Below are 71,113 nucleotides of genomic sequence, written 5' to 3'. Positions count from 1 at the left end.
AGAGCCTGGGACATATTGAACTGAAAGCCAGACTGAGGTGGGAGGGCCAGACCGCTAGGCCTGCTGGCCAACCAAACCACCCTGGCACAGAGCCTGGCAGGTGTTTTTGGGTGCTACCTTACTACACAGAAGAATAAATCACTTCTCACCACTGAACTGCAGCCACCCTTGAGGTGGAACATGGCAGCTGTTTCTAGGCAGCTGGTTAGGACAGGAAGAGAAGAGTAGCCTCTCTAAATGGGAATGCAAGGGTCAATAACTCCCGAAGCAGAATGTAACAAGGAAATATCTTATAGCTTCTAAGTCCAGCTAGGACACTGAACCTCTAGCCTGACCTCCTGCATAACATGGGCCACCGGCCTTCCCTGAATGAATTCCTGTTTGAATTAGAGAAGATCTTTTAGAGAAAGTTTTCCTGTGACGGTGAATCCTTGGTAAACTGCTGCAAGGGTTAATTACCCTCACTAGTTACAATTTGCACCTTATTTCTCATGTGAACGTCTCTAGCTTCAGCGTGCAGCCGTTGTATCTTATTATACCTTTCTCTGCTAGAGTGAAGCACCCTCTGTTATTCAATTTCTTTTCTTCATGTTGGTATTATAGACTGGGATCAAGTCACCCTGTGACGGGGCGGATCGGCACCGCACTGGTATGGTGGGGGTTAAACCTTCCCTCCTAGCAGAAGAAGCCCCGCCCCTGAGGCTCTGCTGGGCATGCTCCACCTGGAAGTCGGTATAAAAGCCTGCAGAGCTGCTCAGTCAGGGCTGACTGCTGGGGAAGAAGGATGCTTGGCGAAGGCTCAAGCCCCCGACTGCTGAAACCAGAGAGTCTGAGGCCCAGACCAGAGACCGGTTACCCACAGTGAGTCTACAGGAGTCGGAGTCCTAGCAAGTTACCTGCGCCAAGGAGCTTGGAGATCCCGACGGCAAACAGACCCTGGCTTCGGGACCCATGGTAGGAAGTGGCCGGGGGGGGGGTGGAGGGAGTGGTACCTTGCACCTGAAGAAGGTCAGCGTGTTGCGGAAGGATCCCTGCTGACTGGGTGATGACCAAGCTCGCTGTTGACAGAGCCCTGGGCCAGGACCTGGTGGAGAGGGAGGGGCTGGGTCCCCCTACCACCTCTCCGGCCACCACCCCTAGGTGGTGGCCTACTTCTTTGACTTAGGCCACATTGCCCTGACCCCTAGGGCAATTGTATTGACTCTGGCTGCTAGGCCATGTTGCCCCACCAGAGGAGGGGAATTGGATAGACTCTGGCCATTGGGCCGTGCTGCCCTAGGGGTGCATTGGATGGACTCTGGCCACTAGGCTGCATTGCCCCACCAGAGGAGAGGAATTAGATGGACTCTGACCCTTGGGCCACACTCTAACTACAGAGGGGTTTAGAACACAGACTTGACTTAGGAGGCCGTCAAGGTTCTAGCCCCGCCACACACCCCTTAACCTTCTCTTGGATAAGCTCAATAGATAGAGCTCTTTGAGACATTCACGGTGGGTATGTCTGCTCCACTGCTGGCTAGCTCCGGTGGAGCGAGTGTGCTACACGGCTGGATGTGTAAGCCGTGGCCGTGTGACTAGCAGGAGACGCTAACACTCCACACACGATCCATCTGAAACCTAGCCACGTATTCCAGGTAGCGCCCCCATTCCACCTCCGCAGCTGGGCTACCTGTCTCCTTTTAGTGCACTGACCCTCACGCGCGTTGGTCGAGTATGTCTCCCCGAGCTGGACGTTCTGCCTCCTGCTCCAGTGCAGATGTACCCCATAATATACTGCCGCGTTTCTAATCCTTTAATCGTGGTTGTGACTCTTCTCTGACCCCTCTCCAGTGGTTCAATATCCTTTTTGAACTGTGGACCCCGGAGCTGGACACAGGATTCCAGCAGCGGCTGCATCAGTGCCAAATACAGAGGTCAAATAACCTCTCTCTGCTCCTCCGTGAGATCGCCCTGTTTATACGTCCCAGGATTGCATGAGCCCTTTTGGCCACAGCATGGCACTGGGGGCTCCGGTTCAGCAGATTAGCCACCATGCCCGCCCCCCCCAGCTTTTTCCAGAGTCAGTGCTTCGCAGGAGATAGCCCCCCACCCTGTAAGCCCGGCCTCCGTCCTTTGTCCCGGGATGTGCACGCCGGTTACATTTGGTCGGATCACAGGGCATGTTCGCAGCAGTAGTAGTTAGAGAAATCTTCTTTTGGGCCCTGGTCCTACGCAGCGGCTGCGGAAGCTTCCTAACGGTGGGGGGCCACTGGCGCCCAAACTGCAGCCCCAACCCCTGCATTGCCCCCGCCAAGCCCCAGCCCTCACGCCGCCTGTTTTCCTCCGAACGCCTACCCTTCTGCTGACCTGTCTCCCTGGGGACCCACCCCACTTCTTCCCCCCAAGGCCCTGCCTCCTCACCTCTCCTTCTCTCCAAGCCCCTGCCCTCGTGCCACCCCTTCCCCAGGAGGCCCCGCTCCCGCTCAGCCTCTTCCCCCCTCCCCAAGGTCCCTCCCCCTCCCCCGTCAGTCGTCCTTAGGGCCGATACAAAGTGTAGGGGTGCCATGGCCCCCTGCCCCCTGTTCCGGCACCCCTGGTCCCACAGCTGGAGCCGCATTACCACAGGAGGTGGAGATAGCATTCCCATTTACAGCACTGGGGCCTTGCTTTGCAGACTGACCCCATTTGATCGAGGAGCCCTGAGAGCATCTAAATAGGAAGCTGCCTGGTTCTATATTTTACAGTCACTTTTTCTGAGGCCTTGTCTGCAGTACACAGCTTGGTTGACCCACCTCTGTCACGCTGGGGTGTGAAAAATCCCCACCCCTGAGCGATGTAGTTCAGGTGACCTAGCCCCCGGGGTAGACAGCACTAGCTAGAGGGAAGAACTCTTCGGTCCAGCTGGCTGCCCCCTCTCGGAGGTGGCTGACCCACCCCGGTGGGAGAACCCTTTCCGTCAGCGTAAGGAGGGTCTACACCGAAGCGCTGCGGCATCCCGGCTGCGGCCCTGTAGCGTTCCAAGCGTAGCCAAGCTGTGTATGCGTCTGCCTGTTGCTCTCACTCTCTCAAGCACACACGCTGCACCAAATCCCCGATTACTGTGCCGTCATTACCTTCCTGCCCGTAGCACGTGCCCCTAAGAGGGCTTAGTGTGGCTTAGAGGGGGAGGAAGCCGTGTGGAGATCAGGAGCCCAGCAAGCATTGCTTTGCTGCCGGCGGGAATTAGTTTTAGTTTTAAGTTGAGAGAACACGTGTGAAATGAAGAAAAGAGGCAACCCCAGACACCCCACTGGCTACCCAGAAGTCATACGAGCAAAACAGATCGGCGGGCAAAACCGAAGTCCTCTCTGCCTGGTTTGGGTTGCCTTAATAGTAAAGGAACTCCAGCTTTGGGCTATAACTGCCCTGCTCTAAGCAATTTGTCCTGAATTGATACTCTCAGCAGTGTCCCACCAAAGGCAGCTTCGTTACATTGGTTTGTAGAGGTCGGGTGTGTCACAGAGAAGGGCAATTGCACCTGGATTCCTCCTCTGTGGTCCAGCGAGGGCACCCACTCTCAAGCTTCTGGCCTCCAAGCTGTCGCTTCTCTTGGGCGGAGACCCGCGTCTCACTCCCTCCTGACTGGCTGCACAGTTCCCTGCCCGAACAGCTGAACTTGAGCTCCCAGTGTGATGCTGTGGCCAAAAGAGCTAATGCGGTCCTCGGGTGCATAAACAGGGGACTCTTGCATGGGTGTAGAGAGGTTATTTTACCTCTGTATTTGACACTGGTGTGACCACTGCTGAAATCCTGTGTCCAGTTCTGGTGCCCACCATTCAAGAAGGATACTGATAAATTGGAGAGGGATCAGAGAAGAGCCATGCGAATGATTAAAGGATTAGAAAATACGCTTTCTTTTGAGAGAAGCAAGGAGCTCAATCTTGTTAGTTTAACAAAGAGAAGGTTAAAGGGAGACTTGATTTTAGTATATAGCAGTGGTTCTCAACCAGGGGTACGTGTACCTCTAGGGGTACGCAGAGGTCTTCCAGGGGGTACATCAACTCATCTAGATATTTGCCTAGTGTTACAACTGGCTACACAAAAAGCACTAGCGAAGACTGTACAAACTAAAATTCCATACAGACAATGACTTGTTTATACTGCTCTATATACCATACACTGCATGTAAGTACAATATTTATATTCCAGTTGATTTATTTTATAATTATATGGTAAAAATGAGAAAGTCAGCAAATTTTGCAGTCATAGTGTGCTGTGACACTTCTGTGTTTATGTCTGATTTTGTAAGCAAGTTGTTTTTAAGTGAGGTGAAACTCAGGGTACGCAAGACCAATCGGACCCTTGAAGGGGGTACAGTAGTCTGGAAAGGTTGAGAGCTACTGGTCTATAAGTATCTACCTTGGGAACAAATCTCTAATAACGGGCTCTTCAGTCTAGCAGAGGAAGGTCTAACAGGGTCAAATGGCTGGAAGTTAAAACTAGAAAATTCAGACTAGAAATAAGGCACAACATTTTAACGGTGAGTCATTCACCATTGGAACAATTTACGAAGGGCCTTGGGTTCTCCATCACTGGCAATTTGGTTTCTTTTTTTAAAAATCAAGACTGGATGGTTTCCGAAAATATCTGTTCTCGGAATGATTTTGTGGAGATTCTCTCTGGCCTGTGTTATACAGGGAGTGGGACTAGATGATCACAATGGTCCCTTCTGGCCTTGGAATCTATGATCCACCCGAGCTTTAGAGCGGTTTAAGTGCATCTACACTGGGGTTAGCACCCGATTAACTAGATCTATTGTAAATTGATGGGGTAGCTGCTAGGTAGCTGCTCGGTCGGATGGAAGCCATCTTCAGGTGACCCACCTGCATCTATACCTGGGGTTAGGCCGGCATAGTTATGGCGCTCAGCGGTGTGAAATTTTCATTCCCCTGAGCAATGTAGCTATGTCAATCTAAATGTAAAGAAAAGGAGGACTTGTGGCACCTTAGAGACTAACCAATTTATTTGAGCATAAGCTTTCATGAGCTACAGCTCATGTCGTCGGATGCATTCAGTGGAAAATACAGTGGGGAGATTTATATACACAGAACATGAAACAATGGGTGTTACCATACACACTGTAATGAGAGTGATCAGGTAAGGTGAGCTATTACCAGCAGGAGAGCTGGGGGGGACAGGACGTTTTGTAGTGATAATCAAGGTGGGCCATTTCCAGCAGTTGTCAAGAACGTCTGAGGAACACTGGGGGGGAATAAACATGGGGAAATAGTTTTACTCTGTGTAATGACCCATCCACTCCCAGTCTCTATTCAAGCCTAAGTTAATTGTATCCAGTTGCAAATTAATTCCAATTCAGCAGTCTCTCGTTGGAGTCTGTTTTTGAAGTCTTTTTGTTGTAATATTGCAACTTTTAGGTCTGTAATCGAGTGACCAGAGAGATTAAAGTGTTCTCCAACTGGTTTTTGAACGTTATAATTCTTGACGTCTGATTTGTGTCCATTTATTCTTTTGCGTAGAGACTGTCCGGTTTGGCCAATGTACATGGCAGAGGGGCATTGCTGGCACATGATGGCATATATCACATTGGTAGATGTGCAGGTGAACGAGCCTCTGATAGTGTAGACTAGACCTATGGTGTGAATTATACCAGTATAACCCCCCCCCCGCACCATGTGGGCACTCTTCTTCCAGTAGAAGAGTGGCTCTTTTCAGTATAGCTTATGTTGCCTGGGAAGAGATTTAAGCGAAACTGAAAAAAGCTACTCTTGAGTGTCCACTTAGTTCTTATACCTGTGTATCTAAAGTGGTGTAGCTGGTAAAGCTTTCTCATGTAGACAAGGCCATACTTACAGCCGTGAAACTCTTATAATGTAGACCAGCCCTTAGATTTAAAAATGTTGTTAAAGCTAATGTAAAAAAATTGTATAGTACACAGGTTAAGAAAAGTCTCTACATCTGGGTGAAGTGCTTAGATTATCCACAAATACAAAGTTTGTTTTAAGTCATAAGATCCATATAGTGCATAATCAGCAATAACCCAAATGTAGGTGAATAAATTTAACAATACAGTTTAGATATTAGCATCCAAGTATTCATGTACATAACTCATGAAAAGTGGTACGGAGTTGGTTGTTGAAAGCAAAATATATCGCTGAGTGAAGATTGTCCCTCGGTAGTTGAGAATTTAGGGCAGGTTGTCCATTAGAAAGTACAATCCATCAGGGAAGTATTTAAGTTACTTTCTGATTTTTTGCTTCTCCTCGGCACTCCAGCTGATCTCTCTGGTATTGCCGATGTCCGGTGATTGTGTTCTAGATAGATGTCCCTCGACCACCTGATGGTGTCCAACGCAGGGCCAGTGCAAGGAGGTTTCACACCCTAGGCGAAACTTCCACCTTCCGCCACCCCCCTCCCCTCAGTGCCCCCTCCATGGCAGCTCCCCGCCCCAGCTCACCTCTGCTCCACCTCCTTCCCGAGCACGCTGCCGCTTCTGCCTCCCAGGCTTGCGGTGCCAATCAGCTGTTTGGCGCGCAAGCCTGGGAGGGAGAGAAGCAGAGCGGGGCGGTGCTCAGGGGAGGAGGTGGAGCAGAGGTGAGCTGGGGCGGAGCAGAGGTGAGCACAGAGCGGTTCCCCTGTGCGCCCTCCCCCCCGCTCCCCCGTTACTTGCTGCAGGTGGCCTTCCCCATGCCCCCCTGCCCCAGCTTACCTCCGCTCCGCCCCCCCCCCCAACCACTTGGTGCCCTAGGTGAGCGCATAGTTAGCCTAGTGGTTGCACGGGCCCTGGTCCGACGCCATGAGTTGCCACATCAGCCGAGGTAGCTTTGACCGATTCCGTGTTCCTGCAACACTCGCTCGTTCGACAGCGATCAAAGCCCATGACATAGATAAGATCAGGACTCGGCAACAGCCAGTAGGGCTGCTCTCTGAAGCCACTGTCTTGTTCTCCAGAATTGCAGCTCTCATTAAAACAAGTCTTTAGCTGTTGTGGGCGAGAATAAAACCTTGAAGATGTGAACTGAGTGTAACCAATGCTGAGACAGGTTTCAGAGTAACAGCCGGGTTAGTCTGTATTCGCAAAAAGAAAAGGAGGACTTGTGGCACCTTAGGGTATGTCTACACTACGGAATAAGGTCGAATTTATAGAAGTCGGTTTTTTAGAAATCGGTTTTATATATTCGAGTGTGTGTGTCCCCACAGAAGTGCATTAAGTGCATTAACTCGGCGGAGTGCTTCCACAGTATCGAGGCTAGAGTCGACTTCCGGAGCATTGCACTGTGGGTAGCTATCCCACAGTTCCCTCAGTCTCCGCTGCCCATTGGAATTCTGGGTTGAGATCCCAATGCCTGATGGGGCTGAAACATTGTCGCGGGTGGTTCTGGGTACATATCGTCAGTCCCCCCTTCCCTCCCTCCCTCCGTGAAAGCAAGGGCAGACAATTGTTTCGCGCCTTTTTTCCTGAGTTACCTGTGCGAACGCCATACCACCGCAAGCACGGAGCCCGCTCAGGTAACCGTCACCGTATGTCTCCTGGGTGCTGGCAGAAGCGGCACGGCATTGCTACACAGTAGCAGCAACCCATTGCCTTCTGGCAGCAGACGGTACAATACGACTGGTAGCCGTCCTCGTCATGTCCGAGGTACTCCTGGTCGCCTGTGTGAGGTCGATCAAGAGCGCCTGGGCAGACATGGGCGCAGGGACTAAATTTTTAGTGACTTGACCAGGTCATTCTCTTTAGTCCGGCAGTCAGTCCTATTGAACCGTCTTATGGTGAGCAGGCAGGCAATATGTCCTTCTGCACCGTCTGCTGCCAGCCAAAGATGTAAAAGATAGATGGAGTGGATCAAAACAAGAAATAGACCAGATTTGTTTTGTACTCATTTGCCTCCTCCCCTGTCTAGGGGACTCATTCCTCTAGGTCACACTGCAGTCACTCACAGAGAAGGTGCTGCGAGGTAGATCTAGCCATGTATCAATCAGAGGCCAGGCTAACCTCCTTGTTCCAATAAGAACAATAACTTAGGTGCACCATTTCTTATTGGAACCCTCCGTGAAGTCCTGCCTGAACTACTCCTTGATGTAAAGCCACCCCCTTTGTGGATTTTAGCCCCCTGAAGCCAACCCTGTAAGCCGTGTCGTCAGTCGCCCCTCCCTCCGTCAGAGCAATGGCAGACAATCATTCCGCGCCTTTTTTCTGTGCGGACGCCATACCAAGGCAAGCATGGAGTCCGCTCAGCTCACTTTGGCAATTAGGAGCACATTAAACACCACACGCATTATCCAGCAGTATATGCAGCACCAGAACCTGGCAAAGCGCTACCGGGCGAGGAGGCGACGTCAGCACGGTCACGTGAGTGATCAGGACATGGACACAGATTTCTCTGAAAGCATGGGCCCTGCCAATGCATGCATAATGGTGCTAATGGGGCAGGTTCATGCTGTGGAACGCCGATTCTGGGCTTGGGAAACAAGTACAGACTGGTGGGACCGCATAGTGTTGCAGGTCTGGGACGATTCCCAGTGGCTGCAAAACTTTCGCATGCGTAAGGGCACTTTCATGGAACTTTGTGACTTGCTTTCCCCTGCCCTGAAGCGCATGAATACCAAGATGAGAGCAGCCCTCACAGCTGAGAAGCGAGTGGCGATAGCCCTGTGGAAGCTTGCAACGCCAGACAGCTACCGGTCAGTTGGGAATCAATTTGGAGTGGGCAAATCTACTGTGGGGGCTGCTGTGATGCAAGTAGCCCACGCAATCAAAGATCTGCTGATATCAAGCGTAGTGACCCTGGGAAATGTGCAGGTCATAGTGGATGGCTTTGCTGCAATGGGATTCCCTAACTGTGGTGGGGCCATAGACGGAACCCATATCCCTATCTTGGCACCAGAGCACCAAGCCGGCGAGTACATAAACCGCAAGGGGTACTTTTCAATAGTGCTGCAAGCTCTGGTGGATCACAAGGGACGTTTCACCAACATCAACGTGGGATGGCCGGGAAAGGTACATGACGCTCGCATCTTCAGGAACTCTGGTCTGTTTCAAAAGCTTCAAGAAGGGACTTTATTCCCAGACCAGAAAATAACTGTTGGTGATGTTGAAATGCCTATATGTATCCTTGGGGACCCAGCCTACCCCTTAATGCCATGGCTCATGAAGCCGTACACAGGCAGCCTGGACAGCAGTCAGGAGCTGTTCAACTACAGGCTGAGCAAGTGCAGAATGGTGGTAGAATGTGCATTTGGACGTTTAAAGGCGCGCTGGCGCAGTTTACTGACTCGCTTAGACCTCAGCGAAACCAATATTCCCACTGTTATTACTGCTTGCTGTGTGCTCCACAATATCTGTGAGAGTAAGGGGGAGACATTTATGGCGGGGTGGGAGGTTGAGGCAAATCGCCTGGCTGCTGGTTACGCGCAGCCAGACACCAGGGCGGTTAGAAGAGCACAGGAGGGTGCGGTACGCATCAGAGAGGCTTTGAAAACCAGTTTCATGACTGGCCAGGCTACGGTGTGAAAGTTCTGTTTGTTTCTCCTTGATGAAACCCCCCGCCCCTTGGTTCACTCTACTTCCCTGTAAGCTAACCACAGTCCCCTCCTCCCTTCGATCACCGCTTGCAGAGGCAATAAAGTCATTGTTGCTTCACATTCATGCATTCTTTATTCATTCATCACACAAATAGGGGGATGACTACCAAGGTAGCCCAGGAGGGGTGGTGGAGGAGGGAAGGAAAATGCCACACAGCACTTTAAAATTTATTGAATGACAGCCTTCTTTTTTTTGGGCAATCCTCTGTGGTGGAGTGGCTGGTTGGCTGGTGGCCCCCCCCACCGCGTTCTTGGGCGTCTGGGTGTGGAGGCTATGGAACTTAGGGAGGAGGGCGGTTGGTTACACAGGGGCTGTAGTGGCAGTCTGTGCTCCAGCTGCCTTTGCTGCAGCTCAGCCATACACTGGAGCATACTGGTTTGGTCCTCCAGCAGCCTCAGCATTGAATCCTGCCTCCTCTCATCACGCTGCCGCCACATTTGAGCTTCAGCCCTCTCTTCAGCCCGCCACTTACTCTCTTCAGCCCGCCACCTCTCCTCCTGGTCATTTTGTGCTTTCCTGCAGTCTGACATTATTTGCCTCCACGCATTCGTCTGTGCTCTGTCAGTGTGGGAGGACAGCATGAGCTCGGAGAACATTTCATCTCGAGTGCGTTTTTTTTTTTCTTTCTAATCTTCACTAGCCTCTGGGAAGGAGAAGATCCTGTGATCATTGAAACACATGCAGCTGGTGGAGAAAAGAAAAGGGACAGCGGTATTTAAAAAGACACATTTTATAAAACACTGGCTACACTCTTTCAGGGTAAACCTTGCTGTTAACATTACATACATAGCACATGTGCTTTCGTTACAAGGTCGCATTTTGCCTCCCCCCACCGCGTGGCTACCCCCTCAACCCTCCCCCCTCCCTGTGGCTAACAGCGGGGAACATTTCTGTTCAGCCGCAGGCAAACAGCCCAGCAGGAATGGACTCCTCTGAGTGTCCCCTGAAAAAAAGCACCCTATTTCAACCAGGTGACCATGGATTATATCTCACTCTCCTGAGGATAACACACGAACGGATGTTGCTTGAACGCCAGCAAACATACACTGCAATGCTTTGTTGTACAATGATTCCCGAGTACGTGTTACTGGCCTGGAGTGGTAAAGTGTCCTACCATGAAGGACGCAATAAGTCTGCCCTCCCCAGAAACCTTTTGCAAAGGCTTTGGGAGTATATCCAGGAGAGCCACGAATGCCAGGGCAAAGTAATCCTTTCACATGCTTGCTTTTAAACCATGTATAGTATTTTAAAAGGTACACTCACCGGAGGTCCCTTCTCCGCCTGCTGGGTCCAGGAGGCAGCCTTGGGTGGGTTCAGGGGGTACCTGCTCCAGGTCCAGGGTGAGAAACAGTTCCTGGCTGTCGGGAAAACTGGTTTCTCCGCTTGCTTGCTGTGAGCTATCTACAACCTCGTCGTCATCATCATCTTCTTCGTCCCCAAAACCTGCTTCCGTATTGCCTCCATCTCCATTGAAGGAGTCAAACAACACGACTGGGGTAGTGGTGGCTGAACCCCCTAAAATAGCATGCAGCTCATCATAGAAGCGGCATGTTTGGGGCTCTGACCCGGAGCGGCCGTTCGCCTCTCTGGTTTTCTGGTAGGCTTGCCTCAGCTCCTTCAGTTTCACGCGGCACTGCTTCGGGTCCCTGTTATGGCCTCTGTCCTTCATGCCCTGGGAGATCTTGACAAAGGTTTTGGCATATCGAAAACTGGAACGGAGTTCTGATAGCACGGATTCCTCTCCCCATACAGCGATCAGATCCCGTACCTCCCGTTCGGTCCATGCTGGAGCTCTTTTGCGATTCTGAGACTCCATCATGGTCACCTCTGCTGATGAGCTCTGCATGGTCACCTGCAGCTTGCCACGCTGGCCAAACAGGAAATGAGATTCAAAAGTTCGCGGTTCTTTTCCTGTCTACCTGGCCAGTGCATCTGAGTTGAGAGTGCTGTCCAGAGCGGTCAAAATGGAGCACTCTGGGATAGCTCCCGGAGGCCAATACCGTCGAATTGTGTCCACAGTACCCCAAATTCGACCCGGCAAGGCCGATTTAAGCGCTAATCCACTTGTCAGGGGTGGAGTAAGGAAATCAATTTTAAGAGCCCTTTAAGTCGAAATAAAGGGCTTCATCGTGTGGACGGGTGCAGGTTTACATCGATTTAATGCTGCTAAATTCGACCTAAAGTCCTAGTGTAGACCAGGGCTCAGAGACTAACCAATTTATTTGAGCATAAGCTTTCGTGAGCTACAGCTCACTTCATTGGATGCATTCAGTGGAAAATACAGTGAGGAGATTTATATACACACAGAACATGAAAAAATGGGTGTTATCATACACACTGTAAGGAGAGTGATCACTTAAGATGAGCTATTACCAGCAGGAGAGCGGGGTGGGGAGGGGGGAACCTGTTGTAGTGATAATCAAGGTGGGCCATTTCCAGCAGTTAACAGGAATGCCCGAGGAGCAGTGGGGGAAATAGTTTTACTCTGTGTAATGACCCATCCACTCCCAGTCTCTATTCAAGCCTAAGTTAATTGTATCCAGTTGCAAATTAATTCCAATTCAGCCTCTCGTTGGAGTCTGTTTTTTGAAGTCGTTTGTTCTAATATTGCGACCTTTAGGTCTGAAATCAAGTGACCAGAGAGATTGAAGTGTTCTGACTGGTTTATGAATGTTATAATTCTTGACATCTGATTTGTGTCTATTTATTCTTTTATGTAGAGACTGTCCAGTTTGACCAATGTACATGGCAGAGGGGCATTGCTGGCACATGATGGCATATATCACATTGGTGGATGTGCAGGTGAACGAGCCTCTGATAGTGTGGCTGATGTGATTAGGCCCTATGATGGTGTCCCCTGAATAGATATGTGGACACCGTTGGCAACGGGCTCTGTTGCAAGGATAGGTTCCTGGGTTAGTGGTTCTGGTGTGTGGTTGCTGGTGAGTATTTACTTCAGGTTGGGGGGCTGTCTGTAGGCAAGGACTGGCCTGTCTCCCAAGATTTGTGAAAGTGATGGGTCGTCCTTCAGGATAGGTTGTAGATCCTTGATGATGCGCTGGAGAGGTTTTAGTTGGGGGCTGAAGGTGATGGCTAGTGGCGTTCTGTTGTTTTCTTTGTTGGGCCTGTCCTGTAGTAGGTGACTTCTGGGTACTCTTCTGGCTCTGTCAATTTGTTTCTTCACTTCACCAGGTGGGTATTGTAGTTGTAAGAATGCTTGATAGAAATCTTGTAGGTGTTTGTCTCTGTCTGAGGGGTTGGAGCGAATGCGGTTGTATCGTAGAGCATGGCTGTAAATGATGGATCGTGTGGTGTGGTCTGGTGAAAGCTGGAGGCATGTAGGTAGGAATAGCGGTCAGTAGGTTTCCGGTATAGGGTGGTGGTTATGTGACCATCACTTATTAGCACCATAGAGTCCAGGAAGTGGATCTCTTGTGTGGACTGGTCCAGGCTGAGGTTGATGGTGGGATGGAAATTGTTGGAATTCCTCAAGGGCTTCTTTTCCATGGGTCCAGATGATGAAGATGTCATCAATGTAGCGCAAGTAGAGCAGGGGGATTAGGGGACGAGAGCTAAGGGAGTGTTGTTCTAAGTCAGCCATAAAAATGTTGGCATACTGTGGGGCCATGCGGGTACCCATAGCAGTGCCGCTGATTTGAAGGTATACATTGTCCCCAAATGTGAAATAGCTATGGGTGAGGACAAAGTCACAAAGTTCAGCCACCAGGTTTGCTGTGACATTATCTTACACAGAGAGCCTGGAACAGCAGCTCTGACAGGTGTGAACTGCCCCTTCCTCTCAGTGAGATGTTAACGCAGGTCCCCAGTCTCATTCTGGTGCCATTTTAGCTGTCTCTCCTTGGAATCCATCTGGAACAGGTGCAGAGAAGGGCTGCTAGGATGACCAGGGGACTGGAGAACCTATCTTACACACGGTAGGACTACATTTGAGATGGGAGGTGTGAGTCTCAATGTGTGTAGACATACCCATGCTAGCTTTGCCTGAGGTCCTGCCTAAGAAATAGCAGTATGTTCACAGTGGGGTGGGGTGTACGTAGCCAGAGGGTCAGGTGGGATTGTACTTGGGGTGGCTAGCCAGAGTGGCTAGCCCATGCTGCCATGGACAATGATGTTCGTTTTTTAGGCTCAAGCCTGAGTGGAGCTAATATGAATACATCTATACCCGTTGAGACTCATGCCTCCCAGCTCAAATGCAGACATCCCCTCAAATAGCTTGGCTTGGTTAGCCTAGAAAAGTGAAGGCTGAGGAGGGATCTGATGCCCCTCTCTCAATACGTTAGAGGGGTAAATACCAGGGAGGGTGAAGGGCAAGTAAAGCGAAAGGACAGTGCTGGCACCGGAACGAATGGGGATCAATTGGCTATGAACAAAGGTTCTGGAAAAGCCTCCCAATAGCAGTAGCAGGGGCAAACAACCTAACTGGCTTTAAGATGGAGCTTCATGAGGGGCTGTATCGGCAGAGTGGCCTGGAGAGTAGGGGACTGGACTCGCTGACCCAGGAGGTCCCTTCCAGTCTTACGTTCCTCTTTTTTCTGCCCCACACAAGAAGGCTTGAAGGCCAAGGAGCCCAGCAGAGCCCATGGGCATAGTCAGACCCCACTTGAGGAGCTGCCCATGGGCCCCAGAGGGCTGCCCGGTTCCATTTGGCATCTCATGTTGGCAGCTCACATGGGTGGAGTTTATTTTGTGGATGGATTTTATCCAAACTCCTTCCTTGCATTCCTCTCCTCTGTTTAATCTCTGTCCCTATTGTTAGCCAATACAGATAAGTTAGGAATAGTATTAATACAAATGTCGGGAAGTTATGTTAACCAAATGTCTTATACTCACCCCACAATTCTATCCACCCATGTCAAGTATCCCATAACCTGCACTAGCTGAAGTAAGCTTTGGCTCCAGTAGATAGGAAGACTCCTGGGATCAGGACATCTGAGTGCTTTACCATAGCAACCAGTAGGTAGTTACTCTCTCAAGCTAACAGTGGAATGTCCCAAAGGAAAAGGCCAAGAGCTATGTATTTTCTACCCTAGTACAATCCTAGGAGGTGCCTTCATGCCCTTTGTTACCTGGAATGCAGGTGTTCAGAACAAGGAAAGAAGGGATACACCATGGCACCAGAAAAACAAGGTAGCAAACTGATTGGCTGAATCAAATTTGAACTGATGTACACAGGACCTTTTACTTGTAAACAGGTAAGGTATAAAAAGATGGCATTAGGGGTGTCATTTGGGGAGGGGACCTTCTGCGTAAGGTGAATGTAACAATGCTGCACAAGACTGCTTCCTAGATTCCTATATTATTACTGGGTTATAGCAATAACCCGGATCTAATGCATTCAAGGGTGCTGAGGGAGTTGGCTGATGTGATTGCAGAGCCATTGGCCGTTATCTCTGAAAACTTGTGGTGATTGGGGAAGGTCCTGGATGACTGGAAAAAGGCTAATGTAGTGCCCATCTTTAAAAAAGGGAAGAAGGAGAATCTGGGGAACTACAGACTGGTCAGCCTCACCTCTGTCGCTGGAAAAATCCTGGAGCAGGTCCTCAAGGAATCCATTTTGAAGCACTTGGAGGAAAGGAAAGTGATCAGGAACAGTCAACATGGATTCAACGAGGGCAGGTTATGCCTGACCAACCTGATTGCCGTCTAGGATGAGATCACTGCTTTCCCCATATCCACAGAGCCAGTTGACATGATATATCTTGACTTTAGCAAAGCTTTTGATACAGTCTTCCACAGTATTCTGCTAGCAAGTTAAAGAAGTATGGATTGGATGAATGGACAATAAGATGGATAGATCGTCGGGATTAACAGGTAGTGATCAATGGCTCCATGTCTAGCTGGCAGCCAGTATCAAGCAGAGTGCCCCAGGGGTTGGTCCTGGGACTGGTTTTCTTCAACATCTTCATTAATGATCTGGATGATGGGATGGATTGCACCCTCAGCAAGTTCGCAGATGACACTAAGCTGGGGGGAGAGATAGATACACTGGAGGGTAGGGATAGGGTCCAGAGCGACCTAGAGAAATTGAAGGATTGAGCCAAAAGAAATCTGAGGTTCAACAAGGACAAGTGTATAGTCATGCACTGCTAGAGGCTGGGGAATGACTGGCTAAGTGGCAGTTCTGCAGAAAAGGACCTGGGGATTACAGTGGACGAGAAGCTGGATATGAGTCAACAGTGTGCCCTTGTTGCCAAGAAAGCTAACGGCATTTTGGGCTGCATTTGTAGGAGCATTGCCAGCAGATCGAGGGAAGTGATTATTCCCCTCTGTTTGGCACTGGTGAGGCTACATCTGGAGTATTGTGTCCAGTTTTGGGGCCCCTACTACAGAAAGAATGTGAACAAATTGGAGAGAGTCCAGTGGAGGGCAACGAAAATCATTAAGTCATGGGCCCCAGCTGCCTATGAGGAGAGGCTGAGGGAACTGGGCTTATTTAGTCTGCAGAAGAGATAAGTGAGGGGGGATTTGATAGCAGCCTTCAACTGGAAGGGGGGGTTCCAAAGAGGGTGGAGTTCAGCTGTTCTCAATGGTGGAAGATGACAGAACAAGGAGCAATGGTCTCAAGTTGCAGTGGGGGAGGTTTAGGTTGGCTATTAGGAAACACTATTTCACTAGGAGGGTGGTGAAGCACTGGAATGCGTTACCTAGGGAGGTGGTGGAATCTCCTTCCTTAGAGGTTTTTAAGGCCCGGCTTGATAAAGCCCTGGCTGGGATGATTTAGTTGGTTTTGGTCCTGCTTTGAGCGGGGGGTGGACTAGATGACTTCCTGAGGTCTCTTCCAACCCTAATCTTCTATGATTTTAGTAAACCTGACTGATACTGGTTATTTGGTCTCTCGAATATATTTTGTAATGAACCAAAGTGTGGACCAGCAATTGAGTATCCAGTTTATGAACCTTGTATAAGGTAGATGGATGAGTGACAGCTGCAAGTCAGGGGAGTATATAGACAGCACAGCCCCACCCTTCATCGCTGTGAATGACCCAGGACTCCTGGGAGACAATTGGGGCCTAGTAACTGATGGAGATAAACTCCCTGTCCTGAGACACCCACGAATGCCATGAGTGTCCAGCCAAAACTGTATCTGCCTGCAACACCCTTATCATGAGGGTATTGACTTTTTTCCTAATATTTGTAAAATGTTGCCATCGGCAGGTCTACCCAGGAATCCCAGAATAGTTCCAGCAGATGACCGCTAACATTTGCTCAGTTAAGGATTTGCCATTGGCCTTTGAAAGCCTCAGACTTCCTCTTGGTGTTCGTTTCTTCACCGCGAATGATTTAGGTCTAACATTAGTGAACGGAAGGAGCTATTCAGGGTACAGAAGTGAGAGCTCTTAGGTCATCTTGTCCATTTTGCCACAGGGCAACCGCAGGATCATCCCCTACAGGAGATATTCCAGTGCTTTGCTCCGCCTATTTGAGAAGTCCCACGTGGTGGAGTTGCAGAGAAATGGAAATGCTTCCTATTTTTCAATAGCACCATCCATTCCGCGTTCTCAGAAATGAAATAAACACTCTCCTGTGTCTTACTGAAATGCTGACAACATGCTTGGAGTGGGACAAGATGGAAATAAAGACAGCCCTCCTCCAAGGAGCTGAGCGTGTAGAAGGCAGACTTGGAGAAGACTGTCAGAATGCGCTAGAGATCTGGATCCAAATCCAAACTTCACCAAGTCCAATTACCTCCACTCCAGACTTTGGGAAAGTTCAGAGTTGGACCTGAATTCTGATCCAGATTTCATTGCGTATCTAAGCTATTTGTGACTCCCATCATCTGCATATTTTAGCCGTGAGAAGTGATTCTTCACTTTGCACTGAAAGTGCAGAGGAAATTTTAGCTCAGGTTGGGCCAAGACACTAGGGATAATGCCTGTACTCCTATGAAAAGTACCGTGGGATCTTTAGCTATCATCCATGGATACAACTTCAGTTTTGTAAATCCTCTAAATGGCATCTATCAGCACAGGGCACCACTCACCACATTCCACCAATGAGTTCCTTTCTAGCCTGCTGGGTCACTTGCTCATCCCTGTCTCAGAGCACTTCTTACCGACATGCTAACAATGGTTCCTGAAGCATGGTGCTTCCTTAGAGGTCCCTTATTTAAGTACTGAACACGTCCAACCCTGTTTAGCTTAGAGCTAGAGGGATCCCAGCCCAAGGCTAGCGGAGGCTTTTGTTTTGTAATTTTCCTTCCTCCTTTCCCCTCCTCTTGTGTGTCTCTTTCTCTGGGGATGTTAGTGACAAAGATTGTCAGGGGGTGGATGTGAACTGTCGGTGTTCCTGCTCAAAAGAGCAGCGATGACAGGGCAAGTGAAGGCAACCTATGCAAACCAGAGGAAATTAATATGGGGAAATCAAAACTGAAAAGGTCGCCAGCTGATGAGCTTTTTGGTTATTACCCCAGCAAGAACTGGATGCAACAGAGCACAAAACAGACATGAATGAGGCCAGCACCAGGAGCCACATGGGGCCCTGTCTTCTCTAGAAGCATGTGGACAGAGGAAAGCATAGAAGCAGAGCTTGCATTTGGTATGTGAAAAGGATACTGTGCCACTAACATCTGGACAGTCCTGAGAGTGATAGCATGTGATGGGTGGACACCAGCCTCTCCAGATGTGGTGGATGTGCCATCACTTAAGTTATTTAGAAGCAGAGCAATCAAAGAGTTCTTCTTTTCTTTCTGTGAATATAATTGACATCGGTAATGCCTGCAGGCTATTTACCACGGTAGAAGTGAGTATAGAAGAGGGATTTGAAGGAGCACAAGGTGCTGGCTTTATGGTCTAATTTTGAGGGAGAGGGTTCCATGCATGAGACAGTATGGAAGAAAGCACAGACACTGGGGGGAGATGGGATGGCATCACTGGCAGAGCAGGGGATATTGGCAGAGTGACATGATAGTAGATAAGTGGAGATGGGCTAAGTTGTGAAGGGGTCAGAGAGTGCAACAAAGCTGGATTTTGATGCAGTGGGAACAGGATAATGAGAGCTGAGCTGTGTACAGCGTTGTTATGGGGATGCACATTCTGGTTTGGTATTGCAGGTTGACCTGTGCACACTGATTTATTCTTGTAGGGTTGCCCTGCACATGCTGGCCAGTTATCTTCAAAGGGTTGCTCCTGTGTGCTGGTCTGGTGGCATGATTCATTTGGGCACCCTCCTCCTATTGCCTCCCCCACAGGAAAATAATGTAAAAACAATATGAACATTGCAAACACAAGACCTTTTTGACCAGGGCAGCTGGGCAAATGTTAGTTTCACCCTGACCATGACCCTTTTACAGAAGCATTTTCTAACTCTTCTCTGGAAACTATTCCCGCGGCAATCTGCTGCTCATTCTCTCTCATTACTCTGATTCCTCCCCCTGCTCCGACCCCTTCTCTGCTAAATGCTCCCAAAACAACTTAGGGAGTAATTGATGGAAGAAGAAATATTAGTTTTGTTTCACTCAAGAGGCTTTGACTCAAGTGGGCAGTCGCCCATGAAGGAACCCGCTGAGCGGGGGCCATATTCATTTAGCTTTCACAAAGAGCAACCTTGAGTGAAATGCCACTTCATGCGCATTGAATGCAGTGGCCGGGGCTGGGAGCATGGTTTTTCCATGTGGCACTCGCGCACATTCATGCAGGGCACACTAATGATACCGGCGAGCTTTCGGAGCATAATGGGGAGAGAAATGAAAGAAAAAGGAGTAGGAGGGAGGAGAGGCCAAATCCATTTAGGAGCCGATCTATAAATATAAATATATTGGCAGAATGTCTCCTAAATGGTTTCACGAAGACTTTGCTGCATAGGACCACAATGCCCTTAAAAGGTGAACTCAGTGTCTAGGGTTTGAGTGAAAGGTGATGAGAATGGATTTCATTAGAGCAAATAGATGTATCCATTCATACACCATATAGGGGCTGGTCTTCAGCCATGCCAGAGGAATTGGGCAGCTATTAGCATCACTTAGCCAAGAGTTGGTGGAAAGATGAGCTGTGTTCCAATGAAAGCCCCTGTAACTTCAGGTCCCAAGGAGATGGGGAAAATGAGTCCCTCCTCTATTAATCTAGCCTGTTCTCTTGAGTGTTGTAACCCACCGATTTATGGGTTTGCTGCTGGGTTTGGGCTTACGGAGCTGGATCTGTTAGCTTGGGTAATAGAGTGCAAGCTCTTAAAACCAGTGATCAAGGGTCCGATCCCTGCAGATAATGACTTACCCAGGGACATGGTGTTATACCATGACATGGAGGCACTGTCACACGAAGCCCCTGATCGTGTTTCACAAAGTGTGCCCATTGGATTGAAGTTTCTTGTGCTGCTCCTCAGATTTGAGGTCTAAATTTCTTTGGGGGGGAAAGTCTGGTATAATCCCATTTGATCATTTCCGAGCACTCTGGCCATGGGGCAAGAAACTGTGTGAAGGCAGATTTTCAGCTTAGTCTATTTTTTGCTCTCAGGTGACTGAGAATTGGCTCTATCCACTAACGCGGAGTCTAGCAGGGAGACAAATTCGTAGATTCTAAGGCCAGAAGGGACCATTGTGATCATCTAGTCTGACTTCCGGTACGACACAGGCCACAGGACTTTCCTGACTTAATTCTGGTTAAAATAGAGCAGAACTTTTAGGAAAAAAATCCAGTCTCGATTTAGAAATTCACTTTGGTGAAGAATCCGCAACAACCCATGGTCAGTGGCTCCAATGGTTGATTGCCATTGTTAAAAATATGCCGTGTATTTCCAGTCTCAGTTGGCCTGGCTTCAACTTCCTGCCATTGGATCATGTTCTACATTTCTCTGCTAGACTGGTGGGGCCCATTATCTAGGAGATTTGCTGTTAATCCTCCCAGCTCTGCTGTCAGTTTGGCCTAAGGGAATTGCCCATAGTCACACAGCAAAGGTTTCCGACATGGATGCCTAAAGTTGGGCACCTTGTGAGAAGTAGCCTTATTTTCATAGGTGCTGAGCCCCCATGTCACCCAGTGAGCTGTCATTCAGGTCCTTGGATGAAAGGCACTGTGTAGACACACACTGTATCTTTATTGAAGCAAGCCATGGGCTCAGTCCTCAGCTGTGATGAGCGTGCTGGACTTGGAAATCCATTCTGCGCTGCCGCGTGCCTGCTTGCTGTTGCAAACCGTGCTCTAGCTGTCCGGCATGACTGGGATGTCTTGCGTGATACCACAAGATCATTAATGAGCTGTGCTGGATTTATTTGCAGCCGGATTCTGCCACCCTTACTCCACTTTAGTATCTTACTCCACACTAGAGCAGGCTGAAAATTTTCCAACGGAACTTCTTTGCCGTTCAAAAATGCAGATTCTACAAAATTGAAGAACATGAAGTGATAAAGTCAAGATGAAGGCTTTTCACTTTGTAGAAATGATGCACTTCAACCTTGTAGAAACAAAGTGCTTTAAGGTCATTTGAACATGAGCTCCCAGGGTGACGCTGTGGCCAAAAGAGCTAATGTGATTCTGGACTTGTAAACAGGGGAATATTGGATATTAGGAAAAACTTTTTCACTAGGAGGGTGGTGAAGCACTGGAATGGGTTATCTAGGGAGGTGGTGGAATCTCCTTCCTTGGAGGTTTTTTGGCCCAGCTTGACAAAGCCCTAGCTGGGATGATTTAGTTGCTGTTGGCCCTGCTTTGAGCAGGTGGTTGGACTAAATGACCTCCTGAGGTCCCTTCCAAGCCTGAGATTCTATGAATCTCAAGTAGGAGGAGAGAGGTCATATTATCTCTGTAGGAATACTGTGTCCAGTTCTGATGCCCACAGATCAGGAAGGATGTTGATAAATTGTAGAGCGTTCAGAGAAGAGCCATGAGAATGATTAAAGGATTAGAGAAAATGCCTTAAAGAGGTAGACTCAAAGAGCTTAATGTACGGAGCTTGATAAAGAGAAGATTAAAGGGGTGACTTGATCCCAGTCTATAAGTACCTAAATGGGGAACAAATATTTAATAATGGGCTCATCAATCTAGCAGAGACAAGTATGTTTCAATGGTTGGAAGTTGAAACCAGATTAGAAATAAGGCACAAAGCAGCGAGAGTAATTACCCATTGGAACAATTTACCAAGGGTTTTGGTGGATTCTCCACTTCCAATTTTTAAATCAAGATTAGATGGTTTTCTAAAAGATCTGCTCTAGGAATTATTGTGGGGAAGTTCTCTGCCCTGTGTTAAACAGGAGATCAGACCAGATGACCACAAATGTACCTTCTGGCCTTGGAAGCTGAGATTTCTAAAACAGATCTCTCGGGAAATTTCATTTTGTGGGAAATGTCAAAAATCTGACTTTCCATCCTGATTCAGGACAAAAGATCAGTTTGAAATGCTGGAATTTCCCACAGAATGGAAATTCTGAATTTCAACCCACAGTTCTGGTGAGATGAGTCGAGGAGTACAGTTCTTCTCCATAGGAGTAAGGGTGGTGCAATATTGGGGGAGGCTATTTGGTGTTTGATCAAACTGCAAAAAAGAGTTGGGCTAGATTGTGCCTTGCACTGTGCCCCTGAGCGAGGGAGTCAGAGGAGAGATGAACCCACTCTTATCCCCCTATGCTAGATGCCTGTGATGTACCTGATTCCTCCCTCCCTGGACAGGTGGGCAAGGAGCGGAGTAGTCAGAGGCTTTGGATTTACACAAGCTGCTCACTAGGTGGTGCAATTTACACACCTCCCTTGGCTCAGGGCTGGCTCTAAAGGCCATGTCGCTCATTTCTAACCATCACAGGAAGTGGTAGAGGATTGGGGTTTCCAATCGGAGAAGCTGCCAGGCTGGCCAATCTCACATTGATGGGAATAGCAGGGTAAGGAAACTCTTACCTCTGTTTCTATAGCACCCATCAGCATAATATCCCAGGTCCATTTCCACAGGGTTTTCCTTTCACTTTTCTCTAGACACACAATCTGCTCTTCATCTTTCCTTCAGTGCACGCTCCATTCAGTGGAGGGATTCCATCCTGCTGGCAGGAATGGGAGCCAAGAGGACCCGTAGGCTGATGAGAAAGAAGACCTGCCAGGCCAGGATATGCCAAAAGCTCTGGAGGATTCTCTCAAAGGAAGCGGTGGAAGTCCCCCTTGCTTGAAATGTGTACATCCAGGCTGCCTAAAACTCAGGTCACTGGAGGGAAAGGAGTCAGAACAGTAAGCGGGTGTGTCTACATTGCAATCAGAGGTGTGACTGGAGCCAGGGGTAGGCATACCTGTGCTAGAATGGCTAAAATAGCCGTATGGAAATGGTGACACAGGCTAGCAATGGGAGTATGTAACCAGGGACCCCGGCCTGCTTGTACAGCCTGTGCTGAAACCCATGCCGCCACATCTACTCTGCTATTTTTAGCCATGCTAGCATGGCTAAAATCTGCCCATGCTGCAATGCTAATTGGATTGCAGTGTAGACATACCCATTGCTACATGCCCTGCTTTGGATAAGCTGGACATATCACAGGTCTTCTTCGAATGCTTGCCTATGTCCTTCATATTGTAGAATGCATGCAAGTCCCATGCACCAATGCCAGAGCGTTTTTCCTAGCAGTACCCGTAGCAGGGACCCCACCCCAGGTCCCTGTGCTCTGATGGGAGTGTACAAAGGGTGGAGCTGCACCACCCCTCCTTTGGTCCTTCTTGCTGTCAGTGGTCAGAGCATTCTGTGTTTCCCACGAACAAACTTCTTGTTGGTTGTTTTCTTACCCAGTGATATATTCTTTCTTTCTTTGGATTTTTTTCTTTTCTAATTTTAATTCAAAATGTCTAGTTTTAGTTAAAATTTTTTTAGTGAGATGCATTTCTGGACCTTGCCCGATACCAGGGGAGCCTCTGCCAAGGACCCCAGCTTTCAAGCCTTGCTCAAGTTGTCAAAAGCCCATGCCTGTCAGTGACCCCCATATTCACACTGCCTCAGCTGCTTGGGTGAAGGCCATGTAAGAGACGGGTGCTCTGTTTGCCACAATTTCAAGACCAGGTCAAAAGCTGACCACCTTTATATTCTTGTGGAGGCTGCCCCGGGGCCCTGGAACAATGTGTAGAGTGGGGGGGCTGAGAGCCACTGAATCAAACTGTAAACCCTGGATATGATGCAAACCACTTCAAGCCAGGGAGTATGGCAGCATCCCCAGCACCCCTAGTTCCAGCACCTCGGGGCTGCCCTTCTGCCAGCATCTGAACCCCCTCAGTCATCCAAGGAAGGTGTTCGACAAGGAAGCCAGTTGTCAACTAATAGTGGGTGCTTAGCACCCACCAGCCAATCATCTGTTCAGCAGCAGGCGAGAGGTGCTCGGAGGACGGGGTGGTGCAGGGGGCAGGAAGAGGAGGAGCAGGGGTGGGGTCTCGGGGGAAGGGATATGGGGGTGGGTGAAAATGAAAGTCAGCACCTGTGTTTCAGCCTCATTTGTTTCAATACCGGCTCCATCCAAGGCCTGGTACCAGCCGCTAGGAAGCTCTCTGCGTCCTCTGGTGCCACATTCCTAGTGTAGATCCAGTCCCTGTCACCAAGGCCCCCGGCGTGGCACCACCTCGGCTCTCAGAATACTCTGATTCTTCATTGTACCCTGAGGAGGGCTCTTGAGTCTGACACTCCCGAGAGGCCAGAGCTTCCAGCAGGTCCTGTTCTCGTACTCATCAAGGCAGATTTCAGAAGAGTAGAGCCAGGGATTGGGACACATGGGCAAGGCACCTCTGGGGTCTGATACTGGCCGTATTGGATCCCCCTCAGCATCCAGATCAACATCACCACTACCGTGCAGGAGCAGATCCCCTGAAAGAGTTGTCTCCCGCCAGTACTGAGAGGCCTGTGATGGTTGGTACTGATTTACCTATGGACTCACAATTACAGGAGTTACTTCAACCTGCTCGGGAGCTGCAGCCTACCCTGATACCACAGGACGAACCTTGAGAGCTTTCTCCCTTGCCTCCCTGTAGCCAGACAGCCAGCCCCCCCCCCCCCCCTCAGACCAGCATTGCTGGAAACACACGGGAGCCAAAAACCACAGGACACTTAACATGAATTCCAGCACAGCCTTTGAAGCTGAGAGAAGCACAGGTGTGCTGCTACAATGTGCCTCTGGGAACATATACAACGATTGGGCTCACAGCAGGCAGAGGCCCTGTGACAGACATGGCTCTTAGCCCCTACTAAACAGCATGATGCACACACACCAACATCCTAGGTGGGAAAATATTTACCCTGATAAAAGGAATGTCCAGTAGTTGACACTTATTGTTTCTCTCCCTTGCAAGTGTAAACTACTCTTGCGAGAGCTGGCATCACCCAGATAGACCAGCCCCAATTTGGCACAAGAAAGGAGAAAGAGAATAAAGGAGTACAGAGGTATAAGTAGGGGACCTACAGCACCATGATTTTTGAGTGCTTTTCACTATCTATCTGCTGGTCAGATAAGTGACAGCCTCCCAAGGCTTCTGCAGCTAAGAGGGTCCCTGAGCCTTGTCCCTTATTCGTCTTTCCGCGGAATTGAGTGACCGATCCTGGCTTGGCACCGCTGGAATCGAGAGATGCAAGGAGGGTAAGAAGCACCCACACCTGATCTCCTCCTATCTTTAGTGTACACATATTTTGAAATAGAGCTCTATACTTTGTTTTCTTTCTTTGGGATTGTAGCTTCAGTTTTGTAACTTGTTTGTGTGTGTAACATCTCTACATTTAAATAAGTAGGCACTAGCAATTTTGTAACCACATGATTAGAATCTAGTTTAATAAATTTTGGTAACCATTTGTGCATAAGCCTGACTTGTTTCTCTGGTTTACTGTGAAGCAGCCAACACAATTAAAGAACCTCAGCCGTTTTGGCTATAAAGCCTGGCCATTAGGTGAGAGTACTAAGAGCCTAGCGTTGAGTTGTGCCGCCTCCACGGGGCAAGCTCTTGGGGCACCTGTCAGTCAATCCTGACTGCCCGCTGCGAAGGAGCTCTGAGCTCTAGCAGTTAAAGTCACGGGTGGTTAGGACCTTGGGGCATCCGTCAGCCTAGCCCGGGCTGCCCGCCGCGAAGGGACAGTGCGTCCTAGCGGTTAAAGTCACGGATGGTATAAACGGGCATAGCTGGCACCTCACCAAACATCCCTGGCCATCGGCTAGCACTCCCCCTCATGCATCTTCCTCCTCACCCGATGAGGCCCCGGTGCTGGAGGTGTCCTACCCAGAGCCAGATGACTGAAGTGTACCAAGAGCTCCTGAGGAGAATAGCAGCTTCTCCTGGTATGCAGCTGGAGCTAGAGGATGAGAAGACCTGCAAAGTGATTGACATTTTGCATCCGGCTATGGCAGGAAAGGTAGCCCTGCCTATAAGTCATGCCATTATACACCGTCTTAAGATACTGTGGCAAAACCCTTCCTCCAAGCCACCTGCTGTCATCCAGGGAATAGCTGAGAAAGAGAACTTAGTTTTTGCATTTGGGTGGGAGCAGCTTTTACCAAGCCAAGTTTAGAAGCTGTAACCTTGGGGGTCTAATACAAGCCTGGAGTGGCAAGTATTAATTTCTAAAATCCTTGTTGACCCCTACCTTCAGCAGTCGAAGTGCCAGAGTGGGGAATCAGCCTTGACACCCCCAAAACCTGGTCCCATGTCACCCTGAGATATCAGGGACTATGGGTCTCAAAGCCTGGTCCACAGGGCTCTTAGGCACTAAGTCCTGATGTGCCAATAGTTGCCAGAACTAGGAGCTAAACTCCGACAGAGAACTCCAGTCCTGGGATCTGATTGGCAGAACTCTGGGGGTCCCAACTGGTTCCCGGCTTGTATTTCAACCCACCACAGGAACAGGGTTTCCCCTGCTTGGGACTGCTTCCCTTGTGATACCTGCTTCTACTGCCTGACTGATCTCCTGGTAACCTGCCCCTCTCTGCCTGCTGAGCCCGGCTGATCTCCTGGCATCTGACCCAGCCTAGCACTCTGCTCCTGCTCCAACCACTAGGCAAGACTGCCCATTGCCCAGATATGACACCTTCTCTCCCTTTTGTGACTCTGGTAATGGGCACTTCAGCCGGGGGGTGGGGAGCACATCTGGGCGATTGTCAGGCTCAGGTTTGTGAACAGCTTCTGAGGCCAGGTTACACACAAACTCTTGATTTGCTCTCAATATTCTGTGCATGTTAGCAGTTCCTCCCTCATATTCAGTGCAACGGGGTCCAGGTGCTCACCAACAACACCATGGTAGTTTTTTATGTGGAGAAGCAAGGGGACACCAGGTCAGACAGCCTCTGCCAGGAGACAGTCAAGCTGAGGAATTTATACATATGGATCTCTGTCACTCTCAGGGCCTCTCGCTTGCTGAGGGGTTCATACTGGCCTGGTGGACCACCTGAGCAGATTCGTTAACTTAGACCATGAATGGTCTCTCGACACAGCCATTTTAGTTGCAGTGTTTTGCACAGGGGGCTTTCCAAGGGTGGACCCGTTTGCAACCCAGTAAAACAGGAAGTGTCCCCAGTCCTGTTCCAGGTTGGTTCATACTCTGGGCCAGCCTCAGATGCTTTCCTGCTTCCATGGGACAAGGACCTATTGTATGCATGTCCACCAGTCCCTCTGACTCCCTGGGTCATTCTCAAGCTGCAGCAAGACTGAGGCAGGACGATCCTTATGCCTTCAGCCTGGCTGAGGGAGCTGTGGAATTCCAACCTCTGCAAGCTGTCTACTCGAGAGCCCTTGCTGCTGCCCTTAACCAGAGACCTCATCCCTCAGACCCAGGGGTGAGTGTTGCCCCCGAATCCTTGTGTGCTGTACCTCCTAGCATCAGTGGTTTAGAGTAGAGGAGGCTCATTGTTCCACAGCAGTGCAGAATATCCTCCTTAATAGCAGAAAATTCTCCCAAGAGCTCCTTACCTGAGTTAATGGAAGACCTTCTCCATCTCGGCAGCCTCCCGTACTCAGTGTCCCCCGCTCAGGCCAAGATTCACACAATTCTGGGCTACCTCTTGCATCTTCAGGAGTCAGGCTTAGCCCTCAGTTGCTTTTGGGTGCATCTCATGGCTATCTCAGCAGTTCACCTTGGAACTGATGGTGGGACTGTTTTCACTAACCCAGTCATGACCATGTTCTGGGAAGGTCTAGGCTGGTTGTTCCCACCTGTCTGGGATCCGGCACCTGTTCCTATAGGCCCTCCTTCTGAACCTTTAGCTTCCTGCTTGCTTCTACACCTCTCGGTGAAGGTCGCCTTCTTAGTGGCCATCATCTTGGCTAGGAGAATGGGAGAGCTAAATGCACTTGTCATGGGTCTCTTACTCCACACCCTAAATTTCTCTGAGATAGTATCGGATTTCCACCGAAACCAGTCTATATGTCCCAGTGTTCTTTCCAAAGCCGCATGCTTCCAATGGTGAACAAAGACTGTGCACTCTGGTTGTGTATTGTGCTTTGGCTTTTTGCCTGGAAAGGACAAAGCCCATTTGGGTTTCTTGCCAGCTGTTTGTTTCATGCGCGCCGCACATGCAAGGTCAGCAGCAACTCGCCAAGTGGAGCACCAGCTGCATTGCTAGGTGTTAAAGGGATAGTGCCCCCGGGAAGCAGACAGCACACTCCACCTCTCCAACGTTTGCAGCACAGGTCCCAGTTGTGGACATCTGCCGGGCTGAGACATGGTCTTCCGTACATGCATTCACCAGACCTCCTTCACTGGCTGCTGTATCGAGGGACAAGGCAAATGTAGGAAAAGTGGTCCTCTTCCAGTGAGACTCTGAGCCCCACCGCCTTGGATAGCAGCTTGGGAGTCACCAACAGTATAATGGACCTATGTAAGCAGTCGAAGGGGGAACAAAGAGTTACTCACCTTCTTGCAACTGTAGTTCTCCAAGAGGAGTTGCATATGTCCATTACACAACCCACCTTCCTTCCTCAGTGCTTCGTAACCTACCCTCTGGCTTTATACCCTGTGCTCAGAGCACGAGGAGCTGGGTTGTGGGCAAGGGTGCCCCTATAGGTACTGCTAGGGAAAACTCTCCAGTCCAGGTGCATGGGATATGCACACTCCTCTTGATGCTTGCCACCTTTCACTTCTGCTCCAGCCACATCTTGGCAGCCTAGAGGAGCAAAACAATGGAGAGAAAATCCAGGTAACTTCACTTTTTTTTTTTTCAAACCACCACCCCAAAAAAAAAATTCAATCTGAGTTTGGATTCAGGGTCCAGGCTGGTTTTTACTTGATTTGGATCCTCTGTAATCAAAACCCTTAATTCAGCTTTCGTACGTCCCCATGGGGGGGGGAAAAACCCACTACTGTTCTACAGATCAGTGGTGCACAGATGCCTACCAGAAAGGACTGGGTGTTGCTCAGATTGGAAGTAAGGTTTTACATTTTCATGTGACGGTGTGGAATGCCGCGTGTGTATTGTTACTGGGCAGGACTTAGAGAGGAGTGGAGTCTGGCTGTGCAAGTTGCAAGTGTGAGGTGTGGGAGATAAGGTGTGTTAGTGGAGGAATCCTTGACTGGGTCTTTTCCTTGCTTTTTAGTGTTTGTGTGGGTTGGTCTTTAACAAAGTTTTTTTCTTTTTGAATTATTCCATAGGGAACATTTGAAGTCAAGAAACCTGTTTCCAATAACTACAAAACCCTTTTTTTTTTTTTTTTGTCAAACACAGAAACCCAAGGTTCCGGATCAGGTTCCTACTTCTAAACGATTAGCATATTTAATTGAGCAAATCTGTTGGCATTTACAGTCAGACAGATCATTACGATTGTATTCTCCCAAGAAACTGACGGTGTGAGGCGGAGAAAGGTCAGATCTGTCAATAACCATGCCAGAGAAATAAAACCCATTTGCATGGACAGACAGACCCTCTCGGCTTCAGAAATGTGATAGTGGACAGAGCAAGGGATTAGTGCGTGTACGTCATGAGGGCAGAGAAGGATGAAACGTGCCCTGTCCATCAAACTGTCCCTATCGGTACAGAAGACAGGGCACCGGTCTGTAATGACTATAAAGGGGATGCTTTATTGAGGCTGCTGGACACACAGCAACTTGGTGGTTCTCTAGATCCTGGACAGAGCCGCATGGCCTGTGTTTGCCAGCATCCTCATTCAGGGCCTCTCAGAGTCCTGGTTTGTGGTGTGTAGTGACGGAAGGCGCTGCTATGTGACACCCATCAAATTCTCCACTTGGCTTTTGGCTTCATAGCCTGGGGAAATTAAAGTTGCCCTCGCTTGCCAATCTCCTAGGGAGAGTGGGCACTGGTACCTCTGACCCCTGGGGGTGCCTCCAAAGCATAGTCCAGAGACACTGTAACTTCAGGGCTCCTCCCAGAAGAGGAAGAATAACTCATCTCTGCCAAGACTCCGGTTTAATCCCCCTCACATTGGTCACCTCCTGAAGGTCACACTGGGTCTTGGACTCCTCCCTCTCATGAACTGTCTAAGACTGCAGGGTTTTTTTTATATTCCTATTTATAGTGCAATGATAGGATCAAGGGGAATAAGCAATTAGCGTCCCCTGAAACGCACCCTGCTTCCCTTGTTCCATGCGTGTTTACCTCTCTCCAGCAAAGCGAGAGCAGCTGTGACGTGTATGGGGCTCCAGGCAGCCTGGGGGGCTGAATCTGGCCTTTTGGAGGTAAGTCTCAGTCTCTTCTTCTTATCACTGGGGGGGGGGTGGGTCGCTCTGATGTAAAATGAACTATTCCCTTTTCACCCCCTATCTCTGCCTCAGCGTTTCGTAGAGGGAAGTTCTGGGTGGGGTAGTCAGCACAGGGTAGAATCAGAGTTCATTTCTGACTTCCCAGCCATGGCGGTGGCATAGTTTTCACTGCAAGCTGACCCTGCTTGCCCGCCACATGCCTCGTACATTGGCTGGCCAAAAACCCACATGGGCACGAGGGGCAGTTTTTAGGACCATGCCAGAAAAGATGAGCCTTTTAGCAAGGCACTGAGCCATGAGAGGGGGATTCTTGGTGCTGGCAGCTGCAAGGTTTGGCGCTCTGTGGTAATGTTTGGGGGTGAGGCTCTGGGGTGGTTCTGCTGGATTTCCAATTCTGGCTCATTTATTCAGTCATGCTGCTGCAGATGCTGTTCCCCAGCTAAAACGTGGCTCAAGGGCAGATCTTCATTCTGGAAGATCACCCCACAAAGGTTAAAGATTTCAGCTGTGATGAAGTGGAAAATGCTCCCCTCCTGACGTGACTGTATTTTACACCCACTCTGCTCAGCTAGTGCAAGGCCCTGGAGACTCGTGGCCCCGTCCCTCTGGGTCTGTGTTTCTCCCCGAACCCTTTGTAGAGCGAAGCAGTTTTGCGAACCAGCCAAGCTACGCCCCAGGCAGAGTCCCACACAGGGCTCAGCTTGTGCTGGGCCATAGCTTTACTTCTAATTCACTGGCCCTAGAATTTCTCTGGCTCCAAGTTAAGTGGATTAAACATCATCCCTCCCTGCTGTTGTGTAAAGGGAGCGTGGCCGAGGGGTAGAAGCATGACTAGGTGGCAGGAGAACTGGCTTCTCTCCCTTGCTCTGCCACAGATTTGTTGGGTGACCTTGGGCATGTCGCCTCTCGGGGCTTCAGTTCAGGAGTGTTGGGAGCCTGATAAATTAGCCAAGTCCCCTGAGCATCGTGGCTGGAAGATCCTATGGAAGGGAAAAGGACTGACCCCATATACAGGGGTCTGATTGGGAGCCCCCTGCTCCCATGATGGGACACCTAGTGTGAGTAACTGCTTCCTAATGGAAGTTGGGGGGGCCCAACCTGTCCCCTAGTGAGTGAGGTTAAAATGGGAGTCCATCAAAGTGTCCCTATTGGTACAGAAGACAGGGCACCAGGCTGTAATGAATATAAAGGGGACGCTTTATTGAGGCTGCTGGACACACAGCAACCTGGTGGGTCTCTCTGGTTCCCAGACACAGCCCTATGGGACCGCTTGGTTTGGGATTCCATTTAGACAGGAAGCTCTGCAAGACTGATATTTTGGCAAGGGAATAAATGTCTCTGTGTAGCTATAGCTCCAAATCCGGACGCCTCCTTGATTTATATTCAGCCCTTACTAACGCAGGGCTCCCATGCACATCAAATGGAGTTCTGCCTGAGCAAGAACTACGCTAAATCTAAAGGAGTGCTTCCTACTTGGGCTCCTAGCCGATATAAATGGTTGCTCTTTATGGCCTTCATCTTCGCTCAGACCGAGCTGGGATAGCTTTTTTTCCACGTCTCACGCCACTTGCGAATCCCTCTTCTTCACCTCGCGTCACTTGTGGTCCTTGGGGGAGGCGGTGTCAGAGGGATCAGCCGTGGAGTTCAGAAGACACTTAAATTTCCTTTTTGGAGAAGGACGGAGCCAAGGGGAGGACACTGACAAAAGCAAGAAGGTGGGAGGTTAAAATGGAGCTGAGATGGGCAAACGGATGGGACCAGATTGGCCTAATGTTTTCTGCTCTGACTGCCCCCTGTCTTCAGCTGCCCGCATGGTCATTACACCACTTGCAGGTTCCTGTGAGTGACTAACTGGGCCAAGGTAGGTTAAGATTTCAGCTTTCTCGGGCACGGATTGAGCCTAGGCATGAAGCACGTTTTCCTTTGTTCTTTGTTTTTCAGGTTAAATAGTTACACAGGGAACTATTGAGGAGGATTGACCCTGGATTAATGAAGGAGCGCAGCTACTGATGGCAAAAGTCTGCTGATGGGTGTCTTCCCCTACCTGTTTCTAGGGAAGCCTGCTGTCTCCTGGAAGCGGCTTGTGACTGGCAGATGGGAAGAGCTGTCCGGGGTCCTGTAAACCGAGACAGGACTTCACAGCTCGGCCAGCACGTTTTTAAGGCGACTCAGCTGCCAGCAGATCCACGCAGAGGAACCATCTTAGTGCGGAGAGCTGGTAGGAGCCCGTGGGGGTTGTCGCTTGGAGGTAGGCCTCGCCTGTTGGTAGCTGGTGTAATGAGGAGCAGTAAAGGTCTATGGGGTCAGGCCAGTGCCTTCTCCTCAATAACCCACTTCACTCTCACACACTGCGTTCCCCATTTGTGTGTGGCTGCTACCCAGTTATCCCCGCTGTGAGCTACATGCCAGCAGGACTCTTCCTCTTTGGCCTCTTGGCACAGTAGCCATTGGCTCTCTTGGCGGTAGCCAGTGCTATGCATGTGGGTTTCCCCAAGTGGCAATCTCGATCCTGGGCACTGAATGAATGACAGTGTGTTACCCAGGTGGCTCCTTGTTTGCACCCTTCACCTTCCTCATGAAGTTCGCCCTCCCCCTCGGCTCCACCAGGATGGCCCTGTGGTCTCTCCTCTTCATGGCCGTCCTGAATGGCCCCTCGCTGCAGAAGCCCCTGGCTGCTGAAGATGACAGCAGGGGGCACCACGGGAACACAGGCCTGATCCAGTGTGGGGAGTACAGCAACCAGGTCCTGCCCAACGGCCGGTGTAAGATTGTTGCCACCTTGCCGCAGATGGATGAGCAGCGGTGCCCAGATATGTTCCGCTGCACGGACGAGGTCTCCTACTGGCTCCACGAGAACGAGGAGCGCAAGCAGCAGATCCTGGAGCTGCGGGAGCTGATCTCTGAGCTGCAGGAGGAGCTGAGGAACCACCGGCATCGCATCAAAGTCCTTGAGCTGCAGGTAAAATCCAGGAGCATTTCCCTGGCCGCCCAACTGCCTTTCGTAGGCCTCCGGTCTTTGCCAGGGGTGGGCGTGTGGGTGGGCACAGTAGGATACACATAGGTTTATTGTGACCCTTCCTTCCTCTTCTGAGGTCACTTCTCATCTGACCCCACCAGCACAAGGAATCTCCAGCCTTATTATTCCATCCAGCTCCCTTTCTCAGTTGTCAAGTTTTTGGATCATTAGGGTTACCCTCTTCTATAATTTCTGCATCACCTCCCTGCTCATTGAAAGACAGATGGAAGTACAGAGCTGGGTATTTGCACCTGCATTTTCCCACTTCTTTGCCCCCTGCTTGGTCATCTGCACCTGGTCAAAGTGGGTCTAAATCACTATTATGACAGAATCCTGATCTGTTAGTATTTGACATCCACATAGCGTTCTCCTCATTCTGCTTTAATTGCTCCTGGCTTTAGGCAGCGTGGATCTGGATTCGGCAGGCTGATCCATTGGGGAGGAACTAGGAGGAATGGGGGGAAAACTGAGCAACTGTCAGCTATTGGGGGGAAACCTTTCCAGGCAGTGAGATCTTATTAGGCTCTCAGAGGAAGTGATGGAAGCTGTTTGCTTGAGTCATTACAACCAGATTGGACAAAACCCTAGAGAATAGACTATGGGTCAAAATCTTGCACTAGCCTCCCCAGGCTGGACGAGATGAGTCCGGCATGTCAAAGTGCTGTGAGTCATTTGCTGTTTGGCTTTGTTTCATTCTCATTTGCCCTCCCCGGCTCCTGCTGATCCCCATTTTGCAATGTATCGCCTTCCCGGCAGATTTCCAGGTCATTGTTTTGTCCCTGGGCCTGAGTCACAGAGACCTTTCCATCTGCCCCGTGCTCGTGTCCTGATTCAGCCATGCTCAGTCCAACAGCCCACCTTGTTCAGACTGACCCTCTCTTGCCTGTCTGAGCTCAGTCCAGGCAGGACCCTTTCTGAGCCCTGAACTTCACCTCTCTCTCATCACATATACAGTGATTGCATTGGCACTGATACCTGCCCTTTTCTATAGGCTTCAGCACAAAGTGTGTGGATCTTAAGGGTGTTTAGGTATTGGTCCCCAGCTCGTTGTCTGCAGTAATCCATGAGTACCTTGAAGAGACTAGAGTTGGTCCCTATCAGCACAGACACATCAGAGGTTCCTTTAGGGTCGGGGCATATTAAGGCAGCTGTGTCCACCTCTTCTTACCCCAGCCACTTCCTCTGGGAATTCCAGGTGCACTATGACGTACCCTTGGTAGAGGTATTCATCCACGCTGAGGCCACACAGGCCAAGGCCAGTCAGGGGCTGTATAGACAGGTGCCTAAGCATCCATTGGTAGAAGGACTGAAATATAATCGTCACTTGAGATCCAGTGCCAAGCACTGCTTCACGTTCTGTCCCTTTGATCCTCACCGCGACCTCTGCTCGAGGCCCTTTCAGTCCTGAGGGCATCCCAGTTGGACAGTCTTTTCCAGGAGAGCCTTCAAGTCCTGTGGGTCTGGGTGGCCCCCAGATCCTTCAGCAGTTCCTCAACCCCCTTCCCAACTGGTCCTCAGCTTTCCGTACACTAAGGAGGGATTTTTCTTCATTACGGCGCTTGGCTGCACTGTGCCCATCCTGACCACACCAGGAGCAGAAGAATTGTCCTTTTTCTCCTGTCACCCACGTGGGCTGGTGGCTCTAAAGGCTGACTTTTCCATCGCCACAGGCAGAGGCTCCTTACTCCTGGAAGTCTTAGCTTGGTCAGTGGTGCTTTGCAGCTCAGCTATGTGTGTTGGGCAAGTTCCTCTCCGGCGCTCACCATCAGCACATTGGTTGTCCGCAGAGGTGCTGTGCTGGCTGGCTCAGATGTCTGGGCTTCCCAAAACTCACTGGCAGCCTGCCTTTCTTCCTCCTCGCTGACGTCAGTTGGGAGTAACTCAGGGGACGTTTCTGTCGCTCTCTTAACTGGAGATGAACTAGAATCAGCTTCTGATATTGAGTTTTTCTCTTACAATTTGAGCCGGTCTGGTCTGGTCCATCTGCTCAGCAGTCACTGCTCCCCTCTGGACAGCTCTCTGAAGCAGTCTCTCTCCACCTCCGTATATAGGCTGAAACCTTCTCTTTCCCCCCCCCCCCCCCGCCTTTGCTGTCGGGAATTAAGGAACTTACAGTAACTGTCCTCAGAGCCCTCTACACTCCCAAAGGTGTGATCAGGGACCTCTAGGCAGTCCTTCACACTGACCCCAGGGTTAGCGAGCTTCAGGGTGCGAATCACGTCGAATGCTGGGCCCTTTGGCTCTCTACTTGACATCTTCACGTTTCTGCGTCTGGTACAGCCCACTCCTGCAGCATTTCAGTGGTATGTTCTATCCAGGCTTCAAATGCCTCTTCCCCAGGTATTGGGTTAGGACCACCAGCAAGTAACTTTAACTTGCGATAGGAGCTTGACGTAGCATGGGACAACACAACCTTTTCCAATGTTTGCCTCAGTGATTTTGCCCAATCATTGGCCAAGGCTGCAACCCCCTCAGCTAGGGGCTGCTGAGTCAGGGCCCAACCAACCTGACGTATTCACCATTATACAAACAGTGATTTTCCTCAAAAATATAGCAGGATTGTTTTCCCAACTTTGTGAATTACTCAAGATGTGCTTGTGAGGGGTACTGACCAGTCAAGCCCCCTTAAAATGTAACCCTTCTTCCAGGTGGAGCCAGCAGCAACTGGGCCAGGTTCAATATCTAGGGGTTCCTTTCCATGGATACAACACAGAACTGGCACAAGCCCCCACCCAGTAACCTGGGAAAATTATGCACCAACCCCTAGGTGCCTCTGAGAGGCAATACTTCCCTCCTTTTATTAAGTTTCTTTTCTACACTCAGACTCTGTGCTAGCAAGAGAGGAAGTAACTTGGTGTTAATTTGGGAAAACACCACAAACGGAGTTCATAAGCCATGAGCAAAAGCCCCAAGCCCAAGTAAGTTGGGTAGTGCCCTTTTCACCTCAGGTTCTAAAGTCCAGCAAACCAAAAGTCCCTTTAACATACCTAATCCTTCTCTGCCCCTGCACCTCACTCACAGTTGCTGTCCTTGCTCAGCGCAGACCCAGAGTTCAGAGGTGCAGCTGCAGAGTTCACCTCACCCCCTGGGTGGGGTAAGGAGGCACGTTACTTGCGCCACTGCTTGGGCGCTCATCTGCCGCTCGCTGCGCCTCTCCAGCCACTCATTCGCCAGCTGACTGTAAGTCATTGCTGGCTGCCACCTGCCTTTCTGCTGTGATCTCTGTATATCCGTCTCAGTGATTTTCAGCTCTTTGCAGTCTGGGATAGAGACACTACCCCATTGCAACTGATTTCAGCTCTGATTGAGCATTTAAAATAACAAAAGAGCCTCCTAATGAAGCCTATTTAGTGCTTTCTTTGAACAGTGGGGAGGAACAGGTTAAACCAGACTAGGGGGAACCCTTGGGGAGGGTTTGCAATCCTCCTGGCTGGGACACCTGTCCTTACCCCGCTACCTTCACTGGGCTCTGGCCTTCGAGCCCCTGGTTTAACAAGGTCCTTTCAGCTGAGGGTAGCCCCCCTCATTTGGGACAGATTAAGCACAGTCCTGCTTCCCTGTATTCCTATAATCACAATATTGGTAACAGCATTTCACTACCCCTGCATTCCGTACTAAAGTGATTTGTAACCCAACACCAGCCAAAGTTGATTACTTTGAGCAAAACACGGGTCTGTCTGCTGGATATCTCAGCAGAGCAGGAGCAAACTGTATTTACATAAACACATCCAAAGTCTCTCCCGCTCCCAGCTAGCTGTCAGGGAAGCATTCATTCAGTTCATTTAGACCCTTACATGTGATTAAAACAAACTTCCCCAAATATCCCTCCCACTTGAACCCTGCCTCGTCATCCTCCCAGTTCATGCTGGTCCCCTCTGTCTCTCAGCTGTCCTGGCACCTGCAAGGAGTAGCTCCTGCCATTCAAAGCCACCCTCTGCTTTCCTCTCTCTTACCCTCTCCCCTTCTGTCATTTGCTCTGCTCCTCCTCCTCCACCCTGTCCATTTGATCAGTATTTCCTGTTTTCCATCCCCATCCTCCACCAGACCTTGTCACAAGCGGATGTGCCTCCAGGTTCCTCAAGTTATCTGTCAGCCCTTTTCCCAACTACCAGCTGGATCCTGAAACCCTTGCGAAGGTTTCACCCGTCCTTAGCTAGGCACAGTCTCCTTCTGTTTGGACCCTAAATGATTTATTTGCCCCCCAGCCTTGCTGCTAGGACTGGGCAGTCTTTGCCCCAGGCCCAGAGGCTGTAGGAAGTGTTACTCATGCTAAAGAAGCTCTGTCTGGGGCTGCCGCTTTCCCCCTGTGTTCCTCATTTTAGGTCGCTAACCTCTGATGGCGGCCCGAGCGTAATGAGCATACCCGTCCATTCCCACCTGCAGCAGGTTGGTGTCAGTGCTTGAGGCCACAGTTTCTAGGAGGACTGTGCCCGACGCGCTCTTGGGGCAGTCTCCTCCCCACCCCTGTGTACAGAGAGGCAGCTAGGCAGTGTTGGCCAATGGAGCAGGGGCCACGTGCGTCCAGCTCTGAAGAGCCAGCACACAGCCAGCTGTGCCCAACCAGAACGGCCCCAGCTGCGCACATCTGGCACCTAGTGGTTTAAGCTTCTGGCTAGTCAGCTCCTAAGCAGATGGGGCAAAGAACGGGGTGGGGTGGGTAAGCATCACATTGATGTGACGAGAGGAAAAACGCTGGACACTGGCACTGTTAATATTGTACCTCAGGAGAGGCATGATGACCCTGAGCCTCTGCCTCTCGCTGCAGCCTCTCAGACCCCGGAGCTAATGGTATTGGAAAGGAGAGAGAGGAGGAAAGGGCTGGCTGCCTGCACCAGCTGGGGAGTTGTCAGCGTGTACCCCCAAGAACCTGTCTCCCTCCCGCACCAGGCTTCCCAGGCCTGCTGTGCCCCATCCAGCCACTGAATGGCTTTCTCTCCCCTTCCCCCGCACTTCATGCTTGGCTGGCTCTACAGGAGTTCCCGTTGCAGGCCTTGGTCTAAGAAACCCAGTCTGGTCCTGGATCGAGTCCTGCCCCTGGATGGACATGCTGATGTACCCTTTGGTTCCTCTACACCGCAATTAGACACCCAGCTGACTCAGGCTCCCAGGGCTTGGTGTAAGGGATTGTTTCATTATGGTGTAGCTGTTCAGACTCGGGCTGCAGCCCAGGCTCTGGGTCCCTCTTGCCTCACAGGGTCTTAAATCCCGGGCTCCAGCCTGAGCTCAAATGTCTACACTATTAACAGCTCTTTAGCCCAAGTCAGCTGGCACAGGCCAGCCACAGGTGTCTGATTGCTGTGTAGACATCCCCAAAGTGCTCAGGGATGCCTGGAATTCCATTCTCTGTGTTCCCAGATGTTGGAGATTGGAAGAGACCCAACAAGCCCTGTCTCCACCCCCTGTCAATGAAGGGTTGCTCCCTACACACTGTGCTCCAGGGCTTTCTCCAGCACAGCTGTAAATGTCTCAAGCAATGGGGCTTCCTGCATGGCCCTTGGGAGACTATTTCACAGTCGAATAGATCCCATCTCGTTTTCCTGCCATCCAGCCTCTCTTTCCCGTTGTTCATTTCCCTGTCCTTTCTCCCAGATGCAACCCCTTGTTCCTCCAAACGATCCATCTCCCACCTGGGTCTGCCCCCCATCGTGGTTTGGTCAAGTTCCACCTGTTGCAATGTGTTCACATTTCCTCCTAAATTGCTGCTCTTTTTCCAAAAAGCTTCACCAGGCCATCTGTCCTCTGCCCAGCCTCACCAGGCCAGCTGCTGCTGGCTCTGATGGTGCTGTAAATCCGGAGTGACTCCACTATGTAACCGCCAGCCCCCGGGGGCAGTGGAAAAGTCCTGGTAACCCCCCGAACAGTTGTGACGTGACTGTTTACGAATGAGCCAGGTCTGCTCCCAGGCCGCCTTTACCCCAACGGCTGCACTTCGCAGATAAAGGGGCACTGCAGTTATTTCCCCCGCTAAGCTGCCTGCGAGTCCTGTAGCAGCAATGGACTAGCTCAGATCCCTCCTCTGGAAGGATTAGTGAGAGACTGCCCTGCATGCTGCTTGGTTTAATGAGATCTCCGGCCATCTGTCCTCTGCCCAGCTCGGAGCCCATCTAGTCTCTCAGTGGAGGACGGTGATTCATTCGTTTGTTTATTTTTGCACTGCGATATGCCAGGGCCCAGATCCTTAGCTGGTGTCAGTGGAACTCCTCCTCCTGAGGATCGGGCACCTGGGGGGGTCTTTTAACAGATCTGGGAAACAGACACAGTGGGGGAGGCTTATCTAGAAGTTGGTGAAGGGGGGAATCCACTCCAGAGGAGGAGAGGGATCCAAGGGGCTGTAGCCAGGCGGAGTGCAGGGCAGTTACCCAAAGGACCATGGAGGTTGAAGATCAGGAATCTCTTCGTTACTCTGGATCCCACAGCCTGGTCTCTCAAGGGAAGCCATGGAACCCCTACTGCTTGGGACATTTTAAAGGAGCTGGAAGCACATACTGCAAGGAGCTCTCCTGAACTGACCAAAGGCCCAGTGGTTCTGTTCCTTCTCCCTCCCCTCTGATAGGCTGCAGGACCATGTGGCACTAGCTGAAATCAGGACAGTGGGTACATAAAGGACTTTCTGCCACACTAGCGTCCTGATCAATGGCCAGGGCTCCTAAGCACTAGATAATATAAATGAAGAACACCAATCTAAGCAAGTTCACAGACTTACCAGGCGGAGGACTGCAAGAAACACCAATCGCTACACAAGAAAGGGAGTTTGTTGTAGTTTCATAATCGATTTGGGGCCAATTGTTGCTCCTGTCAAACAATATTACTTAACTCTTCCATAGCAGATTTCATCCCTAAATCTCTAAGGGCTTTACAAAAGTCAGTGAGTATCACAGTCCCATATTACAGATGGGGAAACTGAGTCACAGAGCCGTGGCATGTTTCAAAGGTTCCAAGACCAGAAGGGACCACTGTGGTCATCCAGTGTGATCATCTATGTAAACCACGCCAGAGAACTTCCCCAAAATAACTCCTAGCGCAGATCTCGTAGAAAAACACCCACCCTTGATTTAAAAATTGTCTGTGAGGAAGAATCCATCACAACCCTTGGTAAATTTTTCCAGTGGTTAATTACTGTCACTGTTAAAAATCAGAGGGGTAGCCGGGTTAGTCTGGATTTGTAAAAGTGGCAAAGAGTCCTGTGGCACCTTATAGACTAACAGACGTATTGGAACATAAGCTTTTGTGGGTGAATATTTCGTGATGCCTCCGACGAAGTGGGTATTCATCCACGAAAGCTTATGCTCCAATACGTCTGTTAGTCTATAAGGTGCCACAGGATTCTTTGCCACTGTGAAAAATGTACGCCTTATTTCCAGTCTGAATTTGTCTAGCTTCACCTTCCACGCATTGGACCATGTTAGACCTTTCTCTGCTAGATTGAAGATCCCATGATTAAATATTTATTCCCCGTGCAGGTACTTAGAGACTCTGATTAAGTCACCCCATAACCTTCTCTTTGTGAAGCTAAATAGACTGAGCTCCATAAGTCTATCACTATAAGGGAGGTTTTCTAATCCTTTAATCAGTCATGGCTCTTCTCTGAACCCTCCCCAATTATCAACATCCTTCCTGAATTGTGGGCACTGGAACTGGTCACAGGATTCCAGCAGTGGTCGCACCAGTGCCGAATACAGAGGTCAAATAACCTCTCTACTGCTTGCTCAAGGGTACAGAGCAAAGCAAGGAGTAAAACCCTTGTCCAGTTCCCTGTCCATCGGACCATGCTGCCTGTCATATGGAGCAAGCTTAGTCTGTAGCTGTGTTATTGGAATCCTAGCCTAAGGTCTCACAGCCACTCGGCATCCCCTCAGACGCTTCTCTCTGCTCACGTACTCCATGCTGCGAGCATGTTCGTTTCTATCCTGTGGGATTGCCAAATGCAACCCCATTGGTTGAGATGTGATCATGTGACTGAAAGCAGCTTGTTATGGCTAGCTGGTTTCACTGGTTTGATTGTTATTTTTGAACATTAGCTGGCTAGTAATTGGCTGGTCCATCTAGTCAGTATCCTGTCTTCCAAGCGTGGCCAATGCCAGATGCTTTAGATGGAATGAACATAACAGGCGATCACCGAGTTATGCATCTCCTTTCGTCCATTCCCAGCTTCTCGCAGTCAGACATTTAGGGACGCCCAGAGCATGGCATTGCATCTCTGACCATCTAATAGCCATTGATGGACCTATCCTTCATGAACTTATCTAATTCATTTTTGAATCCAGTTATAGTCTTGGCCTTCACAACATCCCCTGGCAATGAGTTCCACAGGTTGACGGTGCATTGTGTGAAGAAATACTTCCTTTCATTTGTTTTCATCCTGCTGCCTATTAATTTCGTTGGGTGACCCCTGGTTCTTGTGTTATGAGAAGGAGTAAATAACACTTCCTTATTTACTTTCTCCACACTAGTCATGATTTTGTAGACCTCTATCATATCCCCCTTAGTTGCTTCTTTTCCAAGCTGAACGGTTCCAGTCTTTTTAATTTCTCCTTATCTGGAAGCTGTTCCATACCCCTAATAATTTTTGTTGCCCTTTTCTGTACCTTTTCCAATTCTAATATATCTCTTTTGAGATGGGGCAAAGAGATCTGCACAATACTATTCAAGGTGCGGGCGTACCATGGATTTATACAGAGGCATTATGATATTTTTTTCTGATTATCTGTCCCTTTCCTAATGATTCCTAACATTCTGTTCATTTTTTTGACTACTGCTGCACATGGAGTGGATGTTTTCAGAGAACTATCCAAAATGACTCCATGATCTCCTTCTTGAGTGGGAACAGCTAATTTAGACGCCATCATTGTGTATGGATAGTTGGGATTATGCTTTCCAATGTGCATTGCTTTGCATTTATCAACACTGGGGGGTACCAGTCCCCTGGGAGGCAGGGCAGTTGGGAGGATAAGCACATTAAAGATGGAGAGGTGCTCAGATACTATCGTGATGGAAAGCCATGTAATACCCTCAGGCAGTCAGACAGAGAGGGAGAGTCCTGTGAAGGTGACAGTCTCTCATTATTAAGAGTTCATCTGTTCTTCCTGTTTATTCTCCAAAGTAAAAATGCCAGGTGCAATGTCCCACACACTCATAGAATCATAGAATATCAGGGTTGGAAGGGACCTCAGGAGGTCATCTAGTCCAACCCCCTGCTCAAAGCAGGACCAATCCCCAATCAAATCATCCCAGCCAGGGCTTTGTCAAGCCTGACCTTAAAAACTTTTAAGGAAGGAGATTCTACCACCTCCCTAGACTAGAGGCATTCCAGTGTTTCACCACCCTCCTAGTGAAAAAGTTTTTCCTAATATCCAACCTAAACCTCTCCCACTGCAACTTGAGACCATTACTCCTTGTCCTGTCCTCTTCTACCACTGAGAATAGTCTAGAACCATCCTCTCTGGAACCACCTCTCAGGTAGTTGAAAGCAGCTATCAAATCCCCCCTCATTCTTCTCTTCTGCAGACTAAACAATCCCAGTTCCCTCAGCCTCTCCTCATAAGTCATGTATTCCAGACCCCTAATCATTTTTGTTGCCCTTCGCTGGACTCTCTCCAATTTATCCACATCCTTCTTGTAGTGTGGGGCCCAAAACTGGACACAGTACTCCAGATGAGGCCTCACCAATGTCAAATAGAGGGGAACGATCACGTCCCTCGATCTGCTCGCTATGCCCCTACTTATACATCCCAAAATGCCATTGGCCTTCTTGGCAACAAGGGCACACTGCTGACTCATATCCAGCTTCTCGTCCACTGTAACCCCTAGGTCCTTTTCCGCAGAACTGCTGCCTAGCCATTCGGTCCCTAGTCTGTAGCTGTGCATTGGGTTCTTCCGTCCTAAGTGCAGGACCCTGCACTTATCCTTATTGAACCTCATCAGATTTCTTTTGGCCCAATCCTCCAATTTGTCTAGGTCCCTCTGTATACTATCCCTGCCCTCCAGCGTATCTACCACTCCTCCCAGTTTAGTATCATCTGCAAATTTGCTGAGAGTGCAATCCACACCATCCTCCAGATCATTTATGAAGATATTGAACAAAACCGGCCCCAGGACCGACCCCTGGGGCACTCCACTTGACACCGGCTGCCAACTAGACATGGAGCCATTGATCACTACCCGTTGAGCCCGACAATCTAGCCAACTTTCTACCCACCTTAGAGTGCATTCATCCAGCCCATACTTCTTTAATTTGCTGACAAGAATACTGTGGGAGACAGTGTCAAAAGCTTTGCTAAAGTCAAGAAACAATACATCCACTGCTTTCCCTTCATCCACAGAACCAGTAATCTCATCATAGAAGGCGATTAGATTAGTCAGGCATGACCTACCCTTGGTGAATCCATGCTGACTGTTCCTGATCACTTTCCTCTCGTGTAAGTGCTTCAGGATTGATTCCTTGAGGACCTGCTCCATGATTTTTCCGGGGACTGAGGTGAGGCTGACTGGCCTGTAGTTCCCAGGATCCTCCTCCTTCCCTTTTTTAAAGATTGGCACTACATTAGCCTTTTTCCAGTCATCCAGGACTTCCCCCGTTCGCCACGAGTTTTCAAAGATAATGGCCAATGGCTCTGCAATCACATCCGCCAATTCCTTTAGCACTCTCGGATGCAACTCGTCTGGCCCAATGGACTTGTGCACGTCCAGCTTTTCCAAATAGTCCCTAACCACCTCTTTCTCCACGGAGGGCTGGCTATCTACTCCCCATGTTGCGATGCCCAGCGCGGCAGTCTGGGAGCTGTCCTTGTTAGTGAAGACAGAGGCAAAAAAAGCATTGAGCACATTAGCTTTTTCCACATCCTCTGTCACTAGGTTGCCTCCCTCATTCAGTAAGGGGCCCACACTTTCCTTGGCTTTCTTCTTGTTGCCAACATACCTGAAGAAACCCTTCTTGTTACTCTTGACATCTCTTGCTAGCTGCAGCTCCAGGTGCGATTTGGCCCTCTTGATTTCATTCCTACATGCCCGAGCAATATTTTTATACTCTTCCCTGGTCATGTGTCCAACCTTCCACTTCTTGTAAGCTTCTTTTTTATGTTTAAGATCCGCTAGGATTTCACCGTTAAGCCAAGCTGGTCGCCTGCCATATTTACTATTCTTTTGACTCATCGGGATGGTTTGTCCCTGTAACCTCAACAGGGATTCCTTGAAATACAGTCAGCTCTCCTGGACTCCTTTCCCCTTCATGTTAGTCCCCCAGGGGATCCTACCCATCCGCTTCCTGACGGAGTCGAAGTCTGCTTTCCTGAAGTCCAGGGTCTGTATCCTGCTGCTTACCTTTTTTCCCTGTGTCAGGATCCTGAACTCAACCAACTCACTGTGTGTTAACCAGTTGTGATGTGACAAGGACTTGACTGTGACATGATTTACGAGGAGAGGCTGAAGGAACTGGGATTATTTAGTCTGCAGAAGAGAGGAGTGAGGGGGAATTTGATAGCAGCCTTCAGCTACCTGAAGGGGTTTGGCAGATGACAGAACAAGGAGCAATGGTCTCGAGTTGCAGTGGGGGAGGTCTAGGTTGGCTATTAGGAAACACTGTTTCACTAGAAGGGTGGTGAAGCACTGGAATGGGTTACCTAGGGAGGTGGTGGAATCTCCATCCTTAGAGGTTTTTAAGGCCCGGCTTGACAAAGCCCTGGCTGGGATGATTGAGTTGGGGATTGGTCCTGCTTTGAGCAGGGGACTGGACTAGATGATCTCCTGAGGTCCCTTCCAACCCTGATCTTCTGTGATTCTAAGGAGTCTGAGGGCTGTTGGAAATCAAGGGGCAGGAGCAGATGAACTCCAGTATTCCTTCAGATGCAGTTTATTGACACAGCCACAACCAATACACTATAAATCAATAATCAAAACGATGTGACAAACAGAGTTGGATCGTCTAGTCCTTGTGATTTATTACACAGCCAGAGAGAGTTCAGTCCAGGTGAGAAAAGGTTTCACGTTGTTATTGAACCTCGTAAATCTTTGCTGTCAAATGGCACTGCAGATTGGCTGGCTGCATTGAATTATGCAGATTGTTGGGTAGCACTCAGCGTAATCAAATACCGACTTGGGGAAAGTATTATCAGGATTCCAGTGAAAATCCATGAATACCTTAGGCAAAGAGCATTACAGCAAATATCGGCTCCAGATTGTTCTCCAAAGTTTTCCTGTGAATCCTGAAGCCAGCAGAAACAGTTATAACAGAATGGCAGTTGCACCATCCTGTGGCAGAAATGCCGAATGACTTTCCTTGGCTAGAAAGGATGGGGGAAGCTGGGTCTTTGAATGATCAGTGTCAGCTAAAAGAGACCAAATTGTGGACACTTGAAAAACAGCTTCAGCTAACTGAAGATTCAAGCATCTCTGCCGTGTCGTCACAGATCCAGGGTGGATCGTAAGTGGAGGTGCATAGTCTGTATACCCTGGATGGCAAATTTAACCAGCAGCAATCTTGCACTGCTATTTGGGGTTTCACACTAGCAGCTGCAGAAGGGAGGCAGCCCCATTAGAGGATCAGGACTCAGAATACAGAGGCATTGATCTCAGAGGTGGAAAGGCTGGGGGTGCAGTTAATTTCAGGCACAATGTTGCACCTTGGTGCCCCAATGTTAGACCATTTATATGCAGTGATGAGCTGCCAAAATCTTAACAACCAGTTCCCACCTCACCCCACGAGGGGGTCGTTGCCCACCCCTGCCCCCTGGGACTCCTGCCCTGTTGCGGTTCAAATACAAGACAGGACAAGCTTCAAGCAAGCAAGCAGGCTGGTCTGCTGACGGGCTGGTCTGCCTGTCAGCTTTTCCACCCTTTCCTTTATTTCTCACTCTCCCCCCGCGCATTACATACTCCAACAGATAAAAGGAATACACTGACTTTGTATAATATTCTTATTTACCAATTTCTATCTACTGCATTTCTTGCTCTCGGGCCTTGAGCCCAGTCCTGGGAGGCTTCCCACGGTTCATGTCATCTGGGCGAGATTCCAAGGTTCATGCCCTTGAGAGGAGCCGTGTGTGCACTGCTCCTACACAACACTCAGGGTGTGCCCTGAATGTTGCCAAGTGCATGAACCTTGCATGAATGCTACACTGCCCCATCCAACCCCCCACGTTCCTTGATGCCCCCCCTCCCAGGACTCTTGCCCCCCCCTCGCCTGTCCCCTGACTGCTCCCAGAACCAGGCAGGAGGGTCTCGTGGGCCACCATAGTGGGTGCCCACCCCGCCCCTAAGAACCAGAGGGACCTGCCAGGGGGTGAGGTGGGGAGTCCCGGAGGTGCTTACTTGGGGCAGCTCCCAGGAAGCATCCGGCAGGTCCCTCTGGCTCCTGGGGCGGGAGAGCGTAGCTGGGGGGAGCGGCTGCTCCCCCCACTGATCACATCAAAAGTGGCGCCTTAGACGCCGACTCCCTGGGTGCTCCAGGGCTGGAGCATCCACGGGGAGAATTTGGTGGGTGCAGAGCCCCCACCGGCAGCTCCCTGCCCCGCGCCTGGTCCCAGCTCACCTCCGCTCCTCCTCTGCCTCCTCCCCTGAATGCGCCGCCCTGCTCTGCTTCTCCCCCCTCCCGCCCCCCCCCCCCCAGCTTCCCACGTATCAGCTGTTGGCGCGGGAAGTCGGGGAGGGCTGAGAAGCAGGTGGCGGCTTCCTGCTCAGGCCCAGGGAGGCAGAGGTGAGCTGGGGCGGGGAGCGGTTCCCCTGCTCCTCCCCCCGCCCCGGTTACCTGCTGCGGCGCGGGCGGCCCCCCTCACCCCCCCCCGCCCCAGCTCACCTCCACTCCGCTTCCCTGGGCCTGAGCGCGAAGCTACCACTTGCTTCTCAGCCCTCCCAGGCTTCCCGCGCCAACAGCTGGTTCATGGGAAGCTGCGGGGGTGGAGGAGCGGGACGGCACGTTCAGGGGAGGAGGCGGAAGGAGGTGAGCTGGGGCCGGGCGCGGGGCAGGGAGCTGCCAGTGGGGGCTCTGCACCCACCAAATTTTCTCCATGGGTGCTCCAGGGCTGGAGCACCCATGGAGTCGGCGCCTAAGGCACCACTTTTGGCCGGTTAAATTTCGAAACCCTTTTAGAGCCGGTTCTCCCTCGCGGAACAACCGGTTCTAAAAGGGCTTCTAAATGTAACAACCGGTTCTAGCGAACCGGCTCCAGCTCACCACTGTTCGTATGTCCATATAATTAGTGGGAATAACACCAGTCAAACTGGCACTTTGGTGTCTAAGAGGACAAAGTCGTGGGCCCAGAAAGGGAGGCAAGGGTTGGGAGATCTGGTCCCCTAGGTCACATCTGGTTCCTCCTGCTGGGGGGCAGTGCCGCGTTGTGAGCTGCTGAGTGCTGGTGTTCTTGGAGCCCCGTCTCAGGGGATGCCGCGTGCTGAGTCAGCCGGCCTTGCTGTTATTGTAATGAAAGACCGCCAGGCTCAGTTCAGTGGTAAAGGTGCTCGGCCAGGCTTATTGTCAGTAAAGCACAGCATTAGTGCCCTGGCCAGCGGGTCACAGGGACACTACCACATGGACGCCCGTGACAAGGCAAAGACTCAGTCAGGACACCAGGGTTCGGTCACCTCGGCTGAGACAAAGGTGCCCCTCCTATAACTCGATACAAACAAGTTCCATATGACACTCCAGATGTTGTTCATTATCACCCTTATACCTTGTACCTGCTAGTTCAAACAAAACATGCTTTTCCATCTCTGTCATCCGAGCGTTATCTTACGAGGGGCCGGTGTGTTCCTGGGCCATCCCTTGGGAATTTGTTTAGGTAGTTACTCGAGAGCTCTGGGTGTTCTTGTACCATGTTCCCCAGTCAGGAGCGTGCTCACTTGGTTAGCCAATACGCTGTGTGTTACTCTTCTGCCAAGGCCAGGTCTACTTTGGTTCACACTGCTAGTTATGTCTAGGGCTTCAGCAAGACCTACATACAGCAGTTACGCACAGGAGCAGAGCTTTCACCCATCCTGCTGCAAGTGTCCCAAGCTTGGGGGCTCTCACCCCTTCCCTTGGGGAGAATGTTTCGCATTCAGGCCATTTCACTGGGAGGATGTTTTCCCTCATAATCAACCTACATTTGCATTTGCTTAATGTCATCCCGTTATTCCTAATTATCCCCTGGTAGGGGTGTTATCCCTGTAGGGCACCCCTCATACCTGGACATTGCATTACAGGGGACTTCACCTATCGTACAGCTCCTGGTGGCCACTTCCTTGGCCACGATGGCCAGTCCCAGAGGGTGTCTTCTCCAGATGCCCTCTATAGGTTTTCTGGGGCCCAGGCCTCCAGCTCCCAAGATACCTAGGCTGCTCCCCTCTTTGCTGCACCCACCTCCCATGACAGCTAAGTTCCTTGGGAGCGATGGACTTGTCACCTTCATGGGGGAAGATGGTGGGAGCAGGAGACGGGGCTTCGCAGGGCTAAGGCCTGGATCTCATCTCCGGAGGGCGTTAGAAGAACCCAAATCTCATTGCCTTCAGAACTTAATGCACTTGATGTGGTGTTCCCAGAGACGCAGCAAAGGAGGAAAGAGCAGGGGACAAAATACTCCATAGCTCCCACTGTGTTGGGGGATGGAAACCTAGGGCCAGACCCACAGTTGGTGCAAAATGATGTAGCTCCACTGATGTCAATGGGGATACCCTGATTGACACCTGCTGAGGATCTGGCTCCTGGCCGAGGTCTGTCAGTCACTTGTATTTTTGCTCTATCCCTTGGCCGAGGCTCAGATACAACAGGGATGGGCACCATGACTAAGAACCTCGATGAAGGATGACAAAGCTGGAGGAAGTTCAGTTCTGCTCAGAACACGTGTTCCATGGTCATTCAACCTCAAATCTTTGGCTCTGATGGAGTTCCCGCGACTCAGAGTCGGTGCTGAAGATCACCCAGCTCTACTGAGTGACAGAGAATAGAACAGCAGACAGCACAACCGAGTAACAATATAGATCCAGTAGTGTAGGGAGTCCAGTAGAAATGCCTCTAGTAATATACTGGAAACTATTTTTAATGGTCTCTGGTGATTGTAGTAGGAAGAGAGCCTGAGACATAAGCCCTTGTGTCAGAGGCCTGGTCTGGGGCAGGACCTGCTCACAGAATCTGGCAACAACAGGGCTGATACTGCAAAAATACACATTCCTAAGAAGTGCTAGTCACAAAGTACTTACGCAAACACATCCCAGTGGTATCAAAACATTCCAGTATCAAAAATTGTACAAAAACGTTTCCCAAGAATAACAGGAACACACTGATCCCTCCTAAAAGATAAGGTCAGGATGACAGTATGTAATAAAAATGTTTTAATCAAACCAACATGTGCAAGGTAATGAGTGATAGCTAGCCACATCAGGGAGCAGAACTACAGTAACTATGTCAGAGGGGCAGTACTAACTTGTTTGTATCAGGATATAAAGATGTATCTCAGAGGGAGTATCTTTGGGATGGGCAGGGATGGTGTCCCTAGCCTCTGTTTGCCAGAAGCTGGGAATGGGCGACAGGGGATGGATCACTTGATGATTACCTGGTCTCTTCATTCCCTCTGGGGCACCTGGCACTGGCCACTGTCGGAAGACAGGATACTTCGCTAGATGGACCTTTGATCTGACCCAGTAGGGCCGTTCTTATGTCTGGCCTAGGGAGGAACGGAAAGTCCTGCCTTCACTGAGCTGGTCCATTGTTGCGGGCATACATGTATTAGTGGTCTGGTGAAGTCTGCGGAATACTAGTACCCTGCTGCATCGACAAAAAACCCGGCTGGGTGCCTTCATCCCTTAACAGATCTTGTGGTCATTGGGCAGTTTGCTCAAGGTCTGCTGTGCCACACACACAGCCAAAACCCACACACACACACAGCCAAACATCTATCAACATCTAACCACAGTGATAACAAAAGCAGAGGATTGGAGTCAGGGGTGATGGATTCTTTGTAAAAGTGAGGGGGTCACGAGGCCTCGCCCCCTCCATGGCCCTGCCCCTGCCCCGCCGCCTCCCCTGAGGCCCCCACTCCCCAGCCAAGCCAGAAGCCGGAGCCAGGCTGGGGAGCTGTGGACCCTCCACCTGCTCAGGGTAGGGGGGCCTAAGAGCAGTCCCCGGCCTGTGTCCCTGCCTACCGGGCCCCTCACCCAGGGCAGGTGGAGGGTCTGTGGCTCCCTACAGCTGCCCACGTGACTCTTACCCCAACTCAGCTCCAGTTTTCGGCCTGGCCTGGTGGCAGGGCCTTGGGGGCCAAACAGCCACAGCCGGGCCATGGTAAGAGCTACCCTGGACGGAGAACCCAGGGGGTGGGGACATAGGCTGGGGGTTGCTTTCAGCCTCCTACCCCTACCCCAGGCATGCGGAGGGTCCACGGCTCCCCACAGTTCCCCAGGCCACTTTTACCCGAGCCGGGCTCCAGCTTCCGGCCTAGCTGGTGGGCGGGACCTCGGGGGGAAGAAGGCCCATGGCGAAAAGTGGATGGGCCATGGCTCCTTGGCTCCCCCCGTTCCAGCGCCCCGATTGGAGTTACAGAGCACCTGCTCAAGAAGCTGCATTTTACTGAAACTGAAAGTTTTCAGGGGCTGTTGGTAGGTTTTTTTATAGATGGCTCAGAGGGTGGACGTAATTTTAACGACCGTTGTGCCATCTGGTGGACAAAGGGTGTAGCACAAGTGAATAAGGGTTTCCTTCCACTGCGAAGGACAAGATAAGTCAGGCACATGCAGGAGCTGCAGCTTTATAGGCTTTTTGTTAAACCAGCTTCTGCTGGTGAGAGACAAGCTTTCGAGCGACACAGAGCTCTGCTTCAGCTGAGCGTGTCACAGCTAAATACAGGACCAAACAGATAGTTTAGCCCAAGTAGATAGCGCATCGTCTAAGGGACCATTTGAGGTGAAGTGGCCTGTTAACTCCCTCATAGTCATAGGACGAAAGGGGGGTTAGTGAGTTACAGATTGTTGTAATAAGCCATAAATCCAGCGTCTTTATTAAGACCGTGCTTTTTAGTGTCCAGCAAAGTTATGAATTTCAGCTCCCAGGCTGGTCTTTTGAATGTGTTGTGCAGGTTTCCTTTGAGGACGAGGACTGAGAGATCAGCTATAGAGTGATGGCTCTGTGTAAAGTGTTCAGCCACGGGCGATAGTGCAGGGATTGTCTCGTTTCACCCACATAGTTGCTATTGGGGTGTTTAGTGCACTGGATGCGATACGCCACATCTTGTGATAGGCATGTGTCGGACTCCTGGATCTTGACAGGTGTTTTGTGCAGGGTGTTGATCATCGTAGTGGTGGAGGTATGGCTGCAGGTTTGGCATCTGTTGTTCTGGCAGGGTCTGGTGCCAGTTTGAATTGGTGTGTCCTGGTCTCTGGGGAGCTTGCTTCTGATGATGAGCTTGGAGAGACTGAGGGGTTGTTTGAAGACCAGAAGCGGGGGTTCAGGATAAGGTCCCTATTGAGTATGAGCTGTAGCTGTTTGATGATACCCCATATGGGTTCCATTGTGGGGTGGTAGGTGACAACTAGGGGTGTGTAGTCAGAGGGGTTTTTATTTCTATATTGAAGTAGGTTCTCTCGGGCTATTTGAGTGGCCCATTCCATGATGTGATCTATTTCTCTGATGGAGTATCCTTGTTTGGTGAAAGTGGTTTAGCGTGTGTTAAGGTGTATATCTCGGACTTTCTCCTCAGAGCATATTCTGTGGTATCTGAGGGCCTGGCTTTAGATAACAGACTGCTCGGTGTGTTTGGGGTGGTTACTGGATCTATGAAGATAGGTGTGGTGATCCGTGGGTTTCTTGTATATAGTTCTCTGTAGGGTTCCAGAATCCTTTCAAGATCCATGGTTCCTGCACATGCCAATCACCGCATGTAGTGTACCTCAGCCAGTGCACTAAATGCCCCAACAACTATGTGGGTGAAACCAGATAATCGCTATGCTCTCAAATGAACTCACTCAGGAAAATGATAAAAGAACATTTGATGAACAACTCCAGGTGATCAAGGGCTGCTTTCCATGCATCCCTGATGGGTGTGTTTCTTGGTCAAATCAAAGTCTTTGTAACAGGAGTGCATATCAAGAAGTCCCATTCGCCGACTTCAGGCATGGAAGACGACTGTTCATATAAGTCACAAGAATCACAGGAGCAGGAGGGGGTGGTCATGGGGAGTGGAGAACACAGGCAGGCCTTGTACTTGCTGTTATTCATTGGTAAGGCGACACATAAGAACATAAGCATGGCCACACTGGGTCAGACCAAAGGTCCATCTAGCCCAGTATCCTGTCTTCCAACAGTAGCCAACACCAGGTGCTTCAGAGGGAGTGAACAGAACAGGGAATCATCAAGTGATCCATCTCTGGTTTCCCATTCCCAGCTTCTGGCAAACAGAGGCTAGGGACACCATCACTGTCCATCCTGGCTAATAGCCATTGATGGACCTGTCCTCCATGAACTTATCTAGTTCTTTTTTGAACCCTGTTGTGGTCTTGGCCTTCCCAACATCCTCTGGCAAGGAGTTCCACGAGATGACTGTGCGTTGTGTGAAGAAATACTTCCTTTTGTTTGTTTTAAACCTGCTGCCTGTTAATTTCATTTGGTGGCCCCTAGTTCTTGTGTTATGTGAAAGGGTAAATAACACTTCCTTATTTACTTTCTCTACACCAGTCATGATTTTATAGACCTCAATCTTATCCCCCATTAGTTGTCTCTTTTCCAAACTGAAAAGTCCCAGTCTTATTAATCTCTCCTCACATGGAAGCTGTTCCAGACCCCTAATCATTCTAGCTGCCCTTTTCTGTACCTTTTCCAATTCCAATATATCTTTTTTGAGATGGGGCGACCGCATCTGCATGCAGTATTGAAGATGTGGGCGTTCCATAGATTTATATAGAGGCAATATGATATTTTTCTGTCACCACATATCCAAGTGCCTCTTAGCATCATTATTCCTTCCAAACCCAACGCTCTAAGGTCCTGAATACTGTCAGCTGTGATTGATGTCAATGTACATTGAAAGCACTTAGCACCTTCCAGGACTGGATCCGTAGGAGCTTGCCCTAAGAACATATCCAGTGGTCTGCTGATGGATGTCAACAATGGATGCAGCCAGACACAGTTTAGCTGCAAGTTCAGACAAGAACAAACCGTACTGAGGACTTTTTCAGTAGCCAGTTAAAACAAGCTCCAAGCAAGTCTGATGGATGCGGTGTTAAAAATACTGCTAGCTGCAGCATCCTTGTCTACACTAGGGCTCCCAACATTGTTAAACACTGGTGCAGGTGCGTTACGAGACCAGGTTCTGATGGCGATTGGGCACGTGAATGGGAGTGAGCTCGCAGAAGATCTCATGGGGGTGATGGAGGTAAATTGGGAAAACAACGGGACACGATGCCAGAGGTAATATTGGCTCCCTTGATTGAGGCGGTATATCTGCCAGTCATTACCCGAGTTCATAATCCGGGGTCTGGCTACATCTTTGTGCAGTGTAGCCTACGGGATGGAGCACGGGACTAAGACTCAGGCGACCTTAGTTCTAGTCTCGGCTCTGCTGGGTGATCTTGGGCAAGTCAATTTCACCTCTCTGTGCCTCGGTTTCCCCATTTGTAAAATGGGGATGGTGATACTGACCTCCTTCATAAAGTACTTTAAGATCTACAGATGAAATATAGAAGAGCTTGGTATTACTGTTATGAGCTGAGTGAAACCTTGTTACGGATTGAGCTAAAACATTGAGATCGATAGGCGTGAACTCACCCTTCAATTAACATATCTGTGAGTATGAGCCACCAACTGAGACAAAAGGTGTGTGCGAACCCACCCAGGAGCTTTTGGCTTAGTATTGTTTTGGGTAAGTGGGGGGAGGGAGGAAAAGAGAGAATACACCGAAAACTGAGAACAGACAAGAACAGAGAGGCAGAAGCAAAAGGCAGGAAAGCCCAGCAGTAACCTGTGAGCACAGTGTGACCCTGGAAAAAGCTAGTGAGAGTGTTTGGGTCTGTTGGCTAAAGAGGCTTGGGGCTGAAGGCTAACAAATTGCTCTGCTTGTTCTTGGATCCCTCTAGCTAAGACATAGCTCTGTGTCTGTTCTTCGTAAATAAACAAAACTGCATCAGAGAAACACCTATCACCAGCTTCTATGCCCAGCTGGAACAACTTACTAGACCCCAAACTTTTGGCTAGCGGCTCAGGCCAAAAGCAGTAACATTATCGAGTCAGAGAATCATAGAACCAGAGGGTTAGAAGGGACTGCAAGGGTCATCTAATGTAAACCCTGCCAAGACGCAGGATTTGTTGTGTTTAAACCACCCCAGACAGATGCTATCCAGGCTCCTTCTGAAATCCTCCCGTGAAGGAGCTTCCACGACCTCCCCAGGCGTCTGCTCCATTGTCCTGCTGTTCTTACAATGAGGAAGTTTTTCCTGAGATTTAATCTAAATCTGCTCTGCTGGAGTTTGACCCCTTGCCTCTCGCCCTGGCCTCTGTGGCAAGAGAGAACAGCTTTTCTCCATCTTTTTTATGGGAGCCTTTAATATATTTGAAGACTGCTATCATCTCCTCTTCTCCAAACTAAATATACCCAGATCCTTCAGCCTGTGCTCATAGGGCTTGCATTCCGTCCCTTTGATCATCTTCGTCGCTCTCCTCTGGATCCTTTCCTGTGTCTCTTCATCCTTTCTATACATTGGTGACCAAAACTGGACACAGTCCTCCAGCTGAGGCCTAACCAGAACCGAGGAGAGCGGTACTATCACCTCCTGTGACTTGCTTGCTATGCCTCTGTTAATACAATCTAAAATTTTGTTTCCTTTTTTTGCAACAGCATCGCACTGCTGACTCATGTTGAGGTTGTGATCCACCACAACTCCCAGCTCCTTCTCAGCAGTGCTGCTGCCGAGCCAGTTATCTCCCATCCTGTATTTGTGCATTTGTTTTTTCTTCCCAATGCGTAGCACCTGCCACTTGTCTTTGCTGAATTTCATTGTGTTGTCTATAGCCCAGTTCTCCAATTTATCAAGATCCCTCTGAATCTTAGCTCTATCCTCCAAAGTGTTTACAACCCCCAACAGCTTTGTGTCATCTGCAAATTTGATCAACGTGCTCTCTAGTCCTACATCCAGGTCACTGATAAAGATGTTAAACACCAGCGGACCCAGAACAGATCCCTGTGGAACCCCACTTGAGACCTCCCTCCAATCTGACATCGTTCCATTACTAGTTACTCTTTGTGGTTGTTGAATCAATTATGTATCCACTTAGTGGTAGTTCCATCAAGCCTGCATTTCTCCAGCTTACTTATCAGATTATTATTAGTATTCCTGACAGCTGCTTTCTGAAGACCCAGTAGCAGCTGTGGCCGGGATGGCTGTTTCCATCCCTGTCTGACCAGGGGTGAACAGCCTTTCCTTTAGGGTGCATTGTCACGTAGAGAACAGGCTGCTACCTGGGGCTGCCCCTTAGCTCTGTTTAGAAGGCTGGTGCAGAATGCACCTGTCACTGACCAGGATCACGTTCCCTGGTGTTCGTGGCTCTGCCCTGGCTGTCAGCTGGTTTCCAGTCCACTGGCCCACGTTGTCCTTTGCCCTGTTATCTCCTGTGACATCCCCCACTATGCTGAATCCTCCGCACTGCCTGCAGCTAACACTTCTTTGGTTCCTTGGCTCCCCTGAAGCACGAGGAGAAGAACAGCCGGAACTCCACGGTGGAGCAGCGGGTCCAGGAGCTGGAGCAGCGTTACGACGAGGCCAGCACGCTGCGGCACATCCAAGCCGCGCTGCTCTACGACATGCAGGCCCAGATCCACAACATCTCCCTGCTGACCGAGTGGGCCCGGCGCAACCCCGGCTGCCTCCTTCCTGCCGAGATGAGGTCGCAGCAGGAGACGCACCATCCAGGTGATGGGGAATACCTGGGATGGGCAGGGGGGCGAGGGGCTAGAATCCAGACTAGACGCCTGATCTAGCTAGTTCACATAACGATAGCAGTGAAAGCTGGGGCAGAATGGGCAGCAGCATGAGCTGTACAGCCCCGTCCTGGGTATGTACTTGAGCGGCTGGCCTGAGCTAGCAGCTTCACTGCGATTGGTGCCGGAGCTCGGTAGCACGATGAAAGCTAACTCAGGTATGGCTACATGTGTCGTCATCACACCTCCGACTGCAGGTCTGATGAAGAGGGGTGAAAGTCCCAAATAATTTCGACTGGGAGGAAGCAAGGCCATCTTTTTGTTACGTAGCTGTACCGTGCTCAGCACAATCGGAGATCGGGCCTGTTGCCATAAATGCCAATAGTAAAAAATAAGACTAGACTATGTCCTTGCATTTTATGGACTTTCGCTCCGTTTTTTAGGCCAAACGTTTCACAGTTAGATTTGGGGTGTCCAATTTGAGGCCCCCTGGGCTGTGATTGTCAGAATTACCAAGCACCTGCGGAACTGTCAGGCTGCACCTGGAGCTTCTCGGAGCCTCAGAAAAGATGGCCCTGAAGTCCTCTTGATGCTGGCGATATGCCCGCACCATGTGGCAGGAGGCAGGTGTCCTGAGCACCTCCTGGCCTATGTACCACAAGTAGAGCTGACCCAAAAAGGTCAATTCATTTTCATGGAAAATTTTTCTCTCTCTTCTTGAAATTTTCCTGTTTTTTTTCATTGAGAAAATGAAAGTTTTTGGTTAAAAAAAATCATTTTTGGTACAATTTTTGAAAACCAACCCCCCAATTCTTTTTTTAAGCAAAACCTGAGGTGTTGGTTTTTTCTGTTACCAAGAACTGAAGATCTTTTACCAAAAGGGTTTTGGTTTCTGGTTTTGTTTTTTTAGAAAAAGAGGAAAATTTCAACCAAAACTAAAAATGCTCCTTTTGGTCAAAAACCCATTTTTCACCAAAAAGCTGCTGTGATTAAAACATCTCCACCAGCTTCTCGCCACTGCCCCGACCTGGAGCGCTCAGCTTGAGAAGTCAGACGGGCACGCTGGTCTGGTTTCTCGGCCGTTCACTTCTTGGCCTCCGTCGTAAGACTGAAAAGGACACGTGACGGTGCTTTGAGATGTGGATACTTATCCAGTAAGAAGCCAGCTGAGCCCAATGCCTCCTTCTACACACGCTGATCAACAGGCCTGATTTGTTAATGCCATTCACCTACCAACCTGAATCCGATTTGAGCCAGTGGCGTTGGGAGGAAAGGCACGTTAGTTGGTTACTGAGCCTATGAGCCAACCAGTCTAATTGTTTTCCATCATCCTTGTTTTAAATGAAGCCAGCTCTCTCAGCCTTAGATACCATGATAGCTTGGCTCCAGTTCCTCTGGCCACCAGGTACACATAAATAATTTCTCTTTGGAAGAGTAAATGGCCGGCTGGAAAAAGGAGAACTGGTGCTGGTGGTAATACCCTCACTAGGCAGCAGAAACTAGACCCAATAGCCCCAGAGTGTCTCCCCTGTGAGATTTCCTTGCATGGTATTCTCACAGGGTTCCCTTTAGCAGCGCTGCCGGATCAGCTGGCCGGAAATAGTCCAATGGAACTCTGAGACCAGACCCCAAAGAGTGGCCTTGATTGGGTGCTTCTCCATTCCGTCCCCACTTCCCACAGCCAATGGGAGACCTCAAAGCAAACGGGCACTCTGACTGGTGGCTTGGAATGTTGCAACGCCCATTCCTCCTTTCCCAATGTACTTTCATTGGCTGCCAGAGTTGTGACCTCATCCCTCGCTCTTCCCTCATGGGAAAAAAAAAAGGCAATTCTCTCTTTATAACCCTCTCAATCCCACAAACTTGGCCATGCTTCTGGTTTGGTATTAGGGTCAGCTGGGGTTGGGGCTGGTGTAGCGTGGGTAGGAGGAAGTTTATCTCTCTCATTCGTCCCCTGTTCCCTCCGCCTTTCTCTGCAAAGCTCGTCAGAGAATTTGTGTTCTCACTGGTGATCTTCCTCAGCTTTCACTCAGTCTTTCCCCAGGCAAACCCTCCTTGGGTATGTCAACACTGGAGTGTAGACACAGGCTCTGACACATCTTGTGTCCCAACCCCCTAGCGGCAGGCAGGGGTGCCAGAATAGGGGGGCCTAGGGGGCCATGGCCCTCCCACTTTTTACCATCTGTAAGGACAAGCGACAGGTGGGAGGGGACAGCGCCTTGAGGGGGAAGGGTTGGTGCGAGGGCAGGGCCTTGGAGGAAGGGGCAGTGTGAGGGTGGGGTTTCTGTATGAGGGGTGGTATGCGGGAGGGGCCTTGGGGGAAGGACGGTGCAACATTGGGGCCTCAGGGGGAAGGGTTGGCACGGGGGCGGTGGGGCCATGGTTGGGCGCCAGTGGTCCCCCTACTGTTAGGAAGCTTCTGCCGCCCCAGAGGTGTGACTAAGGATGCTAGGGTTTGGCCACTTGTCCATACATCTTTAAGCTAAGAGTATCAAAGCCTAGTAATGTAAGGTGCATTATGGGAGGTTTGACACCTTTCTCTGAAGCATCCAGCACTGGCCATCCTTTGGAGAATGGAAACAGGACTAGATCATTCTGTCCCAGTGTTGGAAGGGAAGAGCCCAGCAGAACTTTGAGCTAAGCAAAACTCTTGCCATTTCCACCTTAACTTAAACGGCAAAGAAGCTTTAATTTAAAAACAAAGAACGTGTCATTCTAACAACTGCATGGAGGTCTCGTCGAGATGGGCCTGAGCTGTGAATTTTATATCCAGAATCAGCTGTGAATCCAATCTGCTCAAGCTCAGGGATTTCCACTTCCAGCTCAGAGACAGGTCCTAGCCACACAATTCTGGTTAGCATCGAGATTTGATTCCAGAAGTCCTGAAATTGTGGTTGCGTGTGGATATAGGGCTCTGGTTCAAACTCTATTCCCCTGTGCTCTGTGCAATGGATGGAGGTTTGTCTGTGAAAATCAGTCTTGCTCCCATTTTAGGATGGCCCGAGGGATAAAATAAAATGAAATAAAAGCCAATGAACTACCCCTCAGTCCATGCGGAATCCCAGAACTTAAATTTTGCCAGAGTAAATGGAGCTCATACCTCAAAAGTCTTAATCTCTGATCTAATCTGGAACTCAAAAGTTTGTGTTTGAGTTCTAAACTCAGCCAAACAAGTCCTCCCTTCTTTGAGTGAAATGTTAAACTGTGTCTCTCTGTTTCCTGTCTTAGACGTGAAGCACGCAAAGAACTGCCCAATAGACTGTGCTTCCATTTACTACAATGGGATCCGGAGGTCTGGGGTCTACAGCATTATGCCCTCTGTCGGTGGGATGCCAATAGAAGTGCTGTGTGAAATGGACACGGAAGGTATAGTAAGAAGTGACCACATGCCTGAATGTCTTTTCTCACAAGGGTCAGGCAGGGCCCAAGGCACAACGTCAGACTTCTGTGTACTCTGGATATGTGCCTAGAGCACACTGCACCCTAGTACCTAGGCACCAGCTTCCTTGTAGAGATAGTCTCACCTACTGGAGCTCTGGAAGACCAGCTATAGGAACCCCAGTTGAAGTGTCTCATTGAGCTGCGGTGGTGGAGCTAGTGCTTCTAGCCCCCAGGACCTATTCAAGTAAGGATGCATTCTCCATCTTGGTGCATCCCGTGCTGGAAGACCTCATGGTGTTTGTGCTCTTGGAGCCTAGAGCCTTGGTTAAACGGGGGAAGGACAGTGTTACACTTTCAGGTTAACTGCACCTGTATTTCCTGTCCGTGGTCCCTCAAGGGCACACACATATGGTTTCAGGCTCCCAGGCATCATCTTTCTTGGGCAGAAACCTGCATCCCTCTTCCTCCTGACCAGGGTTTTAAGGCTGCACCTGTCAGAATGATCTAGTTATTACTTCGTCCTGCTTGAGTGCAGGGGACTGGACTAGATGACCTATTGAGGTCCCTTCCAGTCCTACACTTCAGTGAGTCTGTGATTCTATTATTCTATACACTGGCATATCCCCAGCAAGCCAGACTGCCTCAGGGTCAGCCCCTGTGCATTGCTTTCTCTTGGAGGACAATGGCAGTGTTTTTACCAGCGGGCACACAGTTCTTCCTTGCAGAAGAGTACATTTATTTTAAGGACAGAAAAGCATACAGAAAAAACACCTAAAACAATAAAATTCCCTGCACACGTACTAGGGACTCATCCACCAGGACTCACCCATCAGACTTATAGGGCCCTAGTAGGCCAAAGACTTTCCAATCTTTCAGCAAGGGTTGGGGTTCCCCTAAAGCCCAAGATCTGTCTGCTTGTTGAATCAAAAGGAAGACCCCAAATCTCCCCAAACTCAGCCTTTATATCTCAATTTCTTTCTTTGCCCATGACCTCTCCGCTGGGACTGCCCTAAACCAGTATATGCAAACCACCCCAGGAGAATATTTCTCTGGAGCTGCATAGAATCTCCGAGACGGCAGTAATCGCTCCCCACTGTTTTCAGTCCCGGGCGGAGCTGTGGTAACCCTTCGCCTATGGAGTTGCATGCCCACAATGATCCATAAACCAGTCATAAACTGAGAATCATAGAAATGTAGGGCTGGAAGGGACCTTGAGAGGTCATCAAATCCAGTTCCCTGTGCAGGGCAGAGGGACCAAGTAAACCTAGACCATCCCTGCCAGGGATTTGTCCAACCTGCTTTTAAAAAAACTTCAGTGATGGGGATCCCACAACCTCCCTGGGAAGCCTGTTCCAGGGCTTAAATATCTCTATAGTTAGAAAGTTTTTCCTAATATCGAACCTTAATCTCCCTTGCTGCAGATTCAGCCCATTCCTTCTTGTCCTGCATTTAGTGGGCATGGAGAACAGCTAATCACAAGCCTCTTTATAACATACCTTCTTGTATTTAAAGACTGTTCCCAGGTCCGCCCCCCCATCTTCTTTTCTCAAGACTAAACAGGCCGGATTAATGCAGGGGCTTTAGGGGCTGCAGTCCAGGGCCCTGGGCTAAGGGGGGGCCTGGCACAGCAGGGCTCAGGCAGGCTGCCTGCATGCTTTGGCCCCACACCGCTCCCGGAAGCGGCCGGCTGCTGGCACGTCTCTGCAGCCCCTGGAGGAGGATGGAGGCGGCTCCGTGTGCTGCCACTGACCCCAGCACCATCCCCAGTTCCTGGCCAATGGGAGCTGCGGGGGCAGTACTTGCGGGCGCGGGCAGCGCACGGAGACACGCTGTGCCCTTCCCCACAGGAGCGCGCAGAGACGTGCCAGCAGCCGGCCGCTTCCGGGAGCGGCGTGGGGCCACGGCATGCAGGCAGGCAGCCTGCCTGAGCCCTACTGTGCCGCCAGCCGGGAGCTGCCTGTGGTAAGCATCTCCCGGCCGGAGCCTGCACCTCGCACCTGCTCCTGCGCCCCAACCCCCTGCCCCAGGTCAGAATCCGCCCCCTGCACCCAAACTCCCTCCCAGATCCCTCACCCTCTCCTGTACCCCGACACTCTGCCCCAGCCTGGAGCCCCGTCCTGCACCCAAACTCCCTCCCAGAAAGAAACTAATATAATAGTGATTCTAAGGTAAGAAGTGGGTTATTTTGAATTAACTTAACTATATTCTACATGTTTTAAGACTGAAATGTAACCACAAAATGGCTTTATGTTTTTTAAAAGGCAAGTTTAGTATAGCGTTAATAGCCTCGATGCCACAATTGTGATCATTTTGTTTTAAATGAGGAAAAAGACTTGTATACAGGAGCACCACAGAATCTAATCCTAACCCTAACCCTAACCCTAACCCGGGCCCACAGGAGAGTTAATCCGGCCCTGCTTACGTATGCCACTCCTGTTAATACACCCCAGAAGGATATTAGCCTTTTTCACAACTGCATCACATTGTTACTCGTATTCAGTTTGTGACCCATTACAGTATCTCCAAGAAAACCTGCACTTGCTAGCTATATCTGTCCTAGACAGCACAGTCTCACCAATTAGTGACTCGGAGGCAAGCAGAAAGGACGCCATTGGTAGCCATCAGAGACCCCGCCGTTAATCTGCAGTGATTGCATGGCTGCCTCACTGAGGTCCTCTAGAAGAGACACATGCTTCACGCAGTCTGGTTTTGGCTACATGCACATCTGTGGTGCTGTGGAACCAATACATAATAATACCAACACGCTGGAATCTCCAGCCTATTTCATGCCTAAACGGCGTCTTTTTTTAAATTTACCAGCTTGATTCTGCCCTCAGGTATGCACGCGTAAATGAGGAGTAACTGTGTTGCTGTCAGCAGTGGTGTAGGACAGATCAGACTCAGTCTCTGTGATCTATAAACTTCTCCACGGATACACATCGCAGGGTTATCTCCACTGCAGAGCCAGCAGATCAGCTTTCCTCTGGGGGCTGGGGGGGTGGGGCAAGGGATGAAGAGGGGCAAAGTTAGTTGAAGACATCTCTGCAAGCAGGCCAGTTGGCCAATGTCAGTACAAGGCGGAGCTGAGTCAAGGTTTTGGCTCAGGATGATGCTGGGTTCCTCACTAATGATGCTAATGGGAGACTCAAATCAGCGTCACCTCTCTCCCCTTGGCAGGTGGAGGTTGGACCGTCATCCAGCGGCGGCAGGACGGCTCGGTCAACTTCACCCGGACGTGGACCGAGTACAAAGACGGCTTTGGGGATTTAAACAGAGAGTTCTGGCTGGGTAACGAGAACATTCACAAGATGACGAACCAAGGGGACTACTCGCTACGCATTGATTTGGAAGACTGGAATAACAAGCACAAGCACGCCTTCTACCAGCTCTTCAGGTAGGAGGGCACGGTGCCCTTCCCTGGGTTCCTGCTGCAGGCAAAGGGCCGTCTCCTGCAAGGCCTTAGCGCATGGAAATCCCACTGGAATCGGTGGAAGTTTTGGGCCCAGAAGGCTTGTGGGATTGGCCCCAAGTTATGGTTAGTTCCTGGTCTATTTGCTTGATTCCCATAACAAGTGCCGTGGAGGGTAAGGCCTCACTTCCTGGTCAGATGTGTGTTGTTTTGGTTTAGGGACATACTGTTGAAACACAGCAGTTGCCATAGTGGATCAAACCAGGGCCATCCATGCTGATGTCCTGTTTCCAATAGTGACCAGCCCCAGACGCATTCCAGGAAGGGACAAGAATCCTCCTAGTGGACAAGTATGGAGTAACTGGCCCAGAGGGGAAGTTTCCGCCTGACCCTCGCCAGGGGGTGCCTCCATTGCAGTGGGGAGATGTGATTCGCAGACATACGCGGCTAGCTCTGCTTGGCCCAGCACCTGAAAATAGCAGTGTGGGTTCAGGAGGGCCAGCTGGCTGCGTGCGTGTCTAGGAGGTCCGATAGGCTTGTATTCGGGTAGCTGGCCCCACTCGCCACGGCTGCCCTGTGATAGATCCTCGCTCAAGCAGAGCTAGTGTGTGTAAGCCCGCCGAAGCTGGAAATCACACCTCTTGAGTGCCGTGCAGACATCACCCTGGGGGTTAATTTATGCCCTGCAGCCATGGCAGCTCCTGCTTTTCAGTCTGCAGGTCCACCAATCCCTGGTGCATGGAGCTGATCCAAAGTCTATTGGAGTCATTGGAAAGACTTCCATTTGACCTTAATGGGTAGGGTTGCCAACTTTCTAATTCCAGAAAACCAAACACCCTTGCCCCGCCCACTGCCCCCTTCCCTGAGGCCCTGCCCCGCCCCTTCCCAAGGCCCCACCCCCCGTCGCTTGCTGTCCCCCACCCTCTCTCACATGCTCATTTTCACTGCAAGGCCCAAACAGACGTATTTCTTGTTCTGAGCGGTAGTTCAGGGTTTATTTGTTACAGGGCGCTAGAGCTGGCCGCAAAATAGTCAAAAAGGGCCATTTAAAAAAAAAATGGCATTTCACCAAGGTTTTCACGATTCTTTCCCTCCCCTTGTCCCATTTTTCGTATTCAGCTCCATGGCTTTTGTTCACTAAAGTTACTGTAATTTTGTGTGTGGAATTAGGACCACACCTTATCACCGCTGCCCTGGGTCCATTAAAGGCCCACTCCTGAAGCCCAAACACAAATCCACAGAGCACAGCCACAGAAATGCACCTGTCCAGATATCTGTATAAATAAATCTGTAGAAACTGACTCCCACACCAACATGCAGATACACACGTGTATTCATGTGTACACTTCTAGCATGCACTAACATATGCACTTCCGCATTATGTAATATTTTACAATGGTTGTTTAGTGCCTGGAGACCCCAACTAAGATCAGGGCTCCAGGCTGGGAGGTGCTGGACACACACATAAAAAGCGAGAGTCTGCAACAAAGTGTTTATAATGTTGCTAGACAAAGGTGGGAAGAAATGTCTGATACATCGGCTCTTCTGCAATTACTAGTCAACAACATTTGCTTTTTCAGAAATAATACATTGCTTTGGGAGTTCCCTCCTCTTCTGAACACTTGTTATGAAATGAATACGCACATATTTTATGTCATCCATTTTTTTTGTGAGTAAGCCAGCAAAAGGAATGAAAGTCAAAGAGTTAGGCTGCAAATTTTATTCACACAGGTATACACACACCTCCCTACATACAGACACACAGTCTCTTACACACATACAATGCATGCACGCACACACTTGCCGACAGAGACACTTTTTCATACACTTTCCCAGGGGCTGCCTAAATCACCCAGCCGGGAAGGGAGGAGGGTGGGCTGGAGGGGAAAAGTTGGGGGGGTTGGGGGTGGGGGTGGAGGAGAGAGGATGGGGAGGGAAAGAGGCCAAGGAAGAGAGCAGGGTGGGGGTGAGAGGGGGCAGTGAAGGAGAGAGGAGGGGATGTGGGGGGTATGTGGGGTGGATGGGGATGCAGTGGGAGGCAGAAGGCTACAGGTGCATGAGGATGTGGGGGACACAGGGGTGTATAGGGACATAATGGGAGTACAGCAGTGTATGGAGGTGAATGGGGTGCAGGGCTGTGGGGGGTGGGGGACATGGGGGTGCCGGCTCTGGGAGGTGGAGAGGATGGGTGGGAGAGCGCTGTAAGGGGTACAGGGATGGGATGGGTAGGTGTGGGAGGCAGGACAGGATGGGATGGAGGAGGGATGCGGTGAGGGGGATGGATGTGTGGGGGGTGGGTCAGTGAGGGATGCAGTGACAGGGGGATGGGGATGCAGGGGGGTGAGATGGGGAGGGATGAGGGGGAAGGGATGGGGATGCGGGGGGGTGGGTCGGGGAGGGATGCAGTGACAGGGGGATGGGAATGCAGGGGACGGGGAGGGATGCGGTGAGGGGGATGGAGGTGTAGGGGTTTGGGATGGGGACGGATACAGTGATGGGGGGGATGGGGGTGCAGGGGGTGGGACAGGGAGGGATGCAGTGAGAGGGATGGGGATGCAGGGGGTTGGGGCGGGGAGGGATCACATATTCCCGAAGGGAGAGAGAGGGGGTTGAGCCCTGAACTGGCAAGATGCAGTTACACTGAGCATGTCCAGCCTAGATAACTGGATGCAGATGGATGCGCTGCACGAATAAAGCTTGCAATGCCCAGCTTGGAAAGGAGATGTAGAAACCCCAGGAGACAATCCAGCCCGTTTCCTCTTGTTTGCAGCATTGAGGATGAGGCAAACTATTACCGCCTGCATGTGGAAGGCTTCAGTGGGACAGTGGAGGATTCGTTTGCCTGGTACCACAACAAGAGGAGTTTCAGCACGCCCGACACGGGGAACATCTGTGCCGAGATCTCCCACGGAGGCTGGTGGTATCATCAGTGCTTCTTCTCCAACCTCAATGGCGTGTACTACAAGGTACGGTGGCCACGAAAGGACATAGGCATTGCTGATTCGTGGGTGAGGCTGCATGGAAGCTGTTGTTCATCATATAACAGCAGCTCCTCTTTGCCTGCCCAACCACCCGGCTACAGGGCTCTCCCTCATTGCTTTGAGATACCCTGATTTCCTGGAAAGACATTGTTGGAATTATTAATAATATTTGAAGTTATTAATATGAATATGAGAAACCACCAACCGCAAATTTAACCATACATTCCTTTATTAAATCCCAAGGCCAAATGGTACAATGGTACCGTGTACAATTGCTCTAAACATGCCTAACTAATAAGAAAGGCTAAGATTTTGTCACGCATATTTTTAGTAAAAGTCAAGGACAGGTCACGGGCAGTAAAGAAAAATTCACGGAAGCCCATGACCTGTCCATGACTGTTACTAAAAATATGCGTGACAAAATGGGGAGCTGCCGGATGTCCCCACCCCCACCCCTCTGCTGCCTGCGGCAGCTGGGAGCTGTGGGGCAGCCAGGCAAGGGGGCCCCCTGAGTTCTGAGCCATGGCGGGCAGCGGGAGGACCCTGCAGCTCCGAGCCGCTGAGGGCTGAAGTCATGGAGATCTCTGGAAGTCATGGATTCTGTGACCTCCGTGACAAAATCGTAGCCTTACTAATAAGCAATTTACGACATCCAAAAAGTAACAAAACATTTATAAGTATTTGATCAAGATACTTACAAACGGGCTAAACCCAGCGGTGCTTAGACCCATGTTGGTCGGCTCCAACGTGGTCAGGCAGGAATTAGCAAAGAACCCTTTAAGTGTTTACTTTTTATACCCTTTGACAAAAACATGATGTCGTTGCCAATTACTGACTTCAGCTAAAAACAGCCTGAGACAGTTCATCTTAATCCAGGTCATATTTTCAACCTTCTTTTTCCCAAAGTCTTTTCTCCTTAGCACTTCCCCTCCCAGCTGCCCAGCAGCTCATAGAATCTCAGGGTTGGAAGGGACCTCAGGAGGTCATCTAGTCCAACCCCCTGCTCAAAGCAGGACCAATCCCCAGTTTTTGGCCCAGATCCCTAAATGGCCCCCTCAAGGATTGAACTCACAACCCTGGGTTTAGCAGGCCAATGCTCAAACCACTGAGCTGTCCGTCCCCCTTCTTTCATTACACCTGGGTTCACATAGGAAATATCACTGGTGTGTGGGGTGGGGTGGTCTCTGTTGACTCCTTTGAAGAGACATTCTCTTTGTCTTATTGAAAACCATCTGCTGTCACCCCGTCCATCAGCGGTCTTCTTCTTAGGCATTTCTCCTTATTTCATCAGCTATTCTTTGAACGATTCATCCTCCCTACTTCATTTCTTTTGGCCTTATAATTCATTATTTTTAAGGCCTTCCTTCTACGTGCTAGTCAGGGCCTTTTGTTACAACACATGTGCATATTTCTTTAACCTAACTCAAGCTAACTCTAATTCTTTAACTTATTATTTTTTTTTGGTCCTACAGACATAGTAGAAAATAGAACTGTCTTCTGCTTCCAGGCAACCTCATCCTTTCTCTTGTGTAGATGGGCCTGTGCCCGCTGGAAGGGAGGGAAAACCCGGCTGAATTCTGTTCTTGTAGATTTTGTGCCTGAGTGTTTTCATCACTGAGCCTGTAAATAAATTATCATCCAGTGAAAACAATCCAGGTTGTACAACCTTTCATGCCAATTGCCAGGCCTTCAACGTCTGGTGGGAGATGATTCCAGATGCCAGGGAATGTTCGTATAGTGCTGGATGCACTGGTAGTACTAGGAAAGATCAGCAATTCCTCCATGGCTGAAGCTGCAGGGGTCCCTCAGCTGCACTCCCTAGGGCATTGGAGGTTCTGGTTTCAAATGACTCTTCTGCCACTTCTGAGTGTCCCCTAAGCCTCACGTTCTCCTTCTCTCTGTCACAGGGGGGCAGGTACTCCATAAAAAACCGCAAAATCCTGGGGCCAGACGGCATTGTGTGGTACACCTGGAAAGACACTGATTACTACTCCCTGAAGAAAGTCACCATGATGATCCGTCCACGCACCTTCCGACCCCATCTCTCCCCATGAAGGGACTGGGGATGTTTCTCCTCTCAGCTGATCCCCAGCTCCAGAAAGGGAGGGACGGGAGTGGCTTGTTATAGCTGGAGATGGACTGACTCCGGAGACCACGGAGGCCCCAAAATATCATCCTGCTTCTGCCTTTGGGGCAGGGTCAAGAGAATGAAGACAACCAAGAAAGAAAGAAAGAAAGGCCTTCAGTGTGTGGTTAAATGGTGAAGCCCTGTGTTACCAAGGCCAGTTTGAGTGAAATCTTATTGTTCAACACTCTCCTAGACTGGACCTACCAAAGGCTGAGAACAGGCCAAAGATGAAAGATCGTGGTCCAAGAGGATCCCATTTTTTAGGGGAACTATTTAAATGTTTTTAAACTTTTCATGAGATACTGCCATGTAGTGACTTCAGGGACTGCAGTGCTGCCCTCTGCTGGAGGAATGCTGGACTTGCTTGCACTCCGTATGGCAGTGCCCTTGGCTGGCTGGGCTCACGGAGCTGCCCCTTCGGCTTCTCAGGTGTGTCGGCCCAAATCTGGATGCCACCTTTTGATGGCTCTGGATGGATTCAGGCATGGATTGTTGGCTGGAGACCCTAGATGCTCTTGGTGTGAGCTCAAGAACGAATGATGACCTCGGGGGAAGCTCTAGGGGGACTCACACAATCTACTGGCTTGGGTGTTCGTTTACCACTGTCCTCTAGTGGGACACAATGGCCCTACTCTGGTATAAAGACAGACCTCTTTGCTTGACAGAGCTCCGGTATTCCCTTATAGAAGAGAGACTTGCATGTGTATGGAGCTGAAAGTCTGTCTTGCATCCCACGACTTCCTGGGGCTGCCTCTGTAATGCGTGGGCCATGCTTTCATCTCCCCTGGGGAGAACTGGGAGGGCTGCCTCCTGGGCCCGGTTTCTGCTACTGTTTGTTTGTACACAGCACGCAGAGAACTGTATGTTAGCTGGGGATGGGGGAAGTTTTGCTAACGTCCCCTCCAGCCTGTGTTGCCCGCTGTCTGGCACACTGACATTCCATAGCTGAGTTTCCTCAGGGCTGGGATAATTATTGCACCACAAATAAAACAGACATCAAAAGCCTCCCAGTGCTGCCATTTCAGTCCCATTTTCACAGTTCCTGTCCCTTCTCGGGGAAGAGACCATGCGGTGAGGTGGGTTTCTATTTACCTCAAAGGCAGCCTGGCGGGGCGGGGGGGGAGGGGGAATTGGGTTTGTGCTCACTCTCGTAATTTTGTGGTGGGTAAAGAAGGTGGCACAGGGAGACTGGCCCTTAAGGAGGAAGCAGGGGCCAGTGCACCTTGGCTAATTACCTGCGGGCCAGTGGGGGCTTATGGGAGAGCACCAGGGCTTTATAAAAGAGGGAATCCTGCAGGGGGCTGCTCCCTGTGGACCATGCACCCATCCCTGAGAGGTAAGGGAAAGGATTCCCCAGGACCTGCTCTGAGCTGGAATTATGCAAGTCTCCTGCAAGACCCATAACCGGGGGAAGGGTTTGGGCCTGAAAGCCAAAGCGTCCCCTCTTGAGAAAAGTGTGCTGAGATTTTTATTTACTTAATAACAGAGTCTGGCTGGCAGGTATCTGTTGGGGAAGGGGTGGGGGGGGGGGGAAAGCTGTTACCCCTTAGGCGTATGGGGGTGAAGGTTGGAAGTGATTTCTTGGTGGCTTTTCCTTGGGCCGATGTTGGCCCAGGGTTCAGGCACTTGGCCGATGCAACGGTTTCCACCACAGGAAATACAGTAGGGCTGGGTGCGCTGGGAAGGAAAGGGCAGGGTGGGGTTAAACAGAATGGGGAGGGAGGGTGGCAGGAAAGAAGGGTTAACAAAGGAGGGGGGTTGTGGACCCACATTATGGCAGAGGCTCCTAGGTAAAGTGCCTCAGAGCTCGCCTGTCCGCCCTCTCCCGTTCAAGGACACTCTCCCCATTCCCTCCTCTGGGCTGCCCGACCTGCCTGCACCTCTGTCAAAGCTCCACTCACACCCTTCTGAGCCCCCTTAATCCTCCCAACTATCCCCTGACACCCCCTCAATGAGGAGCAGTCCCAGCTGAGTCCCCTGCTGGCTGCCAATCCCTCTACCATCCCCCTGAGACAACTGGCTGTGATGTACGACCCCCCCAGAATGCCTGTCCCCCCCCCCCCCATCCCCCACTTGCTTTATGTAGTGTTTAGGTTCTTGCTATTTTGGCATGTGATGACTAGAGATACCGGCCATCAATTAATAAATAGCCAGAGACAGGGGAGTGTACCCAGTAGAATATAGGATGCCCTGTGGACCGGCTTCGGGATGAGCTGGCTCGGGGGCATTTAAATAACCCCTGGCTCTTTCCATCCATAGATTGCCAGGTTCTTGGTGAGGGTGGTAAATATTATCCCCCTTTTACAGAGGGCAAAGGTAAGGCACAAAGAGGGGAGTGCTGGTCCCAGGGTGAGACAGCGGGTCTGCTGACTCCGTCCACTGCACTATCCACTCCACCTCGCTCTCTCTCCCTTGGCACCAGCCTGCTCCCGGGTCACTGAGCTTGGTCTGCTGCTCTGAAGCCCACTGGTAGGGATCAGGGCCTGGGAGGGCTGGAGAACTGGAGCATCAGCAAAGAGGAGTGTGATGGGGTGGGGGGGAAGGTTCAGTCTCCTGAACTGGAGGTGTTGGGGGTTGTAGCGAGGCAGCATGGCCCCCCTCAGAGGCAGACGCAGAGGGACCGCCGCAAGCCGCCTGGTGGGAGGAGCCAGGAGGGCCACGCCCCGCACGCCAGAAGCAGAGTGGCGGGACAGGAAGGGGAACTATAACAGGCCGGCCCAGCTGCTCAGTTAGGAAGAAGCCACTGGAGGCAATAGACGCTTCTTCCCCACTGCTGGAGGCGAGCACCAAGGAGAACCGCTGTTGCCCCAGGGACCAGCAGGAGCTTCCAGGGAGCCCCGACGCGCTCGACGCAGAGGAGCTGCTACCCCTACCCTCGGCAGTGTACCCAGAGGAGAGTGAGGACGATCCCTCGATCCAGGTAAGCAGTCAAAGTGTAAGCAGATCTGAGATAAAACAGGCTCAGGCCCCAAACTTCCTTTCTACTTGAAGCAAGTTGTGGTCACGGCAGGGCTTCCTTGGCTGAAGAAGAGGTAACGTATATTGTTGCTTTGAAGCTCATCCCTATTTCCTAGGTACACACGAGTAACCAGCTGCATTTGTTAGCATAAGGCATCAAACAGTTCACAGGTAGTCTACTGCAAATGTCACAGAGACATGAAGACAATAATATTTTTACACCA

The 71,113-nt window shown here is 50.3% G+C and overlaps 1 protein-coding gene across 1 annotated transcript; it reads left to right on the top strand.

Annotated features, from left to right (window-relative positions):
• The first annotated feature begins 32,345 nt into the window (after nucleotides 1-32,345).
• LOC141984142 (fibrinogen-like protein 1) lies at nucleotides 32,346-67,857 on the top strand. Its single transcript, XM_074947086.1, has 7 exons — nucleotides 32,346-32,369; nucleotides 32,695-33,110; nucleotides 55,802-56,024; nucleotides 59,261-59,398; nucleotides 62,591-62,807; nucleotides 65,593-65,788; nucleotides 67,711-67,857. The coding sequence occupies exons 2-7, from the start codon at nucleotides 32,727-32,729 to the stop codon at nucleotides 67,855-67,857; spliced, it is 1,305 nt and encodes a 434-aa protein (XP_074803187.1). The 5' UTR covers nucleotides 32,346-32,369; nucleotides 32,695-32,726.
• Nucleotides 67,858-71,113: the final 3,256 nt, after the last annotated feature.

This window comes from Natator depressus, chromosome 3 (genome assembly GCF_965152275.1).
Source record: "Natator depressus isolate rNatDep1 chromosome 3, rNatDep2.hap1, whole genome shotgun sequence".
NCBI classification, from domain to species: domain Eukaryota; kingdom Metazoa; phylum Chordata; order Testudines; family Cheloniidae; genus Natator; species Natator depressus.
Note: the sequence above shows the minus strand (reverse complement) of the source record. Positions and strands in the feature narration are given on the sequence as shown.

Bases quoted from the DNA above. Each gene is read 5' to 3' on its own strand.
- LOC141984142 (XM_074947086.1), top strand. From the start codon at position 32,727: ATGAAGTTCGCCCTCCCCCTCGGCTCCACCAGGATGGCCCTGTGGTCT. The intron at 33,111-55,801 runs GTAAAATCCAGG...GCTCCCCTGAAG, and splicing joins TCAAAGTCCTTGAGCTGCAG to CACGAGGAGAAGAACAGCCG. The intron at 56,025-59,260 runs GTGATGGGGAAT...TTCCTGTCTTAG, and splicing joins GCAGGAGACGCACCATCCAG to ACGTGAAGCACGCAAAGAAC.